Below are 54,856 nucleotides of genomic sequence, written 5' to 3'. Positions count from 1 at the left end.
AAATATACTACAATTTAGGCACTTGGTACGGGTTGCCCCTAAATATTCTACTACGAATTAGGCACTTGGTTCGGGTTGCCCCCAAGTATTCTGCTACTAATTAGTCACTTGGTACGGGTTGCCCCCAAATATTCTAAAACGTTCAAATGCCTCAAATCTGATATAGTGTGTTGCTGTGTTAGGTTTTAAAATTTATAACTTTAACAATATTTTTATTAAATATTCAAATATTTTTCGATTGTTTAAATTCCAAAATATTAAATTTAACCAGTTTTCTTCAAAATATCAATTATTGTATCAATATATTATTAAATGTTTCTAATTTTATAAAAAAATATTTATATAATATTTGTGTAAAACTATGTATTTCGTGCAACGGTGTAATGTGTCAAATCATTTCAACGGACATTTTTCTAAGCTTAAGAAGCTCACAAAAATTGCAATAGTAATTTTAAGTTTGGTTTTTAAAGGAAATTAAAACATTTTTCAAAGAGATATTCAGCGTATGTAAGTATAGTAACGTATGTAAGTATAGGTAACGGGCCTGCATTGCAACCTCAGAGGTGGTGAGGAAGAGCAATAAATATCCAATAAACTTTTGTTTCAAAAATATTCTTGAAAGTTTTCATTAATGTTTTCCGTTACAAATATTTTTTCACAAAAAGTTGATCGAGTACATTCTTTTAATTACATCTCTGTGCCTAAAAAAGGCAGATTTCGATCAGGTGATCTCAGCTGTAAAAAATTCTTGGAAAACAGCTGATTCTTTTGTTACTTGTAGGGTTATACAATGTCGGTGGGTTTTCCATTCTTTCAGCTTTGGCATGTAATGTCACAATGTTGCTCAAAAGTTTCGCATAACCTGGATAATGTGCCTTTGGTCGGCCATCATGCTCTCCAACTCTTTGTTTTTGTTTCCCAATTTGCTAAAAATGCTAGCCATTTCTCCGTTTTGCGATTCCTCGGGTTTAGCATGTGTACTTACCAGATCCGCAGTATCACATTGCTTATTTGGTCCAGCAGCGGCGAACTCCTCATTTTTTCCATTAGGCTGCGTTCTCATTATTTTGGGAATCCTTCGGAAAGGATTATCTGGTGTTCGCTCTATACTATTTTCAGACGCAATATAATTGTTGGCAATGCCAAAACCGAAAAAAAGAGGGAACAGCTGATACTTATGTTTTCGATGGTTGGCAATGCACGAAGCAAAAGGAAACACCAAAACACGAGGAGGGGAACAGCTGATCGATCAAAATATCAATGGCAAAAAAATGGAAAAATACAATTAACTGCACGCTGTTATAAGGGCTAAAATTAAATTTATTTTGCAAATTGGCGCGGAAAAAACACAAAAAGGTATGTACGTGCATATAAGTATTTATACATATAAGTATAAATCAAAATGTGCTTATCTAATCCCGTAGGTCTGCTGTCCACCGGAACGTCTCACACAAAAACCTTTTTTTTTTTCAAAATAAAAATTAGAAATTTACCAAGAAATTTCGGGAACACAATAAAAACACATCCACTTCACACAATTCTACAATATGTGTGCTTCTCCCCTGGAAAACTGTACGTGGGTTGCTCGGGTGTGTCGAGAGCTTGAAATCTTTTTATTTACGCAGAAAACAATAAGTCTCGCAATCTTGTTTCGCGGGATGTGCTGCATCAAGCATAGTCAACTCTCCCGTTCTATTAGTCATCAAATTTTCTAAATTGATCTTTCCAAAGTTCAAATTTAAACTATTTTGCTTCTAAATAGTTATTATTTCTACTGTTAATACACAATTTATTTTCCTAATACTTATGTCTGTAAATATATAAACATTTTTCTTGCGAAAAGAACATCGTATTTACCGCAGGAAATTTTCTTGACCATTTCTTAAACGTTTTTTTATATGAAGTCTTTATATTTCTTGAGAGCTGGAAACTACCTTTAAGCTGTAGAATATAGATTTGTGCACAGTTTTATTTATTTACTTCGCCTAAAGTTGTTTGCTTATGTATATGTCGGAATGGGGTTGTGGCTATCCATTATTAAAGCCGCCTCTGAAATATTGCTGCGAGTTGTGCATTTCCTCGGCTGTGACATTTCGTGACCACTCTTCTATGACGCTCAGCAACTAATGCCCAATATTGCATCATCCAAGCATTGTCTGAAACGCAACTGATCGAATTCGCCGCGATTGCTCTCTTTCTCTCTTTCTAACACGTTGTCAAGCCGAGGCTACGCGAAACAGAGAGCTCTGCTGAACTCGCTCTTACAATAAACAGAAGACGGAGATAAAAAGGATGAGACAAAAATGGTATACACATTTTATTTAACAGAGATGCCAATATTTCAATTGAGATGACAGTTTTATTAGAGATGACAAAATTGATACAAACAAATTGTTTTTTTTAACAAAATTAATAGCGATTCGACACGGCCTTCCTGACCATCATACGTCCTCGTGTGTAAAATAGATTCAAAATAAAGTAACTCAGTCTGAAAAGAGTCCATCCAAAATAAATCAAAAGTATTAGTTAAACGTAACTTTTCATAGTTCACAGTACAATTATTATTATTAATATGCTAACCAACCTAACTGACAGAAGTGAGAAGGAAACCCATACTACGAAGACTGACTGCGGATTCCAAAGATATGTTAACTTTGTACCAGGACAGCCCATCGGCTTACCGCAATGCCGATCACCAGACATCACATAAGTCAACACATTAACTCGTGTACCTATTATCACTGGCAATTCGACACGCGGCCCATCTAAGGGTTTGGCGTCCCAACTAACGCATTGAAATCCATCAACGCAGATTATTCGCCTGAGTACTCAAACGGATTCGTGTCGTCTCTTTGCACGTCTTCTAACTCATTGGAATCCACCAATGAATCTCTGACGTATCTTTCAACGTCTTCGCTCTCATTGGAATCCACCAATGAATCTCTAACGTCTCTTTCGACGTTTTCAGACACATCACACATATCCAATTCCTTAGGAATCTCTTCTGTCAACATGCTCCTTAAAGCTTCATGCGCATACTTATATGTCCGCTTATTCACCAAAGACTTCAGAGCATACCGATCTCCCTCCAGCACCTCTGTCACCAGGAATGGACCTTTAAATTTCTGGTCTAACTTTGTTTGGTGTCTCTCTTCATTTCTGAGTAGAACATAATCGCCAACCTTAAAATTTTTAAATTTAGCTTTGTTCTTATCAAATCTAGCTTTATCATACAATGCATTTTTCTTCATATTTTCTTTTGCCATATTTCTTACAAAATTTACATCAACTTTATTATTATCTTCACATATTGGTAACATGTTAAAGGGTCTGGCTTCTTTTCCAATTAGTAATTCAAGAGGACTAGCTTTTGTTACTGGATTTGTTGTACAATTTATAGACAATTGTATGTCTCCTAAGGCATCTTGCCAAGAACGCTAGCTACTTTCAATGGCAGTTAACATACGTTTTAGCACACTCATAATGCGCTCCACTGGTCCATTTGCTCGACTAGCTCCTGTTGCAACTAGATGTAATTGGATTTTTTGCATGGAACAGAAATCACTAAAACATGAGCCTGTAAAGCATCTACCTTGATTTGCGATGATTCGTGTTGGTACCCCAAATATAGATACTGCTGATTTTAAAGCGTCTATACAGCTTTCACTATTAATATTTACCGTGTGGTGCAAATAAACAAATTTCGTAAATGCGTCTATTTGTACGATAATATACTCCTTCTGATCCTTCTTGCCACTTAATTTGCCCGTAATATCCATATGGATCGTGTGCCATGGAATCTCTACCTTGGGTATTGGGTGGAGTTCGATTGGCAACTTTCCCGAAGGAGGTTTAGTTAGTTTACAAGTAATGCAGTTGTCTACAAATTTACGAACGTACTTGGCCATATGCTCAAACCAATAAAATTCGTACATTTTGTCTAACGTTTTTTTCCATCCTAAGTGTACGATTGATTCATGCACATGGTTTACTACCGACCATCTGAAAGCTCTAGGGACAACTGGAAGACATCTAGTTTTGCCGTTTCGCTGAATTTTACGGAAAAGAGTTTTTGAGCGCAATTCATAACTTCTTGCTAAATTCTCCTCGAGTTCATTGTTTTGAATTTTAGATGCAATAGTTGAAATCTCTGAATCTTTTTGTTGCTCAGCAAGAAGCCAGTTATCTGTAATTTCAGCTAATAGGATATGCTTCTTTTCTATACCTGTATGAGCAATTGTCTTAGCCGGCTTACATATGGGATTACGCGAAAAAAAATCAGCATGAGCCATTTTAGCACCTGGCCTATACTGAATGTCAAAGTCGAATGACTGCATATATGCCCACCAACGGTGCACTCTTGGCGTTAGTTCAACTTTAGTGCGAGTGGCTTTTAGCGAATTGCAGTCAGTCAATACGACGAAACGTCGGCCATGTAAATAGTGCCGAAAATGTTTCAGGGAATTATACACAGCTAAAGTTTCAAGCTCATACGAATGATATCGTGACTCCGTAGGAGATGTTTGTTTGCTATAATACTCGATAACGCGAGGTTTATTATCTATTTTATGGAGTAGAATAGCGCCATAACCATACATACTGGCATCAGTATGCAGCTCAATGGGATACTGAGGATCAAATATAATAAGAACGGGTTCATCTATTAATGTTTTGATAATTTTTTGTCGTATTTGCTCGTGTTCATGTTTCCATTCAAATGTTTTATTCTTACAGGTCAAACAGTATAATGGTTTCATGATTTCTGAAAATTTTGACACAAATTGCCGAAAATAAGAGGCAAGGCCAATAAATTGTCTTACTTGGGTCACGGACTGTGGAGGGGGTAAGGCGACCAATGCTTGTATTTTGCGTGGATTTGGTCGGATTTCACCCTCACTAACAAGAAACCCAAGATATTCAATTTAAGGAATGAGCATTTGGAAATATTGAAAGAAAACCCAGCCCGTGATAACATTTTTAAAACCGTTCTTAGCCTTGTTAATGCTTCCTCTTTGGTTTGTGCAATAATCATGATGTCGTCCATATAGACGATTACGTAAGAATAGGCAATCTCACCTAACGCTTTTATAATTGCCCGCTTAAATACTGATGGAGCATTTTTTAACCCAAACGGCATAGTTAGGAATTCGTATTGGCCCTATGGAGTCATAAACGCTGTACGCTCAATCGAATTTGGATTAATAGGGATCTGGTGGAACCCGCTGGCCATATCCAAACAACTAAAGAATCTTGCTCCACGTAGCCTAGATATTTGATCGCTAATTAGCGGCAAGGGATATTTTTCAGCAACTGTGTTTGCATTTAGCTCGCGGTAATCTATACAAAGACGATCTGATCCATTTTTTTTTAACGAGTAGCATAGGACTGGCAAATGGGGAACTACTGGAGCGAATTATATTGGATAATAGCAATTCCTTAATTTTATTTCTCACTATTTCTTTTTCTTCTATACTAAGCCTGTATGGTCGTCTGTGTACAGTTTTATTTGGGTCAATTAAACGTATTTCTAACTCGCCAGTTGTGACGCGGCTTTTCGGAAATCCGTCTATAAATGATTTTGAAAATTCATTTAAAATATCTAACAAATTTTCTTTATCTACACCACACAATTCGGTATCCACATTAGCAAGATTGACATTATTTTTCAAAGCAGAAAGGGTATGTACAGACTTAGTCCTACATAATTTGATTTCATCATTTTTTATCGTAGCACTAAATCCCTGACTTAAGATTTCTCGACCAATTATTATATTGTAATTAATGCAACTGTTAAGTACTACGTGAAAAAGGACTTCAAGACAGTATTCACTTATAATCACTTTTGACAAAATTTATAATGTACTAGTGACAGTATTATTTCCAATACCCTTTAATGTAACGATGTTATTAACTCGTGTGCCTGAGAGTTTCATAGACACTGATTCCCTTACGAGCGAACACTCGGCTTCAGAATCGAAGCAAAATAGATACGACTCACCGGATGAAATCAATGTTCCAATTGGCTCAGCAACATGACATAGGTTAACGCGTTTTTCGTCCGTTTTGCTTTGGCTTCCCATCGGCTGTCGTTTAGGGCACGCTGATGCAATATGCCCTTCGTTTCCACATCTGTAGCAAGTAATTGGTCCAGCTTTTGACTCGGATGAACGTGCAGAACTCGAACTTGGTCCTTGTGGCTTCATGTTATTTTTCCTGGAGCGGCAGTCGGCTATTTTATGACCCATTTTTCCGCAGAAATGACATTTAACAGGTGTCTGCAGGCGCACTTTCTTGCTTACAAAATTTTCCGGATCGGAATGCTCCTTTCGCTTAGCAAACGAAAATGCCCTTAGCTCATTTTGCAACTCGTTGCGCGTCTTAATAGTGGTTGTAAACAACGTGCGTTGCAACCGAGCATCTATGGTTGCCGAATGCGATAAGGCTACCGACACTGCAATTTCTTCTGGTGTCATTGTCTTCCATTTTGCCATAAGAGTAGTCACCAATCGGCTTCCATACAGCGCCAGGCATTCGCCGTCATTTGGGCGGCTGTTTAAAACATTAAATACCGTCGCTGCTGGCGTTTCATTGCCTTCAAACTGTTGTAGGAACATTTCTTTAAATTGAATCCATGTCATTCCTGCGAAGCAGATTTGTGAGAGCCAGTTGGAAGCACCACCCTCCAAGTATTTGGTTAGCGCTATAAGCAAAGCACTGCCGTCCAGAGGATTTTCCCCTAAAATAAGGTCCACCGTAGAACACCAGGTGGATGCACTGGAACCAGCGGAATCAGGGTTGAACTTCGGGAACGTAACTGAATTGGACGCGCTTGGTGCCGCCTGCGCATTTTTCACGGCACTAAGTACTTCAATTAGATTGCGATGCTGCATTTCCAGCAAGGCGCACAAACGGTCATCAGGATTGACTTGGGGCTGAGGCGATCCCACTTCTGATGTCGGAATGGGGTTGTGGCTATCCATTATTAAAGCCGCCTCTGAAATATTGCTACGAGTTGTGCATTTCCTCGGCTGTGACATTTCGTGGCCACTCTTCTATGACGCTCAGCAACTAATGCACAATATTGCATCATCCAAGCATTGTCTGAAACGCAACTGATCGAATTCGCCGCGATTGCTCTCTTTCTCTCTTTCTAACACGTTGTCACGCCGAGGCTACGCGAAACAGAGAGCTCTGCTGAACTCGCTCTTACAATAAACAGAAGACGGAGATAAAAAGGATGAGACAAAAATGGTATACACATTTTATTTAACAGAGATGCCAATATTTCAATTGAGATGACAGTTTTATTAGAGATGACAAAATTGATACATGTTGTTTGTTGTTTTTTTTTTAACAAAATTAATAGCGATTCGACATATATAAAACATGTACATATTCTGTAATTTTTGGATGTACATATATTTTTTATTTGTTTGTTTCAGTGAAAAAAGATTGTAATCTGTTTAGTGCTTTGTAGTGATCGTCAGTTGTGTAAAGGCTCGTATTTAAATAGGAATTTAAAATTGCAAAGGAATGCTTTATATCATTTTGAATGGCAGTTGAATATTGGTGGAAAAAATTAATAAAATAATATTAAAATAAGCTCCAGGTAAGTTGAGAACCAATATCTCAATTGTTACGGCGATGACAACACAGAGCGAAAAGTACCCAATAAAATTCCACAAAAATGAGCTGATATCTCCATAGATTTTTTTCAATAAGAAATTCTTCATATATTTGTAGAGAAAATCTTTTTAATATTTCTAAAGAGATTTCACGTATTACTGTGAAGATATTGTTATTGATACTTCTAAAGAGACATCGTATATTATTATGAAGATGTCCTTATACATATTTCCAAAGAGAAATTGTATATTATTGCGAAGATACCCTTAGATAGATAAATAATATTAACAATATTTAGAAAAAATTAACTAAAAGCTTTGTGAACAACTGTCAATACACTCAGTGCAGTATTTATTCGGTCTTAAAACTTTAAGTCCATAATTCAGATCATAAAAATGTGTTGGTGGCCCATCTAACTCTTTAAATTAAATACGATTGATAATTTTGTGAAAAATATATATAATAAAATTTTTAACAAATATTTTTACAGTATTATCTTTGATTAATATTTATGATTAATTAATAAATATTTATATCGTCACTTTGAAAGACTGTGACTATATGACCAATATGAAATGTAATGCCTTGAAAAATTATTTCAGTTGTTGATTTGATTACATCTTTCTTCCTTACAAATATTATAAATTCATAAATTGTTAGGACGCAATGATCTGATTTCAAATGTTTCATCAGTTCATTCGGTGTTCGATTAGTTTTTGTACAAATGAAGCAAAGTAGTAGGGGCATATTTCGTAAAAAGTAGATAGGTGTAGGTATGTAAGTAAAACTTATTATGCTAGTTTGCTTAAAAGGCTTGCTACTCTACGTATAGTATGTATGTTCGGACCGACATTGAAAACCATAGATTACTTGATACGAGACTCTTTAGTTCGAGAGAGAGCTGTCAAAACTCGCATTTTTTATAACATTTGCCAATGATGCCACTGCTGAAAAATATTAGATTGGGTATATAATAAATTATACAAAACACCAGATTAAACAGTTTGAAAATGCATACATATATAAATGCTAAAATGCAAAGTCATTAATTAATTTACATAAACATTTATTTTGCCAAAATATGTTCGCACAGTTTCATTTCACATTAATTTCTTCAAGTAATTAGAGCGCTGCTCTTCTGGCAACCCGCCTTTTTGACTAACTGCTGATTGGCGTCACCCTGATTGTGTTTTGTTGCCAGCTCAAAAAACAGATCAGGGTGCAATGCCAGCTGACAAAGGAGAGAGCAAGAAAAGAGATTCTGATCAATTTATCTATGTCGAAAACATTTTGAAAACACATTTGTATGTTGTGGAATGTAAGTCGTTCGGACCGACAATGTGTGTTTTCGATGAGTTTTCACTGACAACCAGAGATAAAGAGATGCTTAACTCCTCTCACACTGTAAGTGAGAGAGCAATTGCTAAACGTCAAAACCACCTAAACTCGATCAACTGTCAAAGTTTAGGTGGTTTTGACGTTTAGCAATTGGAAACGAGCGATGGCCAGATTGAAATCTTACCAAAAAATATATAAACGAAGGGATTTGTTGCATCGTTCAAGACCACTTATAAAAAATTTAAAACAATGAAAATTAAGTAAATTTGTGATATTTAAAGGTATTTGATGAAACGTTTTGTAATTTGAAGCATCATAGTATTATTTTCAATGGAAATGATTAAAAAAGTTTTATGAATGAGGGCTAACAAGTTTAAGTCTTTTTATTGGGTATTGAAAGGTCAAAATTCAGTTCTTCTAATATACTTTAAAAAGATTTAAATAGTTTCTCCATATAGTAATTTTTATTCGTACTAAATGTTGGGTGTTTTAATTTAAAATGCCCAAAAATTCTTATTTTGTTCGATCTGACCATAATGGAAAATGTTATAAAAAACGCTTATTTTGAGGCGCTCTCACACTGGAATAAGTTGATCATCCCTTTAATCCTGCTGACAACTATCAATACGGGGATTCTCTTGCTCTTACAAGATGACAGAAAATGCAAAAATCCTATACCGAAATATGCAAGGCCAAGAGAGCACTCATTGCAGAATCTAGTGATATATGTATGACGGCACGAAAATAAACATAGGTTTTGGTCTGACATATTTTACAGCCATTGCAAATAAATTTTTGCGCGTGTTTGTTGTGCCGTTGCACCAAGAAGAAAATTCTGCAATTGGTGCACCGTGCAAGGGTTTTGTAAAAACAAGAGAATCCCTTTAACAGTGAGCAGCTGTATTTGTATATGGAATGTAAACAAATATCTAGTGACAATTTAGGGCCGACAAAATATGTCTTCCAAAAAAATCGATTAAACTAGAGCAGGCACCGATTATAATGAGTGGAATGTAAGTTTTCAAGTAGTTTTCAACGAAAACTGTGTTTTCATTTGACAGATTTTACATGGCCGAAAACACAAGTTTTCATGCGAAAACCAGTTTATCCCACGAAAACATGTTTTTAATGTCGGTCCGAACATAGTATACAGATGAAAAATCATCCGATTTTAGTAAAAAAAAAAATTGCTCTAAAAATGCCTTTACTTATTTGCTTCCTTGTGAGTATTCAGTATTAAAAACATACGATAATTTTATAATAATACCAACACACTTCATCAGGGATAAGGGGATGCCCAACTTATTCCAGTGTGCGCCTCAAAATAAGCGTTTTTTATTACATTTTCCATTGTGGCCAAATCGAACAAAATAAGAATTTTTGGGCGTTTAAATTAAAATGCCCAATTGCACTTTCTACACCACCCAGGAGGTATGCAAAACGGCGCGATACCGAAGTTAGTTTTGGATGCTCGGTTCCCCTTTAGGCCTATATCACCCATTAATAAATTTATTTACATAAATCAACAAAACGATAACAATTCATTAGTGTATAACAAAAAAAAAAACAAACGATGAAATTATACATATAACGATTAAAGGAAAACAATAACAATTCATTTAAAAAATATATAAAAATATCACAGTAAAATAATTATTTACATACTAGCTGACCCCGCAGCCGTTGTCCTGCGTGAAAATATGTGTTTTGAAATGCAATGAAAGTTAAATTTATCATTTCATTTTTTTTTCAATGCAACACAGCTTGATAAACAACATTTTTTTTTGGTTTCTGTTCCGGTGTACAGAAAAGATGGATTTCCAACTCGTGAACACGACACGTATATCTGACCGTGTGAAAAACATAGCATTTCCAAATTTAAGCCGTGCACTATGCGAATATCCTTGTGTCCTGTCATCTCAAATGCAATTTTCACTGGAAACGGAATACGTTTGAACTGAAATGGAAAATCGATAGAACTCAAAGGAAATCGTAGAATCAAGCATTCACAATTAGTCAGGTTCCATTACACAGTTCCGGCGGATGCAGATTGCGAAATATAATAACGACAGATCTAACTTTGAGACGCAAATGGTGCGGTGACATACCAAGCCTCTCCAAAGAATTTAGAAATTTCACTGGATAATTCACGACATCGTCTTCATTGTCAAGACGAACCATCGATTTGTATGAGCGCAAGTCTCCCGGAATTTGACTTTGAATCTTCCAGTTTAAGTCAACAATATCGGTATTTTTGGCAGCTAACATTGCGCGTACACTTAAGGAATCGTAGTTACGATAATTTGGCCAATGTCCGAACATTCGTGTTGAGTTATCTTTCATGAGTTGATAAACTGATCAAACCACTGGAAGTATCAACTGGAATTGATCCATTTCCAATTTTTAGCGAAGACGATGTAAAATGTCTTCGACAATTTCATTTTTGTTCGTATCGCATAATAGACGCGGATTTCAAGGCTGATATGTCGAAATGATTATCGCGAAAAGTGTGCGAACTTCATTTACATTTCAGTGATTATCATTTTCCAGCAATTGTAATTGCTGGATTGCTTCTCAAAAAGTTGCACACATAGTACGAAATGACTCAAATGAAGTTCAACCGCGAACATTTATCAATAGCAATCGAAGGTAGAAACAATCGTCGTTTTTCGGGTGGATTGTGTAAATTCGTGCCAATGTATTAGTTGACAACACACCTGGATGTCCATCTACTGGTTGGACTAGCTTTCTGCGTAATTATTTCTTCAACGATGCATTCCATGTATAATATCAAAGTATTTCCGAATGTTCTCGCAAACGGATCTCTGACGAAAGTTGAGCAAAAACTCGTAAATGTTAATTTTGTTGCTGGCGCTGTTTCCACTGGCTGTACTGTATTTTCTGGGTTGAAGTACACACTTTGGCCTTCTCCAAATTAACTGCGAGACGCAAACTAAACAATTTTATTGGTTTACAAAAATTTATTAACCAATAACCACTTTGCGCATTGATGATACATCTGATTAGTCCAGTTGCCGCAAACAGAAAGAAAGACTTAATTCTAATTAGAATACCCTAAAGCTACCACTGCTCATTTTCCGTTGCTCACTCTCCGCTGCAATCCATAGTATTTCCAACCAACAATAACTACAATAAGATACCGCTTGCGCACTCTCTAATATTTTATTCCAATTAGAACGACTAGCCGTAAGGCCAGCTGGCGCTCTGTCTCCGCTTCCTGCAACACATACCGCTCTCCCAGCATTCAACGTACTTTTGCATTGCAAATGCTCGCGAAGCCGTTAACTATTTACTTAAATATAATGATGGGATAATCGCCTGAGTCAAAATATGTTACGTGGGTGACCATCATAATTTATTGGCTTAACTCCACGTTATAAAGCGGAATGAAGTTACATGCAATGGCTTGTCAAGTTACAAATTGAAAGACGTATAAGCTTGTTGACTAAACACAATGGTTTTGAGTTTGCCAATATTATAGTATCGAAAAGGCACTGTTGCAGGGGTATTACTTCCTTATAGCGAAATGTTAAAGTTCTTCAGGGTGCAAACATAGTTTGTGGCTGAAAATTTTGCTTTTATTTTGGAGCGAGTGGTAACTCAATGTTCTGCCTATTAAAAACTACTTTCCTAATACTAAGTACTGATAAGCTACATATGTTTTAGCAATTTTGTAAATAAAATATGAAATAATTTTGGTTAAACTTAAATAACTATTTAATTACTTGTGAGATGCTCAGTTCAAAATTACAATATACAATAATACCTTGAATTAAATATAGGCCTTCGATTAAATGCAAGTGGCGTGTCTAAACTTTAAGCTTAAGATTATATGAAAGCTTTATCAAAAAGAAGGTCTATTTCAAATTGTCCTTATGGACCACCCTCCCTTTAATAAGAACTGTGGTTCCTAAATCTTTTTCTACGATCTGTTCTTCGTAAAGGGGGGTTAATTTATTTCCTAGCCTAGTATTTCCTTTTACCATAACCTTATCACCTACGCTAAATGTACGTTCTGTTCTGTTTTTGTTATGGTTTTCTAATTCGTATTGCTGAGCCTGTCTAATACGGGCCGATATATCATTATTTATACCTTCTGTAGCGGGTCGAAATATGTCGACTGGTCTTTTGTTTGTTACATAATGTATTGTTTTATTATATTCTATAGTTGAAAGCAATATCAAATCTTTTGTGTCGTCAATGCTCCTCTCTAGCTTCATGCACCTAGCTATCTCTACTAATGTACTGTAAAACCTTTCCACTTGGTCACTGGAGGTGCTGGGAAGAGGTGGAGCATTTACGATTTGAATACCGAAACTGTTGGCAAGAAGATATCTGACGGTATTTGAGTTCAATGATTTCTCATTATCGCAGAAAATAACTGTGGCTTTAGGAAAAATGTTCAAAAGCTGTATAAGTTGAGGTTTTATATCCAAGATTGTTCTAGATGGTATCGCTTGAACAATTGCGAATTTGGAAAACTTGTCCAAACAAGTTAAAAAATATTTCGAGTCTGTACAAAAAATGTCAATGTGAAGGATTTTTCCCACATATGACGGTATTGGTGTTTGGGATATTTTATGTTTTTGGCGATGCCTATTATACTTTGCCCTAGAACATATTTTGCAGTTGCCGACTGCTTCTTTCGTTTTTTTCTCCAGTTTTGGAAAAAAATAGTCCTTTAAAATCTGCTTGACATTTTCTTGTGCCGCGCGGTGTACGCGATTATGCTCCGTAACTATAATCTCAAGCTGGTCGTTAGGGTCAAAGATATCTGTTACAAACGTTCTTGCGTATTTAAATTTCATATTCGGAAATATTTTTATTATGTCATGTTGAATATATGCTAAAACAGATAGACTACAGTGGATAGCATTTACCACGTTGGGGTTCACAAGATCATGAATAATTCTTAAAAGCGTGTTTTTATCCCTAAACTGAATAATATGCCTGGTTCTGTTTCCAAAAATAATAAATGTTCGTTTCGATGGTATTTCAGCTTCTTCAATAATTATTTGATTTTTGAAGCAATTTAGCGGCCTTTCAACTGCCGCTATGGTATAACTTAATGACCGTTCGCTATGAATCGTTGCTGAGTTTGAATTTGAATCTTCTTCTATTATGTTCAGTGGCTGACGCGACAGAGCATCAGCGACGTAATTTTCTTTTCCGGGTTTATAATATAATTTGGCGTTGTGTTCGTCGATGAACGCTTTCCAACGCTTAAGCTTTGCATTTGAATTTTTATCTGAAACTGCAAACGTCAGAGGCTGGTGATCAGTAAAAATATTTAATTGTTGTATACCATAAAGGTAGTTTCTAAGGCTCTTTAAAGCCCAGACAATGGCCAGAAGTTCTCTTTCGTTTGTTGCAAAGTTAAGCTCTTGATCCTTTAAGGTTCTAGATATCATGGTTATGGGCCTGCCTTCTTGTGACAGAACAGCACCCAAGCCATGGTTGGAAGCGTCCGTCGTCAAATCAAACGGTTTTTTATAATCAGGATAGTCGAGCATCCCCTGCATAGGGTTGTGCGCTGGGTTTGGGACCCGCCACGTAAAAAAATACCCCCAATGAAAATCAACTATAAGCCTCGGATGAGAAACCCCCCTTTCGATGACGACCATGGCAAACGAAATAAGGACTATGATTTGAGGGCATGCACCTGGAACGTCCGGTCCCTTAATTGAGAAGATGCCGCTGCCCAGCTGGTTGATGTCCTCGTGAAAATAAAGGCTGACATCACCGCCGTCCAAGAGGTGCGATGGACGGGACAAGGACAGAGACGAGTAGGTCCTTGTGACATCTACTACAGTGGCCATATAAAGGAGCGCAAGTTTGGTGTTGGATTCGTGGTGGGAGAGAGACTCCGTCGCCGAGTACTATCATTCACTCCGGAGAATGAACGTCTAGCCACAATCCGCATCAAAGCGAGGTTCTTCAACATATCGCTGATTTGCGCCCACGCCCCGACGGAAGAGAAGGACGATGTGACCAAAGATGCCTTTTATGAGTGCTTGGAGCGCACTTATGAGAGATGCCCCCGCCACGATGTCAAAATCGTGCTTGGCGACTTCAACGCCAGGGTGGGCAAAGAAGGTATCTTTGGCACTACGGTCGGTAAATTCAGCCCCCACGAGGAAACATCCCCAAATGGGTTGAGTCGATCGACTTCGCCGGGGCCCGAAATATGGTTATCTGTAGTACTAGATTCCAGCATAAGAAGATACATCAAGCTACCTGGCTGTCTCCGGATCGAAAAACTACCAACCAGATCGATCATGTTGTGATAGACGGAAGACACGTTTCCAGTGTTTTAGATGTGCGTGCGCTCCGAGGTCCTAACATCGACTCGGACCACTATATTGTTGCAGCCAAAATTCGCACCCGCCTCTGTGCAGCAAAAAACGCACGCCAACAAACACAAGGAAGGTTCGACGTCGAGAAGCTGCAATCACAACAGACAGCCGAACGATTTTCTACTCGGCTTGCACTCCTGCTCTCTGAGAGCACTCGTCAACAACTCGGTATAAGGGAACTGTGGGACGGCATTTCAAACTCCTTACGTACAGCTGCAACCGAAACCATTGGTTTTCGGAAAGTGCAAAAGAACAGCTGGTACGACGAGGAGTGCCGTGTCGCAGCGGAGAGAAAACAGGCTGCCTACCTCGCAACGTTACGATCGACCACAACACGTGCGGGATGGGATAGATACCGAGAGTTGAAGAGGGAAGCGAGACGCATTTGCAGACAGAAGAAGAAAGAGGCCGAAATGCGTGAGTACGAACAGCTCGATAAGCTGGCCGACAGGGGTACTGCTCGAAAATTCTACAAAAGGTGCGGCGGCTTACAGAAGGTTTCAAGACCGGAGCATACTCCTGTAGAACCCCCCAAGGTGATCTAGTTACCGATGCCCAGAGCATACTTAAATTATGGAGGGAACACTTCTCCAACCTGCTGTATGGCAGTGATAGCACAACACCGGGAGAAGGCGAACCCGATACCACAATCGATGACGATGGAGCAGGCGTTCCATTGCCCGACCATGAAGAAGTTCGAATAGCAATTGCCCGACTGAAAAACAACAAAGCGGCAGGGGCCGATGGATTGCCGGCCGAGCTATTCAAATACGGCGGCGAAGAGCTGATAAGGTGCATGCATCAGCTTCTTTGCAAAATATGGTCGGACGAAAGTATGCCCAACGATTGGAATTTAAGTGTGCTATGCCCAATCCATAAAAAAGGAGACCCCACAATCTGAGCCAACTACCGTGGGATTAGCCTCCTCAACATCGCATATAAGGTTCTGTCGAGCGTATTGTGTGAAAGATTAAAGCCCACCGTCAACAAACTGATTGGACCTTATCAGTGTGGCTTCAGACCTGGTAAATCAACAACCGACCAGATATTCACCATGCGCCAAATCTTGGAAAAGACCCGTGAAAGGAGAATCGACACTCACCACCTATTCGTCGATTTCTAAGCTGCTTTCGACAGCACGAAAAGGAGCTGCCTTTGTGCCGCGATGTCTGAATTTGGTATCCCCGCAAAATTAATACGGCTGTGTAAACTGACGTTGAGCAACACGAAAAGCTCCGTCAGGATCGGGAAGGACCTCTCCGAGCCGTTCGATACCAAACGAGGTTTCAGACAAGGCGACTCCCTATCGTGCGACTTCTTCAATCTGCTGCTGGAGAAAATTATTCGAGCTGCAGAACTTAATCGAGCAGGTACAATCTTTTATAAGAGTGTACAGCTGCTGGCGTATGCCGATGATATTGATATCATCGGTCTCAACACCCGCGCCGTTAGTTCTGCTTTCTCCAGACTGAACAAGGAAGCAACGCAAATGGGTCTGGCAGTGAACGAGGGCAAGACGAAATATCTCCTGTCATCAAACAAACAGTCGTCGCATTCGCGACTTGGCACTCACGTCACTGTTGACAGTCATAACTTTGAAGTTGTAGATAATTTCGTCTATTTAGGAACCAGTATTAACACCACCAACAGTGTCAGCCTGGAAATCCAACGCAGGATTACTCTTGCCAACAGGTGCTACTTCGGACTGAGTAGGCAATTGAAAAGTAAAGTCCTCTCTCGACGAACAAAAGCCAAACTCTATAAGTCGCTCATAATTCCCGTCCTGCTATATGGTGCAGAGGCTTGGACGATGACAACAACCGATGAGTCGACGTTGCGAGTTTTCGAGAGAAAAGTTCTGCGAAAGATTTATGGTCCTTTGCGCGTTGGCCACGGCGAATATCGCATTCGATGGAACGATGAGCTGTACGAGATATACGACGACATTGACATAGTTCAGCGAATTAAGAGACAGCGGCTACGCTGGCTAGGTCAAGTTGTCCGGATGGATGAAAACACTCCGGCTCTGAAAGTATTCGACGCAGTACCCGCCGCGGGAAGCAGAGGAAGAGGAAGACCTCTACTCCGTTGGAAGGACCAAGTGGAAAAGGACCTGGCTTCGCTTGGAATATCCAATTGGCGCCACGTAGCGAAGAGAAGAAACGACTGGCGCGCTATTGTTGACTCGGCTATCATCGCGTAAGCGGTGTCTACGCCAGTAAAGAAGAAGAAGTAGTCGAGCATCACATTTTCCGACACTAAAATCTGCTTCAAAGTATCAAATGCTTGGAGTTGCTTTGGATTTAAAACTATTTTCACTCTTTTAGATTGATTAGCACTGACCCTTCCATTTTCACCCTTCAGAATGTCAGTTAAAGGCTTGGCTATACTGGCGAAGTCCTTCACAAAACACCTGTAGTAGCTGGCTAATCCTATAAACAATCTGAGACTGTACAATGTTTCCAGAGCCGGGAAATTTAGAATAGCGCTAACTTTGTCTGCACATGTCTTTATGCCATGCCTTGGCACTACGAACCCGAGGTACTCAGTTTCGCTTTTGAAGAAATTGGATTTTTCTACTGAGACCTTCATGTTAGCATCACATAAGCTTTTTAAAACCCAGTCTATGTCTCTAACATGCTGTTCTTTCGTAGGTGAGAAAATTATCACGTCATCTACGTAAACATAACAGCTTCTACCTATTTGTTCCCTAAGTACATCATCTATCGCTCTTTGGAATATGCTAGGCGCGTTCTTTAAACCGAATGGTAGCCAACAGAATTCATACTTTCCGTTGTTTACGGAAAAGGCTGTTTTCTCTCTGTCTCGCTCTGCGAGCTCGATTTGATGAAACCCTGATTTCAAGTCGAGGGTTGTAAAGAACTGTGACCGACCCATGTTTGATAAAATGAACATAACGAATCGGTTTATTGTAAGGGGACCTAGAAGCCCTAATAATTCCATTGTGCAAGAGTTCTTTTACTTCCTTATTCACAAAGTCTACAACTCCCATTGGGTATGGGTATAACCTAGAGTAGACGGGTTCCTCGTGTTTCGTGCCAATGGTTGCAAAAACATTTGTATTAAAAAGTAGAGCCGTATTTGGATCGGCAAAAGCATTAGATCTTTTCTTGATCATATTTAAAAAATCTTTTTTTACAGCGAGGGGTACATTGTCTTGTCGTATTTTAATAACATTTATGCTTTCGCATTTTACAAATAATAACTTTTCAGTTCCAAAGTCATGACTAATTACGCCCTTTTTTAAGTCTACAACGGCGTTAACCTGCTTTAGCAGATCAAGCCCAATTATGGCATCAAATGCTAGCAAATTAGGTAAAATAATGAAGTCGGAATTTACACCAAATAGATTTATTGTGCATTTCTTATTTACTTTCGTTTCTCCGTGTATTGATCGGACTAAAATTGGTTTAACGAGTGGTACGATCCCCTTCAGTTCGATAAAGGGTTTAATATAGCTTTTTGAAGCTCCTGTATCAATTAACATTTTTATACCCCTTCCCTCAGTTTCTATTGATCTTCTAATCTAAGGGAGTAGGGTGCTTTCCCTAAAAAATTTATCTCTTCTTCAATATCTTCGACTTCATTCTCCACTATGTTATCGTAGCAGTTTTTTTCGGCTTTATCCTGTGAAATGTGATTTATCCTCTAAACTTTTGATCCAGTAATCCTGTCGGATTCGGGGCGTCTTTTAAACTGTTGACCGTGATAAGCAGTATTAAGTGGCCTCTGCCTGGAGCTTTGAAAGTTATTAGTTTTTTGATTTTGTCGTAAAAAATCATTCGGTGGATTTTGCAACTCGTAGTTGGATGACCGACGTAATCGAGATATAGATGGATCTATATCCATCGGCTCTGGTTTTTCTTGTCTACTATTGTAATTAAAACTGCGTTTCTGTTGCCTATTGTTATTGCTTTGGAAATGTGGGCTTTTTTGACCGCCTGAATTGGCTAACTGATTATTGCTGCTCTCAGCCACTACTTTTTCCATAGTTTAACCTTTGCCATTTTCATCGAAACGCTGTGAAAAGTTTGTAGCAAAAATATAACGTTCGTGATTTGCTTCTACCTCCTGCGCAAGTGCCAACGCAGACGGTAAGTCGGCTGGACGTGTAGAAAATAAAATATCGCAAAGAGGTTTTTTTAGAGCGGAAATAAAAACGAGCAGCGCGTCCATTCTGTACTTTTCGTTTATAGAGTTCGCTATATGACCTTCGTAAGTCGTTATTGTTTTATTAGTGAGAAGGGTAAGCTTTCTTTCGACCTCATCATAAAACTTCAACACCGTCAGATTGCCCTGCCTTAGAGTACTCAGTTCCTGTTCTATCAAATAAACCGGTCTCTTATCGGCATAAGTAAAATCTAGCCTCGCTATTATGGCGTTAAAATTCAACACGGTATTGAATGAAGCCAAAACACCATCTGCGGCGCCTCTTATTTTATTTCTGATTATTGCGACCGCTCGGTAATGTTTTGCACTTCCATCGTACCTTTCGTACAGTTTGTAGGCCGTGTACGCCGCTTGCCTCCATGAGACATAGTTCTCTTGTTTGCCGTCGAACTCGGGCAAGGATTTGACGAGGTCGAGGGTTTCATCGCATTGCACATTACCTACAATCTGCACTTCTGCAAAAGATTCTACATTGGCAGTCAATGTTGTCGTAAATTTATTTGTAATTTAATGTAATTTCTTTTCAAAATCTTGTTTCTGCGTAGCTAAGGCAGCCGATATCGCTGCTGCAAGAACGGTTTGAAGTTCATCGGCATTCATTTCTATTTTTTTCTTATCTTGTAAAGCTAATGAATTGAAAAGGCTTACAAGTTCAGATTCGCTCATTAATTGAAGGTACCAAACTTGGTTAAAAGAAATAGGCTGATTTAATCGAGAAAAAAAAATTGCACCTACTTTTATTTCTATTGAATTTTACTAATGCTTTAACAAGTTTAGATACGCTCACTAAAAGAAGGTACCACACGTGAAAAAATAGCTCTTGCTTTATATTTTTATTAAATTTTATTAAAAATGTAGGCAACGTAATATGATTTTCTAATTATTACAATAAGGGCACTGAGCATTTCACTTACATACATTGAATATTATAAGCTGCTTCAGTTGTCTCCGCTGTTTCTTCTCCTTTCAATGTCGTTCGAGGTCGATATAAGTTGCGTAGATAAAGCACATGCATTTGTTTTGGATTCTGATTCAATTGCTTCGTTTGGTGCTGATTTATCTTAATCAGTATCCAATAAACTTTATTGATTTTTATAATTTACCCGGTCCCACGTTGGGCGCCAATTAAACAAATTTATTGGTTTACAAAAATTTATTAACCAATAACCGCTTTGCGCATTGATGATACACCTGATTAGTCCAGTTGCCGCAAACAGAAAGAAAGACTTAATTCTAATTAGAATACCCTAAAGCTACCACTGCTCATTTTCCATTGCTCACTCTCCGCTGCAATCCATAGTATTTCCAACCAACAACACTCCAATAAGATACCGCCTGCGCACTCCCTAATATTTTATTCCAATTAGAAGGACTAGCCATAAGGCCAGCGGGCGCTCTGTCTCCGCTGCCAGCAACACATCCCGCTCTCCCAGCATTCAACGTACTTTTGCATTGCAAGTGCTCGCGAAGCCGTTAACTATTTACTTAAATATAATGATGGGATAATCGCCTGAGTCAAAATATGTTACGTGGGTGACCATCGTAATTTATTGGCTTAACTCGCACAACAGTCGGAAAACATTCATGAATTGCAAAAGTAAATATCCTACAAAACGCTTTAGTGCAGTTCACGTATCCACCATATCGTTCAAGACTAATAACCGTCATGTTGCTTCCTTTGGTGACGTACTTACAAACGTATTTTATCGATTTCCCCAAACTGCAATACTCAACATTTATATGACTTTTGAATGTGAGTTAGACAATAATGGCGAATATAGTACGATTCATGTGTTGTCAGCTTCGATACTCACGCCTTCCGAAAGAAAAGCACGTGGATACTGTTTGCATTTATTGTGAGACATACAAACCGAAGTGGGGTTGTGGTGTCCGCAAGGTTCATGAACCTTATTGGTTTTCATCACTTCGTATAATACTGGATCTTTCTTTGCATCAGGAATTACCGCATTATTGAATGATTTCATCAATTTGATCTGGTGTAACCACCTTCCACCATCCAAAAAAGAATGTGTGCGTGCGGCAAACGTCTTTTTTGCCGCTCAACAGAGTACATTCAACATCTAACAGCACCATATAGTACTTGTGTAAGTTAATCAAACACAAACGGTTGATTTAAAAAAATATATTTTCGGGAGCTATGCTCCTTTATTCCTTCAACTCCAACTAAAAACTAAGCTTTACATTTTATCATTCTTAATGCTAGCCCTACATCTGTCGCTACTGCTACGTGACCAAAAGTGCTGATTATGTGGTTCCCACCGTTTTGCTAGATTTTTATTGCTGGCCGTCCGTTCCCATAGTCTGGAGTTACACATGCCGCAACGTCAGCGACTTTATTAGTTGGATCTATGTTGGATGCCTATGCCTTAACACAATGAGGTGTTATGTTGCGCTAAAGAATGTTGGTGTAATAGTATGCGTGTCCTGGACGAGCACAGACTGTGCAACGGCACTAGGATACGTATCACAGAGCTTAGACGGTACATCGTCCAAGTCACCGTTTTTACTAGAGGGGCCAAAGCACAGACGGTATTGATACCAAGAATCGCTATAATACCTCCACTCTCACCTTTCAAGTACAAACGCCACAATTTCCTTTAAAGGTGGTCACAATAAATAAAATTCAAGGGAAAATTCTAAGGGTAGTCGGCATTCACCTGGGCACCTCTTGTTTCTCCCCTGGGTTGCTCGGGTGTATCGAGAGCATGAAAACTTTTTAATTTACGCAGAAAACAATAAGTCTCGCAATGTTGTTTTCCGGGATGTACTGCACTGAAATGATTTCTACCTCTATACGAGTCAAGCATAATTAACTCCCCCTTTCTGTTAATCATAAAATTTTATAAATTGATCTTTCCAATGCTCAAATTCAAATAATTCTGCTTCTGAATATTTATTATTTCTACTGTTAATACAAAATTTTCCATACAAGGTAGGAACGCAGTGCTGTATAAATTAAGGTAGTAAATACTTAGCAAATTTATTTTATTAAATAACAAAAACTATAAATATTGTTGCTTAATATAAAAGGAAATTATTTATTAATGATATATATTTTCTATTAGGCGATTTAAATGCCATAGCGTGCAAAATTTCGCCCATAAAAATATCATTTACTGATATTCAAATATTCTTTTTGTAGTGAGTTCTTAATAATAAAATGCAGCCCTGTTTTTAGATTTCTCGGTGGTGAGTTTTCTTCTGAATGTATTTGTTTACATTTGACCGACAGAAAACATAGAATGTGTTGATTTCCTAAGCTAATTTTATTTTTTGTCTTAAAAATCGCTTATTTTTTTAAATTATTTGTAAAATTGTATTCATATATCTATATGAGAATTCCACCTAATTTTCTTTTGTAACGGCTAATTAATTTGTGTTTATCAAAAGAAAGTTTACCGCCCAGGGCTGTATCTTTTTACATGCAAAATTTAAGAAATTCTTAAAGCGTGTTTAACACTTGTAAAAAAAAAAGAACAACTTACATAACAAGTAACATCTCTGTAAAATTTAAAAAAGATGCAAAGTAATTCAAAATAATCACTTAAATAACGCAAACACTTAAATTACATAATATCTATTAAAGTGCTCCTCATCAAACTTTAAAATTTATATGTAGCTTAAATGTTAACACAACACCCTAATTACCATGAAAGTAGCAAAAAAATTATTACACAACACCCTAAGATTTCCTAGAGTTGAGTATATGTATGTAAACAAAGCAATAGTTTTTTACCGTATATACTGAGCGGAAAATACAGAGCTGACAATATGCCGGTGTAGCGCACGTGCAGCCGATGACACCAATACACTTAAAGCGTTTGACGCAATTATTTGTTCGTTTCCAGGGTACTTATGGCAAACAAATTTGTATGTTAAATATTGCATGCAATAAACTATCATTTCAGCAGTTTGACAGTTTTGTTTTCATTTCTATGAAAACTTCGAAGAGGCAAAAAAGTTCATTTACATATACATACATATACCCACGGGTATTTTAAAAAGAGTAGCGAGTATTAAGACGGTGGTGTTAAATTATAAAATTAAAGTACGAAATAATGAGCATATTTTCAAAATAATTTAACATATTTTTCCAAAAAATTTATATGTTATTTAATATTTTTAATTTGCAAAAAAATTCTACCAAATGGATTGGCGAATGAGCGAAGTTTTAAATTTAATAAAATCAAAATATCATTGCCCAAATTAAATTTAATCATTTAAATGGTATATAAAAATTATGCTAAAATTATTTAAGTCTGAAAATAAATATAAATCTTATATATAAAATCTTTTTTTTTCAAGAAATACATTTGTAGAAAAAAGTATATTTCTACTATTTTACACCCAAATTTGTTCATCCTTAAAAAATTTAAACGGTTCAAGAGCTCAAAACATGCGCTATATTAGCTCGAACATACCTATCCGGCGCCATTTCGCAATTTATTATGTTATTATAACAAATGCCTACATACAGATTGGGCAACGGCAGTGGTAATAGATTTGACATTTATGCCCGGTTTCACAGTTCATACTTAAGTTGTGCCTAAATGAAATCTTGCATTACTGAGTAGTTGCATACTGAGTAGTCGTTTGCGTTTCACAGTCAATGCTTAATTTCTATAAAATTTTATTATGATATATGGCAACGTTGTGAGCAACATACATATGTTTTACAAATGTCATCCATAAACATATCTTTGAAATATTTAAATTATTACAGACAACGTATAAATTTGGAAGGAAAGTTATGTCATAAATGGATAAAAACCAGAAAGGAACACCGAATTTCATCGCTAGCGAGTCGGAGCACCTATTGGAACTGGTGAAAAAACAAAAAGCTATCATCGAATGCAAGCGGACAGACACTTGCACGAACGCTAAGAAATATGCCGCATAAAAGCGTATCGAGTATGATTTCAATTCACAGTGTCCATCTAGCTGCCATCGCAGCGCAAAAATATTGAAGAAAAAGTATCTCAATCTGAAAAGAGAGGTAAAACAAGTAAGGAAGGTCTAAGTTCGGGTGTCACCGAACATTTTATACTCTCGCATGATAAAGTGAGAATCGAGATTTAATTTTCCGTCATTTACATATTTTTTTTATTTTGCTGTAAAATTAATTAGATTAGTAGTTCCTGAGATATGGTTTTTGGTCCATAAGTGGGCGACGCCACGCCCATTTTCAATTAAAAAAAAAAGCCTGGGTGCAGCTTCCTTCTGCCATTTCTTCCGTAAAATTTAGTGTTTCTGACGTTCTTTATTAGTCGGTTAACGCACTTTTAGTGATTTTCAACATAACCTTTTGTATGGGAGGTGGGCGTGGTTATTATCCGATTTCTTCCATTTTTGAACTGTATATGGAAATACCTGAGGGAAACGACTCTATAGAGTTTGGTTGACATAGCTATAGTAGTTTCCGAGATATTTACAAAAAACTTATTAGGGGGCGGGGCCACGCCCACTTTTCCAAAAAAATTACGTCCAAATATGCCCCTCTCTAATGCGATCCTTTGTACCAAATTTCACTTTAATATCTTTATTTATGGCTTAGTTATGACACTTTATAGGTTTTCGGATTTCGCCATTTTGTGGTCGTGGCAGTGGGCCGATTTTTCCCATCTTCGAACTTAACCTTCTTATGGAGCCAAGAAATACGTGTACCAAGTTTCATCATGATATCTCAATTTTTACTCAAGTTACAGCTTGCACGGACAGACAGACACACATCCGGATTTCAACTCTACTCGTCACCTGATCACTTTGCTACTCGTAATAGCCCTGACAGACGAGCAAAATTAATGCGCCTCAAGTAACGCTAATGCGAATTGAAATTTTATGGTGACAGACGGCAGGCTTGTGCATTTAGACAGCTGATAGTGAAATTTGTTTCTTTATTAAAAAAAAGGGTGAAATAAAAATGAATCAGATAAATTATTAAAAGAAATTTTGGTAATTTTGGAAAATCAATATAAATTTAACGAAAAAATTCGTTTATTATTATCTACGTTAAAAAATAATAGAGTGAAATTAATAGCATTAATTGATTGTAATGCGGAAAAAGTGTGCAAAAAAGTTAAGAATATTGGAAAAATGGATAGCAAAAGTGCGACATCTGTCAATAAATAGCAAAAATCGGCCATTTTTGAGCAATGTTGCCTACTCAAATTTAGTAAAATCAACCAAATGCACGGAATTCTTGTGCATTACAAACTTGCATTAACATGGGTCAAATGCGCAAATAAATGTAAATTAAGCCCGCTAATGCATATTGCGCTGTCGTCTGTCAGGGCTATAACCCTATATCTGACTCTTTTAGTTTTAGGACTTACAAACAACCGTTATGTGAACAAAACTATAATACTCTCCTTAGCAACTTTGTTGCGAGAGTATAAAAAGCGAGTTGCAGAGGATAAAAGATCTTTTTGTTTAACTGGAGGAGGATCACCATCAATGAAAATGCTAACTGAGTTTGATGAAAAGCTTTTGGCTGTGTTGCATGGGAAGCAAGTTAATGGCATGCAGGGTGTGTATAACAATGATGTAATTGCCATAATAATTGATGGTGAGTTTATTTTCATGATATTTTAAATGTATGATTTTATCAATCTCTGAAATAGAATCCGTGATATTGGCGGAAGATATATTAGAAAGCATAGTGGATTTCGAAAACACGACTGAGGTGGAAAATTATAAAGGAATAAATGGTAAAGAATGTTAAAGTAAAAAAATACCAGAATAAGTACAAAGAATCTACCTATCTATCTTTTAGAATCCGACAACGTTACATTAAACGTTGAATCATACCAGCTTTGGAACAAATACAGGGTAGGCCATTTAAAGTTGACCGATTTGTTTCTAAAAAAAAAAGAACAAAAGAAAACAATGTTTTTTGTTCATTTCAAAAATAATTTATTTTGGTCCAAGGGGATTTGTTTCAGCTAATATTTAAAAATTAGATCGCGTAAATGGGCACCTTTAGCTTTGACAGCTAAATGCACTCTTTTTTCGACATTTTCCATGACTTTGGCCAATGTTTCGGATGATATGGCGGCTGTTTCACGTCGAATGTTGGCTTTCAGTTGAGCTAAGGTCTTTGGCTTATTAGCGTATACCTTGGATTTCAAATAACCCCACAAATAAAAGTCTGGTGGCGTCAAATCTGGTGATCTCGGTGGCCAGTCAACATCACCATTTTTCGATATCAATCGCCCGGGGAAAAATGGTCGCAATAAATTGATTGTTGGTCGAGCTGTATGGCATGTAGCCCCGTCCTGTTGAAACCAGAAGTTATCCATGTCATTTTCGCGAATAATGGGTATCACAAAATCCGTTATCATGGCTCGATAACGCTCACCATTGACTGTTGTCGTGGCTCCATCATCGTCTTCGAAAAAATACGGTCCGATGATCATATTCGCGCAAACACCGCACCAAACTGTTACTTTTTGGTCGAAAAGAGGCTGTTCTTCAATTAATTGAGGATTTTCGGTGGCATAAAATCGGCAATTTTGCTTGTTTACGCCTCCATTCAACGAGAAATGTGCCTCGTCTGACATGATGAGTTTTTTTTTTTTGAAAAGTTATTTTGAATATAAAGCTGAACAATTTCAGCGCGTTCTTTTGGAGTGTACTGTTCCATGGTATAAATTGTCTTCGAATGACGCTTCTAACGCGGTATGACATTAGCCGATTTGTCAGCGCTGTTAAAAGTTACAGCGTTGCCAGATGGGTCAACTTTAAATGGCCTACCCATGATATGATCCCAGCAAGATGAAAACTCCAATAGATTCAAAACTAAAATTTGAAGAAAAATGCTTGGGCAAAGTTAGCAGATATAAAAGCAAAATGGACGGAAGAAAAATATGAAGTGGAAATAAAAATAATACTCGAAGCACGAACAAAGAATGAAGCTATTAGAAGAAAGTAACAACTTATCCACGAAGTTGATGAAAGAAAAACATGATTTGGAAATGAAAATTTTAGCAGCAGATTTGGAACGAAAGAAAAAGGAGCTGGAAGGGTGAAATGAAAAATAAATATACGTAAAATTATAAACGTATTTGTTAAACTACAATAAACTGAAGTAATTATCTAATTAACATTTTCTGGTAACATTGTATATTGTATGACTTTGAGCAGTGCGATTATTGGGTATATTAATCATATTATTTACAACATCTTCAATTTCATTTGAAAGTGGCGGAGCCATTGCGAAATGTAGGCACCTTGCCGCGGTGCAGGGGCTTAGGGGCAAGGCATACTCGGCATCCCCCAACCGGTGTGGATGGTGCTGATAGGCACTGCCCAGGCAGGATGTCGGGTGCCACATGCGTGCGCCAACCAATAGCTACCACCTTCTAATCCAGGGTGTTATGCGATTCCCGTGCCCATTGGATGATTTGCAGCCAGGAGGTAAATTCGGCTGTATTCTAACGGAGCCTCCCCAACACCTGGCCGAATTGGGGAGTAACTGTGGCCTTACCCCGTCAAGGGGCTCTGACGTGGCGGCCCCCTAGTTCTCCATTAAAATAATAGACCCAACACCCAAAGGGTCGTAAGGACAAGATAACCGTGCAAAAACAGCGGCCCGGCTGCATAAAGCTCTGACCAGAGGTACAAATGACGCAGTAATAGCAATTAAAAGAGATTATGGGACATTTACGCAGAGGACAGAGCCACGGAGCTTCATGAGCGCTGTTCCCAGAGACAGTTCGGGAAGACCAATTTCTACCTGTGATCTAACACAGGCCATCCCGCGAGAATTGGAGAATCGTCAAACAGCTGTTTACAGCGGATTCGATCAAGTGGGCAATGGCCTCGTTTGAGAGAGAGCAGTTTTTACTGCCTCACCTGGTTCGGCTGCTGGGAGAAAGCTTCGCAATGGCGTACATATCCGAAGTATGGAGGACATCGAAGGTGATCTTCATACCCAAGGTAGGAAGGAAAGACAACTCACTGGCGAAATCTTTCAGGCCAAACAACCTAACGTCTTTCCTACTAAAAACCATGGAGAAGATCGTGGACCATGAAATAAGGACGAAAGCGCTGAAGGGAGCACCCCTGCATGCGGCTCAGCATGGCTGCAGAGCGGGCAGTTCTACCAGTACTGCTCTGTACCAGTTGACCTCTGAGAGAGAGAGTTCACTGTAGCATGGAGAGGTGATGCTTTACGCGTTCTTGGACATCGAAGGTACCTTTGATAACACGTCTCCCAAGAGTGTAGCCAAGGCACTGGAGAAAAGAAATGTAGCAGCACCGGTGCGTGGATAGATAGAAGCCGTACTGCGCACCAGAGTTGCTGAGACCACAGTAGGTGATAAAAGGATTCATCTCGGCACAACAAGAGGCTGCCCACATGGGGGTGTGTTATCACCCCTGCTCTGGGCGTAGACGACCTGTTGGCACTGCTAACGGACAATGGAATCCGCTGCCAAGGGTATGCGGACGACATTGTAATTATAGCCAAAGGTAAATATGGGGACACTCTCTGTGACTTAATACAAAGAGGTCTAAACCTGGCGAAGGGGTGGTATAGGGAGGTTGAATTGAATATCAATCCCTCCAAGACGACCGTAGTCCCGTTTACGAGACGCAGGTCCCTACCCGGTCTCAGGAAGCTCACACTTGGGGGCAGAGAGATAGGGATGACCAACAGTGTCAAATACGTCGGTTTGATACTAGATTCTACTCCGCGGTGGAAGCAGCATGTAAACCTGACCTTGGTCAAAGCAACAAAAGCTTTAATGGTGTGCAATCGGCTGGCGAGAAAGTCCTGGGGCTGTAAGCCAAGGATCGTTAGGTGGTTGTACACCATGATAGTGTGGCCAATAATCACGTACAGGGCGGTGGCCTGGGCCTCAAAAGCGTCGCAAACTTCGGTAAACACCAAACTATCGAAGCTACAGCGGCTAGCCTGTGTCCTCATGACAGGCGCAATGCGTACTTGTCCAACGGCAGCACTGGAGGTTCTGCCCGAACTTACTCCGCTTCATTTGGTTATGGGTCAGGTAGCCAAGCACACACAAATAACGGCAGAGGGATGTGGCAAAGGCAAGGTAATCTCGTCCCAGAGGATGGAAAAGATAAGTGGCGATATACCATCAGCCCTCCTCCCGAAGGACAAGACTACCAAAACAGTTAACTTCAAGAAAAAGTTTAAGGTCACCCTCGGCGGCAAAGACGAGTGGAATGACTCCAATCTCGAGTTGATGTTGAGGAATAGCACGTTGAGGTGGTACACCGATGGCTCGAAAATGTCAGAGGGAATCGGTGCAGGGATCGTGGGCCCACGCACTAAGCTCTCCATATCCATGGGAGACTTCCCGAGCATTTGTCAGGCAGAAGTTTTTGCCATAAGTCGGTGTATATAAATAAACCTCCATCGCAATGAGCGAATAGCCATTCTCAGCTATAGTCAAGCGGCGCTAAAAGCGATCTCCTCTTACGAGATCAAATCGCTACTAGTGCAGGAGTGCAGGGAAAGGCTGAACAGCCTTACAGAACGAAACTAGGTACACCTAATCTGGGTGCCTGGTCACAGAGGTATAGCCGGTAACGAACTGGCGGACGAGCTCGCCCGCTCCACAGCCTCCACCAAGATGGTAGGACCCGAACCCTTTACTGGGGTATGTGCCATACCATACCATAAAGGAGCTACTCCGCAAGGAAGAAAGAGTGGGCACGGAAGAGCATTGGCAACAAACACTTGATATGAGACATGCCAAATTGCTAATTGGAGGATACAACTTACGTGGGTTCAAAGTTGTAATAAACCTCCCCAGGAACAAACTCAGGCTATTGGTTGCATGGTATACTGGCCACTGCAAGCTGAATAGGCATCTGCATAACATGGGCCTATCCTCTTTCGCTAACTGCCGGTTCTGCGACATGGAGCCTGAAACCCCGGAACACCTGCTGATCGACTGCACAGCAGTCTGTAGATGCAGGATTAAGGCTCTTGGATCCATGTTTCCGGTTAGAGATCACATCGTTAGCACCCGTTAGTTTATTGGTCTTCATCAATGCGCTGGGAATACATAAGTGAGTCTATGTGCTTTAGGAGAGGGCACAATAGACCAAAGGTCTCGGTGCATTCCTCATCTTTCAATCAATATCGCGATTATTGCAGCAGATGTTGTGTAATACTGCTGTTGCAAAAATAATGTTTTGGTTTTTTCTAGGTGCAAGCGCAAGCCCAGTGATAATATCGAGTTCTTATATGAGACTCGTTAAAAAAATTTTCGGCACTCGTATTGAGATGCAAAAGTGGCGTAATCACGAAGTGGTTATTTTCATAACCACTGTCTGCAACAGCTATTCCAGAACCAAACTCTCCAGATTCTAATCGACAATGAATCCGAGAGTTACGGAAAATAGTAACATCATGTGTTGATACAGGCCACCGTGCAACGATGTCTGTTCAAATATCATTGAACATGCTTACTTATCAGCAAAGCCGAAATTCTACTGAATATAAATATCTATTTATATATTAATATACTTACATACATACATATATACATAATGCATTTACATGCAATGCACATCTAATAATAATAAAAATGCATGGGACACAAATCATAAATTTACAGAAGAGATAACACACACACACATGTATTAAATTGTGCATTTCAAAATAACCCCATGTCCAGCACCAATAAACAATATGCTGCAATAGATACAAACATACACACATACACATATATTTAGTTATTTAACCTTAGAACCGAGAGTTGGGCACTCAGTGCCAGTTATAAGTTAACAAAATTTTAAGTACATAGCTCTTATAATAAGAAAGTAACGGCATTTTATATGGTGAGTACGCTATACGTGACTTGGGGCACTCAGTGCCCATAGAATTTCTTCATATATTTTGTATGAAGAGTCGTAATTCTCTAACGGTTTTGATGATTATTGTTCATTTCTAATTAGTTTCGCGTAAAATTTTCGAGTGAACAGTTGATTTTTAGTTGTGACAAATATTATTTTTTGAAATGAGTGAGGAATTGGCGATTTATTTGGCCAACTTACGTCGTGAATTGACCGAAGAAGAAGAGGAGAATATTTCAAATTATTTGAATGCTAATGATAGCGATGATGATGATGGTGGAAGAGAACATAAATTTGGTGATGACCACGAATCGATACCCAGTGACCAATCGGACTCTGGAGATGATAATGCTGAGCCCATTAGAGATCCACGTTTCGAAGAATATATCCAGGAGGAGACTGCTGTATATATGGACCCTGACGAATGCAGATTTGATTTGTCAAATACAGCTATTGAGGGTAATCGTGGAGAAAAGTATTGTGGTCAGGGAAGGAACAATCAAACAGTATGGTGGTCAAAACCAAGCCAAACTGAAAAACGACGAGCGGAACTTGCATTGGAAATGCGTAGACAATCAACGTCACTATGCACGGAAAGTTTTGGATCTAAAAGTAATGCCTTCATACGCGTTTTCCCAGCGTCTCTTGTTGAAGTTATTGCTCTTGAGACGAATAGGAAAGCTAAAAGAGTAATACAGGCAAACATGCATCAAACAGTTCCAAAAAAAATGAGATATTGGCAAGACACAAATGCGGAGGAATTATATGCTTTTATTGCAATAATTTTATATTCCGGTGCTGAGAAGGCAAACTTAGTTCAAGCTAAGGACCTTTTTCACAAAACGAACATGCCCTTTTATAGAGCAGTGATGTCACTGCATCGGTTTGAACAATTGTGCCGTTTTATACGCTTTGACGATTCCCAGACTCGCGCTGAGAGACTACGATACGACAAATTGGCGCCTATTCGTCATGCTTGGACATTATTCTTGGCGAATTTGCAGATACCATTCGTCCCAAGTAAAGAATTAACAGTTGATGAGCAGTTGCTTTCAACAAGAAACCGATGCAGTTTCCGCCAATACATTCCCTCTAAGCCTGGAAAATATGGCATAAAAATATTTTGGCTTGTTGACGGAAAAACCAACTATCCACTTGCAGGCGAAATATATTTGGGTGCACAGCCTAATGAACAGCGGTCGCCTGGTATTGCGCGCAATCTCGTTATGCGACTCGCCAACCGATATTTGGACAGAGGTATGAATATCACGATGGACAACTTTTTCACAAGCTATGACTTGGCGGAAGATTTGCTTGTGCGGACTACTACCTTGGTGGGCACAATAAGAGGCAATATGTCGCAACTGCCAAAATTATTTATATCCTCTGAAGAAGCTAAAAAAAGGGGTATGTTTGAATCAGTGTTTTGTTTCTCAAAATCAATGCAATTAGTAAGCTTTACAACACATTCGAAGAAAAACGTGCTAGTGTTTTCAACTGCTCATGCCAGCGAAGATGTAAGTCCTGTAACAAAAAAACCACAAGTCATACATGATTATAATGAGCATAAAGGTGGGGTTGATACTTTTGACTAAATGCTACGTGGATTCTCTGGCAAAAGAAAAACAAATCGCTGGCCCATGGCATTATCTTATAATATGCTGGATATTGCTGGACTTGCAGCGTTCAGACTGTTTGATCTTAGCCACCCTATGTGGAATACCAATAAGTCTAAAAAGTGCAAAATATTTTTGAAAGAACTCTCTATGGAGCTAGCGCAAAAGCAATTACAAAACCGATGCAAAACAAGAATTAATTCTTCAACTAAAATTGCAATGGACTTGATAAATTTCAAATGGGTTCCTGCAGTGACGAGCTCGCTTCCAACTGTACAGGTTGGCTTTCATAATTTAATTTTAGTTCATTTGAAATATGTTTCACTATTTTCTTTTCTTGCCACAGATAAACACTTTAAAACGGCGGTGTGAAACCTGCAAAACTGCTAAGATCGATAATAAAACAACAGCAGTTTGTGACCATTGCCTTGTTCCGACATGTACCAAACACTATATAAGGGCATGTGAAAAGTGCTATTTTGCAAAATACAATGCCGAAGCCGATACGGACTCAGACAATGATGAAGATGTGGACAATACTCCAACAACATCTACAGCCAATCAAAATGCATCAAAGAGACAGCGAAGAATTTCACCCATTTGAGCATTTCGAAATTAAAACTTTATTTGATTTTCATATTTTTCAATAAAAATACATTTGTTTCTAACAATAAACACAAGTTTCGATAAATTATTTGCATAAACAAGCGAGATATTGACGTTTTTGTAAAAAAAAACGTCTTAAAAGTCTAAATTTTCAAACAAAATACATTACTGGGCACTCAGTGCCCAAGTCACGAGATTAAGTTGTATAGCCATGTCACGGTTCTAAGGTTAAGATAGTTTTAAAATTTGAAGATAAGCAAAAAAAATACGAAATGAAATTAGAACGAATAAATTCTCACTCCAGTCATCGACTGACACTCAAAGCGAACGGTTGTGTTTTTGTGCTATTGGTGGTTTTTTGCTATTCTCCCACACCTTTTTCGTAAGTGCATTCTAACTCCAATAACTTTCATTTAAAGCACCTGTTAAAGAGTGTATATATTATAGTATAGTGAACAACAAGAAACATGCCCCCAGGGGGACACTCTCTTGATGATAACAGGTTCTCTCTGTTATCAACAAGTCCCAAATCAAAAAGAAAAAAAATTCAAGCATTTCCCAATAACGATTTCCCAAGCCTTCTTCCAACAACAAAAGATAACCCAAGATATTTAGTGCAAAGTGCAACGAACTCTCAAAAACCCATAAACAAATATTCGTGTTTTGCTGTGCACAAAGCGTTAAAAAATATAAGCACCGAAATAATAAGCATATCAGAACTTAGAGACGGAAAACTTTTATTATTAGTTAAAAATAACAACATAGCTCAAAAATTCATATCAACGAAAACTTTCGCATATGTGATGTAGAAGTAAAACTTCACAACAACCTTAACTACACAAAAGGAACAATTTACGCACCATGCCTCAACGAAATCTCAGACGACGAAATCATTAAACACTTAAAACCAGAAGGAGTTGTATCAATATTCAAATTCCCTAAATACATTAATCAAAAGCCAGTACCTAGTGGAGTCGTTCTCCTGACCTTTGATAAATATCACCTACCTGAAAAAATTGAAGTGTCATGGTACACAACTAAGGTAAGGCCATACTATCCAATGAGGTGCAAAAACTGCCAACTTTTAGGTCATACAACAAAACGATGTACTAAAGTCGCTGTTTGCGACAAGTGCGCTCTCCCCCCTCACCAACCATCCCCTTATACTCGCTCCTTTTGCATAAACTGTTCAGGTAATCACGCATCTTCTGACAAAATATGTCCCAAATTTATACAAATGAAACAAATAATAACAATAAAAACTGACAAAAAGTGCTCCATGCGAGAAGCAATAAAAATACAAAAAACCCAGTTCACTCCTGCACTCAGTGAAAACTCTGCTACATTCGCTAGTATAGCTAAAAATACTACCAACAACTTAATAGAAAATAACAAACTCTCAAAAATCTCTTCTACAGAAAATATTCCTTCTATTACTAACAACAAACCTACCAACAATATGTATCAAAAAACACAAGAAAAAGAAATAACCGAAAACAATTTCACCACAGCAAACATAGCAAACACAACAACAACAGTATCAGTCGATGACTCTCAAACCCACGCAATGATCTCATCATTGCTTTCTCACCTTACAGCTCCTATACTAACAACACCTACAATATACTCACCTCAACCTACAATACTCCCCGCTCTGACAACAGATAATGAAATGATAGAGTAAATAATGCGAATTTTACAGTGGAATATAAATGGCTTACTTAATAACTACCCTGATTTAAATATCCTTATTAATGAATTTTGTCCGGAAATTATTTCACTCCAAGAAACCCACACCCCTTACAATAAAAAGGTATACCCACCTAATAAATACCATAGCTATTTCCACAATAGCCCACAAAACTTATACGCCAAACAAGGAATTGCAGTTTTCGTCAAGAAATCTGTAAATCATAAGCAAATTCCAATCGTCAGCAAAATTTCTTGTTTAGCTATTGAAATAGAAATTGGATTCAAATTTACAATTATTAATTGCTACATACCACCTCATCAAAATTTTACTTATAGAGAACTCGTAAATATCATAAATCAGTTTACTACTCCAATTATCATAATGGGAGACTTCAATGCATGGAGTCCATTGTGGGGATCATCGACAGTGAATAAAAGGGGGGAAATCATTGAAGATTTAGTCATTTCAAATGATCTTATCGTGCTAAACGATGGTAAAGCAACTCACTTCTCTACACATAACACCTTCACACATCCCGACATTATCCTGGCCTCATCTACAATAGCACCCAAACTCCTTTCTCATACAATCGATGACCTCCACAGTAGCGATCACTTTCCCATAGTCACATCCCTCTCCATCCCTAAAACGTACAATGTTAAGCCAAGATCCAAATTTCTAACCGAAAAGGCAGACTGGGAAAAATTCATCAATATTTCAGCAAGTTTATCCAATACTAAGAGCTCTAGAGAAAACGTAAATGCTGAAGCATCTGCTATTAAGACTATTATTCGTTCCGCAGCTCATTTAACCATTCCTCAAAATAACACCCAAAGGTTTTCAGCAAAATTACCGTATTGGTCTAATCTATTATCTATTCTCCGAAATAGGAAAAAGTATTTGTGGGCAACATTCAAACACAATAGAACTGACGATAATTTAATTGAATATAAAAAGGCTAATGCTAACTTTAGAAAGGATTTAAGGTTGGCTAAAAGGCAATCATTAGAAAATATAACAGCCAATATAAACCCAAATACGAAGCCGAAACAAATATGGTCCGATATAAAAATGCTAACAGGATCCACACACAGATTCAGTATATCCCACATTAACACGCCTTCAGGACCTATTTACACATCCCAAGAAATCGCGGAAAAATTTGCAGAAACATGGTCATCATATTCCTCTGAAACAAACTTTCCTCCTACATTTAACGCAATTAAAAAACGAATAGAAAATGAAACCTACTCTAACTCGTCACCGTCTCCAAATGCACTTCATATTGAAGCTGATATTACACTTAACGAATTCGATACGACACTTTCGACCTTAAAAGGAAAAACACCCGGTGCAGACAAAATAACCTATCCCATCTTAAAAAATCTCCCATCCTCGCTTAAACAAAGACTAGTGAACCTCTATAATAAAATACTAAACTCTGGTATATATCCTCAACAATGGAAAGTTTCCTTAGTCATTCCCATCCTTAAACCTAATAAACCTTCTTCCTGCATCGAGAACTACAGACCCATTTCCCTTTTACCCTGTATGTCCAAGATATTAGAAAAAATAATTTCCTCGAGACTGATGTGGTATGCAAAAGTAAATCGACTCATAAGTCCGCACCAATTCGGGTTTCAAAAAGGATTAGGAGTAATAGACCCCCTGTTACAATTTGAACACTTCGCTTCCACTAGCTTGACATCCCGTAATCACGTTTCAGTTCTAAGCCTGGATTTAGAAAAAGCTTTCGACAGGGTTGGAGCTCACATGGTACTCAGTGAACTTAAGCAATGGAAAATTGGAAACAAAATGTTTAGCATTATAAAATCTTTCTTATATCAACGAAAATTTATCGTATGTGCCAATAAATGCCAATCACAGGTTTTCAAGTTGAACAATGGTATACCTCAGGGTTCACCACTCTCGGCAACTCTCTTCATCATTGCGTTTAATAAAGTCAGTTCCATAATTAGCACTAACCCACAAATAAAACACTTTATCTACGCAGATGACATCGTGATCTTTACAAAAATTAAAGACTTAAGACAAGTTAATCATGCATTTATAAAAATTTTAAATGATGTCAACAAATGGTCCGAAATCTCAGGTGTAAAAATTTCATTAAACAAAAGCTCCACATTTCATATTTGTAGAAAACATAAATGCTCATTTCCTACCTTAACCTTTTTAAATACACAAATTCCCCACACTCATACCTTAAAAATTCTAGGTTTAATATTTGATAAGACTCTTTCTTATAAAGAACATTGTAAATATATTCGATCAAACTTATTTTTAAGACTAAACATTATAAAGTACTTATCATCAAAAAGTTGTTTGTGTCACCCAAACACTCTCATTAATGTGACAAGAGCATTATTGTTATCAAAAATTGACTATGGACTTGCAATATACGGACACTGTGCCAAAACTCATATCAAACTCTTAAATGCAGCTTACCATGCGGCAGCGAGAAGGAGCATTCGTGCCTTCCCAACATCACCAATCAAAGCTATTTTAAAAGAATCCGGGTTACCAGATATTCAGCAAAGGACCATACATAACACACAGCTACTCATTCCAAAGTTGCTACTATGCAGAAACGAGTTAACACTCATGAATGTAAATAGCACTCTCCAATGTCCACGCAGATACAACAAACCCACCACCATAATGCGTTGTCTAACCATTTCCAAGGAACTCGGGATAATTACGTGCCCTACAGTGGTTGAACCTTCAATAATTCCGCCTTCCATGACATTATCTTCAAGTTGCATCAGTGTTACACAACAATATCGCAAGCAATTTACCAGTAACACGGAATATGCTCAGCTATATAAAGAAACTATTCAACCTTATAGAAATGATTGGGAGTTTATATTTACAGACGGATCTAAAAGTGATACCTGCACCTCATTTGCTTTGACAAACAAGAACGGTGTCACCCTAGCTGCTTTTGTTTTGCCTTCGTACTGCTCGGTATTTACAGCCGAAACAGCTGCAATATTGGAAGCGGTTCGTTTTGCCGCTAGTAATGGAAAGAAAGCTATTATTTGCAGCGACAGTAAATCCGCCATAGATGCCATTTTTAACCAATCAAACGATTCCTACCTGATTACAAAAATAAAAAACCTTATTTTTCAACACAAAAATATTATCAAAATTATGTGGATACCTGGACACACAGGAATTCAAGGAAACGCAATGGCTGACAAACGAGCGAAAGAAGCAAACAAAGAACCTTTGCATACGTCAGGATACTTCACCACAAAGGATATTAAGAAATACGTTAAACAACATATATCGGTCTGCTGTCTAAACGATTGGAGACACTATAACCACTATTATAAACTTGCTAATCCATTAGGCCAAAAACCACATTATTCCAATACAACCACATGTAAAAATATAAAAACATACACACGCATAAGGATTGGACATACACTTGCGACACATGGACACCTGTTGAATGGTACAAGCAAACCCATATGCTCTTTATGTGGTTCGGAAGATTTCACAATTATTCATATCCTCGATCACTGCGCACACGTACAACAACAAAGAGTCTTGATTTTTGGTAACAACAAACCATCTGACTTACTCGATCGGACAGATGACAATAACATTAATCTCTTTGTAAAATATATGCACATTTGTAAATTAAATATTTAATATATAAGAAACTGAAGTACAAACTAATATTTAAGTTGCTTTAGTCGTAAGTAAAAAAAGGTAATAACTTAATCTGTAAATATTAATCAAGCCGAAGGCCCTAGCAGCCAGTGCTTTACATATATATAAGTGGAATAACTATTTATATTTATTTCTCTTCTAAATAAATAAATAAATAAAAAAAAATTCTCACTCGATGAAGGTCTTTTCATTACCCCCCACCAGAGGTAAGGAATGATAAATCTGTATTGAGTTACAAACAATGTCTATGATGCGGAGATTACTATCACATAACGTCTGGACGTTGATGGAAAATATACCTCTTCTAGTACGAAATATCTCTGCATCTTCCCCACCTGTATATAAAGGTTATATAAAGTATATTTTTTTATATTATTTTTGAGAGAAGTATTTTTTCGAATTTCTTTACCTGGAGAAATTATTTTCACATGAGTGCAATCAATTTCTGTGATTTAGCTAATTTAAAAAAGTATCTCTGGGGCTTTTTCAGGTCTCTTTTCGTTGTTGGCATATAAATGTGATGGTTTTTTAATTGGGCCATATGGTGCGAAACTACTGTTATAACTCTTGATACCGTACTTTTAGATACTCCAAATAAATCTCCTACTGTCCTTGTACAGAAAAAACAGTCTTTTCTTAAGTCTGTACTGTGAGAGTTCACTTTTGACTCTGATTTTCTTTATTAAAATTTCTTCCCTCAATACATTTCTTAATTCTAATTTCTTAACTATGTATATATGTATAGGTGTGTATGCTTAGTGTGCATACACATGTGTAAATATGTATTATATTTTTATTGCATTTTTCAGATACCAACGCATTGATATTTTATAGTTTTTTAGATTAGTGCATCTAACGCACTTATACACATACGTACACACGCTTGATACTTTCTTATCTGTTGCTTGTGTGCATTAATATTTCGAGTATGTATATTTTGTATTTTAATATTAGTATTATGTATACGCTAATTTATGATTTTCACATTTTTATGAGCAAGTCGTTACAATTTTGTTGCTTACCATTGCACTTGACATTTAGTGGACTGTACATACTTTTTATTTAATTTATTGTTTACATGTATATTTTTATGTATTAATGTAGTTGTGTCAAAAATATAATTTTGTATATATAATTCTATCTTAAGGTTACAAAACTTTCATGTTCATATCTTTATGAACATTCTGCCAGGGGCCAAAGTTGTATCTTAACTTTACTTGTATATTATGTTTTATTATTAATATTTTTTAATTATGTCTAACTGGAAGTTCAAATGGAACAGTCACAGTTCTTGTTACACATTTGGATCTTATATATAAAATAGTAATGATTAATGCTATTATCAAAACTAATGTTAGCGAAACGTGACCACTTACGTGATGAAAATTTATACTTTTTAATTTTATAATTTCTGTTTCGAGGAGTTCTATTTGTTGTTTAAGATGTACGATATCTTTGGTATTGTTTATTAATGTTGAATCAAAAGGTTTTATTTGTAGTTCTGGAATATCTTCAATATCTTTAACCCAAGAAGAGGATAGCAATTCTTTTTTAATTTCAGATTGTACGTGATGAGATGCTGTTACAGTTACTCCTTCATGCCGGACTGTGCATCCTTCTCTTATTGTCATAATGCCTTGACTAGGGATTTCCATATGCATTTGTTGATTATTATCACATTCTAGATATATCATTGCTTTGCTAAATAATTTGTAAAGCCACCGATTTTGAGAAGATAATTTTATCCAAACGTTTTCATTTTTAGAAGGTTTGAAATCACATGCTTCATTTTCTAATTGTTTTAAAGCTGCTACTTCACATGAATTATCCTGAGCTGATGCTGTCCCATATGTAACTGTTTGTAGTTTGTATTCTTCTATCGGCTCTCCTTTTGTTTCTCTCCACAATATACGTTGGTAATCTTGATCACTATCTGTTATTTTAATTTGTCGAAACATCTTTTCAATATCACTAGTTAATACATATTGCCAAAGTCTCCATTTGATTATAATGTCAAATATATCTCTTTGAAGTCTCGGTCCTATAAAGAGGATGTCATTTAAACTACTTCCATTTGTAGTTTTTGCAGACGCATCGAAAACAACTCGTAGTTTAGTCGTTCTACTGTCTTCTCGAATCACTGCTTGATGTGGCAAATAGTATTTTCCGCATTTATTTTCACTTGCTTTTTCCATGTGGTCCATTTCTGAATATTCTTTCATAAATTGCACATATTGTTGTTTTAACTCGTTATTTGTAGCGAACCTTTTCTCAAGATTAAGAAACCTCGCCATAGCTTGTTTGCGAGAATCGCCCAATTCTTTTTCTTGTTTAAAAGGTAGATTGACGACAAATCGATTATTTCCATTTCTTACTGTTGTTTTTTCAAAAATTCTTAGGCATTCATCATCATCTGCTGTATCTGCTGGAGTTGTAGTGTCTTCTATTTCCCAAAACTTCTCCAATGTTGTAGTAACCGCTGCTAAAATTGTATTGTTTTTTCTCGGTTGTTGTAAAACTCCCGACAATATCCAGCCCAATTTCGTAGCTTGACCTAGTATTCGATCCTTTTTAAATATACCTTCTTCTAGTATGTCGGCATATATGTCACTTCCAATGACAATATCGATTCGATCTGATTTATTGAAATTGGGATCAGCTAAAGTGTAGTTTTTCAATTGTTCTACATCCCATTTAAACGTTTTGTCTGGTTGAGCACTCGCTAATTTCGGCAAAATTAGTGCTTCGACATTGTACGCCTCGTTGCTTAGGAATCTTGGCTTGATTTTAATGTTGATTTTAAATTTGGACACTCCCACTGTGGTATTTCCTAAACCTTGTAGTTCAGTTACTTCTCTTCTTCTTGGTAAATGAAGTATTTGAGATGCTTCTTCGGAAATAGTAGTTTTTTGGGATCCTTGATCGATTAGAGCTCGCAATGTCACATACTCTCCATTTGCTGCCTTCACCCTTATCTGTGCTGTTGCTAGGAGTATCGCCATTTCCGAATGTTTCGTCAGCATTGTGGAAGATGTTTTTGAGACATTTTCTTCACTTCCTCCTTTTCCTTTTTGGAATTCATTGAAGTGCAATAAATTATGATGATTTCTTTCACACTTATTGCACTTCTTTTTATTATTACATTTTCCTTCATATACGTGATCAAGGCAAATGTAGCATAACTTGTTGTTTGTTATGAATCTTTTTCGATTAATCATAGTCAATGTCTGAAACTTTCTGCATTCACCAATTTGATGCCCAGGAACCTTGCAGTATACACAATTATTTTGTGCCGCTGTATAAAATGTAGGTGTTCGCTGTGGCTGCTTTTGATTGTTCCATTTAGTTGGTTTTCTGTCGCGTATTGCTTCTAGAGCTTGATATTGCTGTTCCAGAATACTGAAGACGTCATCTAGGCTTTGTATATCCCTACTTTTTTTTACGTTTTGCTCGTATAAGCGTAGACTTTCTTTGTCTAGTTTTCGAACCACTATCCGAGCTATGATGGCTTGTTCGTCATTTAAATTTAGATTTAGCCCTTTTAAAGCATAAATGCATTCTTTGGTGGTATCTAACAGCTGCTTCATGCTTTGTGCACTTTCTCCATTTGCTGTCAAAATATGATTCTTCAACATTTTCAAATTGTATTTGAAGCTTGGTTTTGAATTCTCTCATTTGCTCGAGAGAATCCAATGCATTTCTTCGTATTTCATCCATCGTGCTTTTGAGCATTTTTGCTCGACGTTGATATTTTCTTTCAACGCCAGACGCGGCTTCAGGTGGTGCGACCTGAATAGTTTGTGGCGTAGATTCTATTTGCCACATGCTGCTCACTGCTGAAACACCTTCGGCAGTACTTTGAATTCTTAAATTCTGAATAGAATTCTCCATTGTTTGCATTACATGCTCGAAGTAGTTCTTCGCAATGTATTCCTCAGCTTCTTGACTCTTCTTAGCCATTATTTTATTATGATTTGCAGTAAACTCTTTCATAACAGTCTGAATATGATCCATATATTCCAGACATGAAGCCTTTCTTATTTTTCCGCTCAGGATTTTCTGCTCCTCCAACGCAGCTAGATCTCCCAAGTCCTGTCGTGTTAGCAAATTCTTCATATTTGCTTCTTTATAGATGGTTTTGTATATATATATTTTTTTTTTGCACTGTTCTTGTTGTTATAGCCACAAGGACGCTTTAAAAACTTTTTTTTTTTACTTTTACTAAAAGTAATTTTTATAAATGCGGGTAGTCTTTACATTTATTTTTACTTACATTTACTTACATTTATTTTTACTTGGCTAAGTAATGCTCTTTTTCTTTTAAGAGGCTTCTAGTACTTGCACTTGCTCGATTCTTTTTCAAAAAGAGGATCGAAGGACCAAATGTACAGAAAAAACAGTCTTTGCTTAAGTCTGTACTGTGAGAGTTCACTTTTGACTCTGATTTTCTTTATTAAAATTTCTTCCCAATTTCTTCCCATTCTTCATATTTGCTTCTTTATAGATGGTTTTGTATATATATATATATATATTTTTGCACTGTTCTTGTTGTTATAGCCACAAGGACGCTTTTAAAATTTTTTTTTTAACTTTTACTAAAAGTAATTTTTATAAATGCGGGTAGTCTTTGCTATTCCGGCTTACATTTATTTTTACTTGGCTAAGTAATGCTCTTTTTCTTTTAAGAGGCTTCTAGTACTTGCACTTGCTCGATTCTTTTTCAAAAAGAGGATCGAAGGACCAAATGTACAGAAAAAACAGTCTTTGCTTAAGTCTGTACTGTGAGAGTTCACTTTTGACTCTGATTTTCTTTATTAAAATTTCTTCCCTCAATACATTTCTTAATTCTAATTTCTTAACTATGTATATATGTATATGTGTGTATGCTTAGTGTGCATACACATGTGTAAATATGTATTATATTTTTATTGCATTTTTCAGATACCAACGCATTGATATTTTATAGTTTTTTAGATTAGTGCATCTAACGCACTTATACACATACGTACACACGCTTGATACTTTCTTATCTGTTGCTTGTGTGCGTTAATATTTCGAGTATGTATATTTTGTATTTTAATATTAGTATTATGTATACGCTAATTTATGAGTTTTCTTTTATGTGCAATGATTTTCACATTTTTATGAGCAAGTCATTACAATTTTGTTGCTTACCATTGCACTTGACATTTAGTGGACTGTATATACTTTTTATTTAATTTATTGTTTACATGTACATTTTTATGTATTAATGTAGTTGTGTCAAAAATATAATTTTGTATATATAATTCTATCTTAAGGTTACAAAACTTTCATGTTCATATCTTTATGAACAGTCCTTAACATACTTCCCGTAGCATAAAACCGCAATGTAAGCAAAAACATTTGTTCTGGTGATAATGCATGATTCCTAAAAGAAATGTGTACATAAGTGAGTCGTATAAGGCAAATTAGATGTACCACTTGGTTTTGTGTTCAATTTGTAGTCGAATACAATCAAGCACAAACCAGGCTGTTTATTTGGTAGTCCGAAATCTGTCGCGGAAATATTTCTCGTCATATAGCTTGAAGGATTTTGGCCGGGACTTGATTTCTTTTGTTCGTCGCATTATTATAATACTCGTATTCCACAGGTCATCGTATATACAAAATAACACTTCTTTTTAATCCGTACTGTGAGAGTTCACGTTTGACTCTGAAATTCATTATTTAAATTTGTTTCGACAATACATTTCTTAATTCTAATCTCTTAACTAGGTACATATGTGTATGTGTGTATGCTTAGTGTACATACACATGAGTAAATATGTACAATATTTCATTTTTATTGCATTCTTCAGATACCAACGCATTGATATTTTACAGCTATTTATATCGGTATTCTGCTTGAGACGACTGCCTCATGTCTCTAATTGTCACAATCTTAATTTAGTGACCCTGTTAGTCTCATTTTGGTATTCTGGCAGATACAGTGTAGTGGTATACTGTATAGTAGTATACTGTACCTGCCAGAATACCAAAATGAGACTCCTGACTAACAGAGTCACTAATTTACTATAGTCACAATTAGAGACATGAGACAATCGTCTCAAGCAGAATACCGATATTAGATTAGTGCATTTAACGCACTTATACACATACGTACATACGCTTAATACTGTCTTATCTGTTGCTTGTGTGCATTAATATTTGGAGTATGTATGTTTTGTATAGTAATATTAGTATTATGTATACTCTAATTTATGAGTTTTCTTTTATATGCAATGATTTTCGCATTTTTATGAGTAAATCTCATATTACAATTTTATTGAATAGGGAAGGACCTCTCCGAGCCGTTCGATACCAAACGAGGTTTCAGACAAGGCGACTCCCTATCGTGCGATTTCTATAATCTGCTGCTGGAGAAAATTATTCGGGCTGCAGAACTTAATCGAGCAAGGTACAATCTTTTATAAGAGTGTACAGCTGCTGGCGTATGCCGATGATATTGATATCATTGGCCTCAACACCCGCGCCGTTAGTTATGCTTTCTCCAGACTGAAATGGGTCTGGCAGTGAACGAGGGCAAGACGAAATATCTCCTGTCATCAAACAAACAGTCGTCGCACTCGCGACTTGGCTCTCACGTCAGTCATAACTTTGAAGTTGTAGATAATTTCGTCTATTTAGGAACCAGTATTAACACCACCAACAATGTCAGCCTGGAAATCCACCGCAGGATTACTCTTGCGATCAGGTGCTACTTCGGACTGAGTAAGCAATTGAAAAGTAAAGTCCTCTCTCGACGAACAAAAGCCAAACTCTATAAGTCGCTTGGACGATGTCAGCAACGGATGAGTCGACATTGCGAGTTTTCGAGAGAAAAGTTCTGCGAAAGATTTATGGTCCTTTGCGCGTTGGCCACGGCGAATATCGCATTCGATGGAACGATGAGCTGTACGAAATATACGACGAAATTGACATAGTGCAGCGAATTAAAAGACAGCGGCTACGCTGGCTAGGTCATGTTGTCCGGATGGACGAAGACACTCCAGCTCTGAAAGTTTTCGACGCAGTACCCGCCGGGGGAAGCAGAGGAAGACCTCCACTCTGCTGGAAGGACCAAGTGGAGAAGGACCTGGCTTCGCTTGGAATATCCAATTGGCGCCACGTAGCGAAAAGAAGAAACGACTGGCGCGGGGTTGTTAACTCGGCTATAATCGTGTAAGCGGTTTCTACGCCAATTAAGAAGAAGAAGAAGAAATGGGACATAATGAGGACTAAAATGAGGCATTTGAAAACGACTTTTTTATCTGCGCTGAAGTGGAAAGGCCAGACTGGTGCAGGCTTACTTGAAAGTGGTGATCCTCATAATGTGGAAGAATACATAAAAAGAATATGTCCTTTTTATGAAGACCTTGACGTAATATTTGGACGTCGCATAAGTGTCCAGCCACCAGCGATTTATCAATCAACAGAGTTGGTATCAGTGTTGGGCGATACATATATAGAATATATTATCCCAGAGATAGACTCCGACACAAGTTCTTCGAGTCCGTTACCCAGTTCGTCCGTTATTATGTATCCGTCTGCAGATGAAGTAGTTAGTCCGGCCGCTAATTTTGCATGCACATCTACACCTAGAAGAAATATGAAAAGATTGCTATGAGATCCAAATCCAATCCATTTTCATTACTTTTCGAAATCCAAAATAAGAAGTTGGAAATAGAAACGAAAAAATTGGAATTTGAAAAAGAGAGAGAGGAAAACAATTTTCAATTGCAGAAATTACGGTTGGAGAAAGAAATGGAAGTAGAAATGGGAAAAGTCAGATTTGAACACGAACGATTGAAAAGCTTAAATTGCTCATAAGTTGTCAAAATGTAATCATCTGTATTCCAATATAAGATTTTTCCCATTTTGACTTTTTCTTCTTAATACATTTGTTGGTTTGTTTTACTTATAGTGACTTAGTGAATATGGTCCACCTTGCTTTCTTTTTTACTTTATCCGTATTAAGTTATTTCTAGTCAAATAATTTACGTTACTTGTTTATGTAAAGAAATTGAATTTTATTTGAAAAAATTAATAAGAAAAGAATTTTTAAATTAAGATATTTATTGATTAAACAATTGTCCAAAGATTTGTCGTCGCCTTATCTCCCCTTCTTTGGTACGAGCATTTGGTTCCCATAACGAGTCGCCAATACTGTGCTCCGATGCCTCAGGTTGGAAATCGAAATAATCGTCTTGTTTGAGTATAAAGTTGTGTAACAATGCACAACAGAGAATCCATTTGATAACTTTTCTCACACCATTTTCATTTTTTATTTGGAGCCTTAAGCCTTTTAAACTACCAAATATTTCCTTCAGCATTCCAAAAAGAGAAATTTGCAAACACTTCTACCAGATTCAAATAATTAAATAAAAAATCGTAAAGGGTAGTACCATGAAATAAACTCAAACAAATTGTCTTGCAAAAACCTCCGTTTCGATGGCAAAAACATAAAAATGGCTGTGAATGAGCATAATCTAGACCCCACTATTCGGCATGCTTGCTTATTGGTTCCTAACATTTTTCTGTGGTGAACATTTATTAACTTACCACAGTTAAAAAGAGGCATAAATAAAAAACTTAGTTGTTCATGCATTTGCTCATATTGTTCTCATCTTTAAGAATATATATTAAAATAAAACGATTTTCTTTTGAAAATAAATATATTAAAGTTTTATATATAACCAATATGGCTAAATGAGTTAAGCTTTCCGCCCTCATACACCACTACACCACACAACACACCACTCATCAAGCAACTCTGTCACACTCAAAAAGCAACACTGGCACACTCTCCACACTTGGAGACCACACTCTCCACAGCCCAACGAGCAAAAAAGGGCTCGTCCTGAAAGAAGCGTGCCCCTTTTCGATCACGACCTACGAGCGAGCAACATCAGCAGACTTTTTGATTTTCGACGCGCAGCAATTTTCTCAGTTTTTCACAACCATCGTGTGTCATCATTTTTGATTTTCGGCGCGCAGCAACTTTCTCAGTTTTTCACAACCATCGTGTGTCATCATTTTTGATTTTCGGCGCGCAGCAACTTTCTCAGTTTTTCACAACCATCGGGTGTCATCATTTTTGATCTTCGCACAGCAGCTCATCCAACCTAGTTTCGATTTGTTTTATATATACACTTGGTGCAGCCTCCGACCAAGGAGCCCAACAATTCACGGTTTTCCATACATTTACTGTCACTCCACTGGTATCCGATCAGGGAGATTTTCTTCTTTAACATTATACTTAAAATATTGTAAACGCATTTATGAAGCTTGTGAATATCCTCCTGAATTAAAAGGCAATCATTTGGCCATAACAAAAAAGGCATTTTATTCCGGAGTGGGTGCTAAGGTGTAAGTGCTAAAGAAATTATCTATAAGTAGTAAGTGGTAAAATAACTATGGTCCTTCGAGCCATTCTGAATGGCACTATGGTAAAAAGCTAACAAGCTCGTTTAGCTAAATATAAAAAAAAAAAAAAACATTTTTCAATAAATAACTAAAAGTGGAAAAAGTGGCTTGTGGAAAATACATGTATAAGTGTAGTGAAACAGAAAACAGTTACATATACAAAGTGCTCGAAAATTGAAACATAGTACGGAAAAAAAAATATTGAGTGAAAGTGACAAATAAAAGTGAATAAGTGCGCAAGTGCAAACACTACATATGTGAAATTATAAAAAGAAAAAAGCAAGATACAGTGCCCACAAAAAGCCCAACAACAAAGTTTGGGTAGTGACAAAAAAAAACAGGAAAACAAAGAAATTAAAAGATTAAAAGCAAATAAAAATACACATACATACATACATATATACATCACAGTGCGGTGTAAAAAATAAGCAGTTATAAAAAAAACGGGCGCGGAAAAAAGGAAACAAAACCACCTAACTAATAAATAAAAAACAAAAACAGCGGGCGCGAATATAACCATATATGTAAAAATACATATTAATATCAAACGGGCGCGGAATAAAAACACAACTAACAACAAGCCAGCAAGGAAGGAGACCACCCAACCATCCCAGGGCAGGAGCACAGAAACGAAAGCCTTCCGACACACACTGTCGCCAACACTAATCCCCAAAATCCCATGACGGTTATCAAAGTGAGTCGTATCGATTCCATTTAGTATTTCATTTTTTCAACTCTCAATTTCTGCATATATGTATATTATTGCGATGAATATTTTATAACAAATTCATTTAACTTGCATATAATAACTCATCAGTTATCTCACTTTATTTTATTGACCTTGCAAAAAAAAAAAAAAAAACAAAATACCGGCTGTCAAACAGTTATTATTGCAAAGGAAACAGTTTGGGTTTTATATTTTGCATATACATATAAAGGGTGATTTTTTAAGAGCTTGATAACTTTAAAAAAAAAAAAACGCATAAAATTTGCAAAATCTCATCGGTTCTTTATTTGAAACGTTAGATTGGTTCATGACATTTACTTTTTGAAGATAATTTCATTTAAATGTTGACCGCGGCTGCGTCTTAGGTGGTCCATTCGGAAAGTCCAATTTTGGGCAACTTTTTCGAGCATTTCGGCCGGAATAGCCCGAATTTCTTCGGAAATGTTGTCTTCCAAAGCTGGAATAGTTGCTGGCTTATTTCTGTAGACTTTAGACTTGACGTAGCCCCACAAAAAATAGTCTAAAGGCGTTAAATCTCATGATCTTGGTGGCCAACTTACGGGTCCATTTCTTTAGATGAATTGTTGTCCGAAGTTTTCCCTCAAAATGGCCATAGAATCGCGAGCTGTGTGGCATGTAGCGCCATCTTGTTGAAACCACATGTCAACCAAGTTCAGTTCTTCCATTTTTGGCAACAAAAAGTTTGTTAGCATCGAACGATAGCGATCGCCATTCACCGTAACGTTGCGTCCAACAGCATCTTTGAAAAAATACGGTCCAATGATTCCACCAGCGTACAAACCACACCAAACAGTGCATTTTTCGGGATGCATGGGCAGTTCTTGAACGGCTTCTGGTTGCTCTTCACCCCAAATGCGGCAATTTTGCTTATTTACGTAGCCATTCAACCAGAAATGAGCCTCATCGCTGAACAAAATTTGTCGATAAACACATTTCGAACCGAACACTGATTTTGGTAATAAAATTCAATGATTTGCAAGCGTTGCTCGTTAGTAAGTCTATTCATGATGAAATGTCAAAGCATACTGAGCATCTTTCTCTTTGACACCATGTCTGAAATCCCACGTGATCTGTCAAATACTAATGCATGAAAATCCTAACCTCAAAAAAATCACCCGTTATTTACACTTGTGTACACATATATACATTTATCGAAGTATATAAAAGTGTTGATTGCCATTTACTGCTTACCTTCCGTGTATCAAAACACAAAATATCTCCAACAAAAGAAAAAAAAAACCAAATTCAAGTATATACATACTTGCGCAAGTGTCCGGCGATACCCCTTATGCTTCATCAAGTAAATAAGTAAGCTAAAGTGAAGGCAAACAAAAAAAAAAAAAATATGTGTATGTAGATATGTATATACATGGAAGAAAAATAAAACCACAAGAAACGGTAGAGAGAAACCTAAGCGAAAATTACATATTTACATATATGCATTAATTTAATATACATACATATATAAGTTAATGTTTTACTTTATTGAGTTTTGGAAAGAAACTGATACATAGAATCTTGAAGTTGATTATTGTTGTATTGATCAGCAATAATGTCGATCACTTTTGGGAGTTGCGTCGGCAGAGTTTAACGGATGTTGAATGGTCAGCAGAATTGAAGTTGATTATTGTTGTTGATATTATTATTTATTGATCAGCAATAATGTCGATCAATTTTGGGAGTTGCAGCGGATGTTTGTTTATGTTATTCAACTTTAACAACAACATTGTTGCAATGATTGTTGTTATGTTGAAATAAATATTTGTTGTGTCAACTTTTAAGTTATTGAACTTTAACAATTACATTGTAGCAATGAATATTGTTGAAATAAATATTTGTTGTATTAACTCTCCCTCCTCAAATTCCTACTTGTCCTCAAGTAGCTTTAAAAGTATGGTATGTTATTAAATTGTGGTTGGACTGATCTAGGAAAATTGTTCGTTTCACTCATGATTTCTGTCGGTACTTTGTTGACCGCGGCTGCGTCTTAGGTGGTCCATTCGGAAAGTCCAATTTTGGGCAACTTTTTCGAGCATTTCGGCCGGAATAGCCCGAATTTCTTCGGAAATGTTGTCTTCCAAAGCTGGAATAGTTGCTGGCTTATTTCTGTAGACTTTAGACTTGACGTAGCCCCACAAAAAATAGTCTAAAGGCGTTAAATCGCATGATCTTGGTGGCCAACTTACGGGTCCATTTCTTGAGATGAATTGTTGTCCGAAGTTTTCCCTCAAAATGGCCATAGAATCGCGAGCTGTGTGGCATGTAGCGCCATCTTGTTGAAACCACATGTCAACCAAGTTCAGTTCTTCCATTTTTGGCAACAAAAAGTTTGTTAGCATCGAACGATAGCGATCGCCATTCACCGTAACGTTGCGTCCAACAGCATCTTTGAAAAAATACGGTCCAATGATTCCACCAGCGTACAAACCACACCAAACAGTGCATTTTTCGGGATGCATGGGCAGTTCTTGAACGGCTTCTGGTTGCTCTTCACCCCAAATGCGGCAATTTTGCTTATTTACGTAGCCATTCAACCAGAAATGAGCCTCATCGCTGAACAAAACACGCGCGCGAAACACATTTCGAACCGAACACTGATTTTGGTAATAAAATTCAATGATTTGCAAGCGTTGCTCGTTAGTAAGTCTATTCATGATGAAATGTCAAAGCATACTGAGCATCTTTCTCTTTGACACCATGTCTGAAATCCCACGTGATCTGTCAAATACTAATGCATGAAAATCCTAACCTCAAAAAAATCACCCGTTATTATTTTTTGAAATATTTTGTGGACTTCTTGTAATTCTATTTCGTTTAAAAGTACAGTATTTATTATATTTTGTTTTGCCCATTGAGTTGCATATTTGACATTTATTATTTCTTCTTTGATTAGTCTTACTTGATTTTGGAAACTTATTGCTATTTCATTATTAAACAAATTATCTTTCTTTATTGCATTTTTTAACATATTTGAAATTGTAGTTAAGTCATTAATTCTATTCTGTAGTTGATTATTTATAATGATCTGCTTGTTATTGTTTGCATTAAGGCTATTTAGATTATTTTGCATTATTAATAAATCATCATGATCTGGATTTCCTGCAACATATTTCCAGGCTGATCCGATCCAATTTATTGATCTAGTTTGGCGGTCTTGCGAAGTGAGTGTATTTAATGCAGTGAGTGATTGTACTATTTCGTGAGTTAGAGTATGAAAGAGATAACTTGTTTTAAGATCTTTAATGGTATGTTCACGAATTTTTAGAAGTTCAATTTCTATTTGCTGAAGATCTATTAAGTGGATTAATTTTATGGATGACGTTTGTAGCTTCCCTATTCCTTTATAGATGGTAATGGTATGTGCGTCTGTATAGTTCGTAATGTCGAGATTTGCCTTTGCCATTGGCAACCACAATAAGAGTAAAATTATCCTGGAACAGTGAATTATAAAAGGTTAGAAATAATTAATTTTTTTTTTATTCTTTTTTTTTTTTTTTTAAGTTAGACATTAAACATTTTTGATGTTACTTTTATGAACAACTCTCCCATTTGCTGTAATAACTGTTGTGTGTTTGTCTTCTTTTACAATTTCCTTTTTATATCGTGGTGAAAGTTTAGATCCTAATCTGCTATTTTGCTTAACAAATATTGTCTGCCCTGGTGTGTAAGTTTTAATTTTTTTCGGTCCTTGTTATGGTTTTCTAGGTCAGTTGCCTGTTTTTGTTTTAGTTTTTCTATGTTATTCTGTCTACTTCTATCGTATTCTTCAGGGTCTGTGGTTACGTTTCTGCCGAAAAATATTTCTAGGGGGCGTTTTTTTGTTACGAAATGTATTGAGTAATTGTACTCATAGACTGCTCTGTCCAATAATTCGTCAAATGTCCGATGTACTTGTTTTGTTCTTAGGCATCTCATAATTTCTGAAAGGGTGGAATGAAATCTTTCAACTTGACCATTTACAGAGCTCTTGTAGGGCGGAGCTTTAAAAACATTTATACCTAGCTGATCTTTCATCATGAAAGTAATAGTTGCAGAATTAAGAGACTTTTCGTTATCTACTATAACGCACTTGGGTACTCCATAATAAAATAAAATGTCGTGCAAAGGTTTTTTTATATCTTCTATTGATTTTGACTGGATTATTCTTGCTTGTGCAAGTTTTGAAAATTTATCTATTGCTGTTAAGACTAATTTTTTTTCAGTTGAAAATATGTCTATGTAAAGTGTATGTCCAGGAAACTCAGGTATTGGGGTTTCTGTAATTGCTGGATTTGGAGGATGCCTATCATATTTTTCTTCCTTGCATACTTGGCATTGGTTTACCAATGTAGCTATTCTTTGTCTCATTTTCGGGAAATAATATTTTTCTGATAGTTGCAGTTTGTTTTCCTGAGCGTTCCTATGAGCCCTGTTGTGAATCTGTAAAATTATCTCATCCTGGTCCGTTTCTTTTGTTATGTCTTCTACTTTCATTTTTGTAAATCTGATTTTAAAAAACCTAAAATGTTTTGGATACAATCTTTGAATCTGTCCCATTATGTCTTCTGTCGTGTAGATTCCATTTATTACTGAAGGGTTTAAGTACTTTCTCAATATTTTCAATAAATCATCATCAGAATATGTTGGTTGAAAAACAGTGTGTCTATGGAATGTAGGGAATGGAATGGTAAACTTGTAGTCAGGAGGATGTTCTTTGTAAATAAAGATTTGGTTTTAAAAAGCGTTTATCGGTACCTCAATGCTGGGAATAAGATTATGAGAAGAGCTTTGAGCACTGTGTTGGGTTTCTATTATTGAATTAATTTCATATTTTTTTGGTACTCGAGACAATGCATCAGCTACAATATTTTCTTTTCCTGGTTTATAGAGTAATTCCTTATTGTACTCATCCAGGTATGACTTCCATCTTTTAATCGCTATTCCACCTTTCCAATTACAATCATGTGTAAGTGGTTCGTGATCTGTGTAAATTTTTACTTTGGAACCACCATAAAGATAACCTTTAAAAGTCTTTACTGCCCAACATATGGCTAACATTTCTTTTTTTGCTGTTTCATAGCCTTCTTCAGTTTTTGATAGAGTTCTCGATATAAACGCGATTGGTCTGTCAGACTGAGAGAGTACTGCTCCAATTGCATGATCAGAGGCATCTGTAGTTAATGTAAATTCTTTATTGAAATCGGGGTATTGTAGTATTACGTCATCGGATATTAATGCATTTTTTAGCTGCTCAAATGCTTTCTTGGCCTCATTAACTAGATGTATTATTTTTCTAGATGAAGCACTCTTTGATATGCGTCCGTCTTCTCCCCTAAGTAGTGTCGTTAGTGGTTTAGCTATTGCAGCATAGCCCATTATAAACCTTCTATAATATCCTGATAGTCCAAGGAATGATCTCAGTTCTTTAAGAGTTTTTGGACATGGATAGTTGGCTATGGCTTCTACCTTTGCCGGATTCGTTTCTATTCCTTTGTCTGAGATAACAAATCCTAAAAATTCTATTTTATTTTTGAAAAACTCGCATTTGTCTAGTTGGCATTTAATATTGGCTTCGTTTAGAGTTTTGAATATAAGGTCAAGATTTTTGAAATGAGTTTCTTCGTCTTTACTAAAGACAATAATATCATCAATGTAAATAACGGGTGATTTTTTTGAGGTTAGG

At 37.1% G+C, this 54,856-nt stretch overlaps 2 protein-coding genes and 2 pseudogenes across 2 annotated transcripts; 2 read left to right on the top strand and 2 right to left on the bottom strand.

The window, feature by feature from the left end:
- Positions 1–5,093: 5,093 nt before the first annotated feature.
- On the bottom strand, positions 5,094–6,980 carry LOC115065757 (uncharacterized). Its single transcript, XM_029548380.2, has one exon. It carries the CDS (start codon positions 6,978–6,980, stop codon positions 5,853–5,855), a length of 1,128 nt encoding a protein of 375 aa, XP_029404240.2. The 3' UTR covers positions 5,094–5,852.
- A 16,916-nt stretch (positions 6,981–23,896) lies between these two features.
- LOC125779506 (uncharacterized) lies at positions 23,897–26,274 on the top strand (annotated as a pseudogene).
- A 12,005-nt stretch (positions 26,275–38,279) lies between these two features.
- LOC125779272 (uncharacterized) lies at positions 38,280–44,852 on the bottom strand. Its single transcript, XM_049460370.1, has 3 exons — positions 44,460–44,852; positions 39,409–44,409; positions 38,280–39,334 (listed from the first exon to the last, which is right to left on the bottom strand). Exon 2 carries the CDS (start codon positions 42,632–42,634, stop codon positions 40,247–40,249), a length of 2,388 nt encoding a protein of 795 aa, XP_049316327.1. The 5' UTR covers positions 42,635–44,409; positions 44,460–44,852; the 3' UTR covers positions 38,280–39,334; positions 39,409–40,246.
- On the top strand, positions 44,403–46,850 carry LOC125779696 (uncharacterized; annotated as a pseudogene).
- Positions 46,851–54,856: the final 8,006 nt, after the last annotated feature.

Source organism: Bactrocera dorsalis, chromosome 6, assembly GCF_023373825.1.
Source record: "Bactrocera dorsalis isolate Fly_Bdor chromosome 6, ASM2337382v1, whole genome shotgun sequence".
Taxonomy (NCBI): Eukaryota; Metazoa; Arthropoda; class Insecta; order Diptera; family Tephritidae; genus Bactrocera; species Bactrocera dorsalis.
This window is presented reverse-complemented; position numbering and strand designations above follow the sequence as displayed.

What these genes read in the sequence shown, in the direction of transcription:
- LOC125779272 (XM_049460370.1), bottom strand. Translation starts at nt 42,634, where the DNA reads ATGTTGAAGAATCATATTTTGACAGCAAATGGAGAAAGTGCACAAAGC.
- LOC115065757 (XM_029548380.2), bottom strand. Translation starts at nt 6,980, where the DNA reads ATGGATAGCCACAACCCCATTCCGACATCAGAAGTGGGATCGCCTCAG.